This window comes from Peromyscus eremicus, chromosome 22, assembly GCF_949786415.1.
Source record: "Peromyscus eremicus chromosome 22, PerEre_H2_v1, whole genome shotgun sequence".
Classification (NCBI taxonomy): domain Eukaryota; kingdom Metazoa; phylum Chordata; class Mammalia; order Rodentia; family Cricetidae; genus Peromyscus; species Peromyscus eremicus.
Window position 1 is genome coordinate 14,362,646 of NC_081437.1, and position 71,783 is coordinate 14,434,428.

Below are 71,783 nucleotides of genomic sequence, written 5' to 3' on the forward strand. Positions count from 1 at the left end.
GTTTTTTTGAGACAGGGTTTCTCTGCGTAGTTTTGGTGCCTGTCCTGGATCTTGCTCTGTAGACCAGGCTGGCCTCGAACTCACAGAGGTCTGCCTGCATCTGCCTCCCGAGTGCTGGGATTAAAGGCGTGTGCCGCCGCCGCCGCCGCCGCCGCCGCCGCCGCCGCCGCCGCCACCACCACCACCACCACCACCACCACCACCACCACCACCACCACCGCCAGGCCTAGTTTAACTTTTATAGGTAACTTGTATTTAGTGTGAGAACTGCATTTTAATTCGGTCTATAATCCATAGTTTGAAATTTTGGGCTTCGAAAATTGAAAATGTTTTAATAAGTATTTGGATAGTTGTAGAAGTTCCAATAAGCCTGTAGTTGAACACGAATATAATTTTTAAAATTCACCTTTTATGTGAAAATATAGATACAACAGCCAGGCATGATACTACAGGCAAAATAAGAAAAACAAGAGTTTGACGTCAGCATGGTGTATTTAAGTAGCCAGGCTCTCTCTGAAACAAAGGAAATACTATCTTGTTTTGTTTGTTTGTTTATTTGAGACAGAGTTTCTCTACGTAGCTCTGGCTGTCCTGGTTTTATGTAGACCATCTTTAATTTAAATAAAAAATTATTTTGGTGCTGGGCATTCAACCCAAGGACTCGACACACTTGCAATGAGCTATAGTTCCTGTTCTCTGTTGTTTTGAGAAAAATAAAAATATGTTGGCAACTGTCACTTCACTGAAGAAATTTTCTCTGGCAAGCAAGCTATAATTAATTCATCCTTCTTTCTCAGTCTTTGATGCTAAAACTACTATAAAAAAGAACAAAGAGCCAGGGGTAGTGAAGATTGCTTTTAACCCCATGATTAGGGAGGCAAGGACAGTCAGAGCTCTGTGAGTTTGAGGCTGGCCTACATAGGAAGTTCCAGGCCACCTAGGGCTCCATAGTGAGAGCTAGTGTCTTAGTCAATGTTCTACTGCTGTGAAGAGACACTATGATCATGGCAACTCTTATAAAGGAAACCATTTAGTTGGGGTTGGCTTACAGGTGTTCAGAGGTTTAGTCCAGTATCAGCATGGCAGGAAGCATGGCGGCATGCAGGCAGACATGGTGCTGGAGAAGGAGCTTCCAGTCTTACATCTGGATCTGCAGGCAGCAGGAAGAGAGAGTGAGCCACTGGGCCTGGCTTGAGCTCCTGAAACTTCAAAGTCCTCCCCCTCCCACTTCTTCCAGCAGGGCCACATGTCCTAATCTTTCAAAGAACCCTACTCCCTCGATGCCTATGGGGGCCATTTTCATTCAAACCAGCACATCCATTCTCCAAAATACATTAATAAATATTTACATGTTTATATATGCATACTTAAATAGGGAGAGAGAATGCTAAAAGTAACTCAGGCTTTTAAACTTACATATATTTTAGATTTAGTCATTTTATTTTATGTGTGTTTTGCCTGAATGCTGGATCCTCTGTAAGAGCAGCCCGTGCTCTTAACTGCCGAGCCATCTCTCCAGTCTCAAATCTAGGCTTTTTAGACTTCAGATTTTTAACCCCTGTACCTGAACTTTCCAACAGGACAACTTTTTGCATCTTTAATTTTGGGGGTAGGGGTATCTGAATCAAACGTAAAAGGTTTTAAGCAGAACAGGCGGACAGTTTCTCTTACTGCTATTTATTTTCTCAATGCACTAGTTTTCACCTGCGACATTTCCTTATCTGTCCCCCGGCTCTGCAACTCCTTCGACACATTTTAAATTTAAAAACAGATTTCTGGCGGGTGTCAGGGGCGCACGCTTTTAATCCCAGCACTTGGGAGGCAGAGACAGGCAGATCTCTGTGAGTTCGAGGCCAGCCTGGTCTACAGAGCAAGATCCAGGACAAGCACCAAAACTATACAGAGAAACCCTGTCTCGGAAAAACAAACAAATTTAAAAACACATCTCTAACTTTCACTTTTGTATGCCAGTGGCCTCACACACGGCTGGCTGTACGGTGTGCAGAAACACTTGGAATTGGGATTCTAAAATGCTAAGCGATGCAAAGTATAAAGGAGAAAATAGCATCTGTTAAAAGCACGATCAGTGGAAAGTACACGTATCTTTCTTGGGGAAGAAATGACTGGGGGAAAAAAAAAACCAGACTAGAGCAGGAAATAACCCACAGCTGGGAAATGAAGAGGCAGGCGCATTTAGGACTGCAGGGCACAGACAACTGATCTTAGGCAAGTCCCCAAGGTTTAAAGTAATGGGGCACTTAGGGGATGAATGATAGGCTTCTCTCTGGAAAGAAATGCCGTATCTTTATTTACCAAGGGCCAGTCATTCAATTAGTCATTGAAATCGTGCGGGGTGGTGGGGTGGGGTGGGGTGTACTGTAGTGGAACTAGATTACAAAGATAAAAAGAACAAGCACACCTAGTTTCTAAAGACACCTTGAGATAGGTGTTAAAAAGACCTTTTGCAAAAAGATGCAACTGAGCCCTTAACAGCAGTCCTTGGGTTTCACAGAGGAAGTGAGTTGTGGGTTGGGAACCAACAGAGCTGCGATACCGTTTCCTATTTTGGAAAATGACTGATAGTGAAATGGATCATCCAGAACAGGAAGAATGAGGCTAAGGAAGGGGTTTTTAGAAGAAGGCTGAGAAGAACATGTTAACTGTAGCCGGGACTTGGACGTTGTCTGCCCGCAGAGGGTCGGGTTTGCAAAGAACCCATGCAACCCACGCGGGGCCCGTGGGGATCGTCCCGTTGACTCTCCACATTCCGTCATTGCCAACAGCTGCCCTCGAACATTTCGTCCACTACTGGATGAAATTCTTGCACACGCACTTTTTAGGGCCGGGGGGTGGTGAGCCTCGAGGGTTTCCCCTCATCTTTTTTAAAAAGGAGAAGAAAAGCATTCAAATGAGCGGGAAGGCGGTTAACACCCGCAGCGCCCGCTCTACCGAACGTCGTCGCGCCGCTGGCCCAGATTCCCCGGGCACGGGCACGTCGCCTGGGGCTCGGGCCTAACAGCGCCAACCGCCGCGGCGGGGCGGGGGTGGCGGGGCGGGGGTGGGGGGAGCGGAGAGCCGCAACCGCTGCAGAGCCGCGCGCAGCGGGCGTTGCGCGGTCGGGACTCGAAGCCCCGCCAAGGGGCGCGGGGGGGGGGGGGAGAGCCAGGCGGAGGATGTGGACGGACGGCTCCCCCAGCCAATGGGAAGCCAGATCGCCTTTTCCCTGGCCAATGGGAAGCGGAGCCTCGGCGAGGGGCGGGTCGGGGGCGGGAGCTCTGGGCTTCGGGATTCGATCCCGCCCGGCGGCAGTCGAGGCGGGGAAGCGGATTAGGGAGGAGGGAAGACCGGAAGCCACGGCCCGGGGCCCCCCATCCTGACTTTCGCGTTTCCCTCCTCCCCCTACGGCCCGGGGCTGGGAGAGCTTGCGAAGCTGGCGGAGGGAGGAGAAGCTGGAGGCCGGCTGGGAGAGAAAGGGAAGCGTCCCCTCAGCCCGCGCTCCCTCCTCAGCCACGGGCTCCTGGAGCGCGCGGCGGCGGCGGCGGCGGCGGCGGCGGGGACGGGGGCGGCGGAGGAGGCGGGCGACGACGCCGGGGCCGCTCCGAGGCGCGCTGAGGCGGCGGGGACGGATCGGCGACATCTGAGGCCCGGCTCCCACGCCGCCGCCGCCATGTCCTCCTCCACCTCCTCCTCCTCCCCCAAGGAGGAGACGTACGAGGAGGACCGGGAGTTCGAGAGCCAGGCCAAGCGCCTCAAGACCGAGGAAGGGGAGATCGTCTACTCGGCGGAGGAGAGCGAGACTCGCCAGGAAGCGACGCCTCATCGGGCCGGGAGCGACAGCGACAGCGGCGGCGGAGGTGGTGGAGGCGGCGGCGGCGACGGCGACGGCGGCGAAGGAGGCAGCGGCGGCGGCGGCGGCGGCGACGACGAAGACGAAGAGGGCGACGGCGGGGAAGGCGACGGCGGAGAAGAAGAAGAAGAAGAAGGTGACGGCGACGAAGGCGACGACGGCGATGAAGGCGGCAGCGGCGGCGACGAAGGCGGCAGCGGCGGCGGCGGCCCCCGGAGCATGCCCCAGTCCATGGTAACAAAGCGCGGCGCCGCGTCCGCTTCTCGCAGGGCCCCGGGGGGGGGGGGCGGCGGGGTTCGGCCTGGTTTCCGCGGCGTGGATGCCCGGAGCGTGTCGGGGGGCGCACGGGGGGGGGGCACGGGACTCGGGTTTCGTAGGTCTCGATGGCTTTCCTAGGTCTCGATGGCTTTCCTAGGTCTCGATGGCACGTTGCCCGAACCGTGACGGCGGCGGCCGTGCGGCCTCACCGAGCCGACCGAGCCGGGCCCCGAACTTGGGGAGGGTCGCTCGCGCGGGTTGGGGGGGGGTCGGTGGGGGTCGCTTCCGCCCCGGGAGCCCGTGCCGCGCGCCCTCGGCGGGATTCGGCTCTTTGTTAGTTGAGCAACTCCGGCTCGGAGGCTGGGCCGGGACCCCGCTGGGATGCAGCCCCCCCCCCCCCCCCCCCCCCGGCCCGCAGCATCCTCGCCCCGGGCGGGGCTCCAGCACAGCCAGGCTTTCCTGGGCCTCATCACCGAGAGAGCCGCGACTAAGTGATCGAGGACGCCCCGGTACCCCAAACTCTAGTTCCCGTGCTAGTGGTTTTTTTTTTTTTTTTTCCCTTTTTCTTTTCCTTCTTGGCTTGCTTTTGAGACGTGTTTGCGGTCCTGGAGTCCATGTTGGGCTACCCACTTTTTGGGCGGTGGCTCAAGACAGTTTTCCCTTACAAAAATGTTACCAAAAAAAAAAAAAAATGTGCAGGCAGTAGTGTGCCCCTGCTTTCAAGTAAAACGTTCGCAAATGACGTGTGTTCATCATTGGGGGTGTACTTACTCGGAGTTTGTCCCCACGGGAGAAGGAAATGAATTCAGAGCTGTGTTTAAACGCATTCCTCGAATCCTCCTTATCAGAAATGTTGTTGGCTGGAGACGGAAGGAATGTGAACAGCGTAACCCACAGCTTCAGTTCCCTGGAGAGTTTAGGGAAACAAAGCCATCCAAACGGTTTTTGTCCGGTGTTGGAGCACTTCAACTGCCCTGATGACATTCTTTCAATATTTAATACATTCGAGAGCAAATCTTAGCGCCATTGTAGGAAGGTAGACACGTCTTCCACCGTTAAGGTGTTCCAACCCTTTTAATCAGTGGCTATTTGTCTTTCAAAAGTTTTTGAATTTTTATTTGTCTAGCTTAAATTTTTTAAAAAAAGTTACATATGTGGGTAAACAAGCACCCGTGGCAGCTTCATAAGTTGGATGCCTTGGGGATAGAGTTACAAGTAGTTAAGTTGTGAGTCGCCTGACCTGGGTGCTGGGAATCAAACTGTGGTCCGCTGTGCAAGAGCACTGTGTGCTTTTCGGATGGGCCCTTTCTTCAGCCCATTTGAGTTTTTAAAGTTACATTCGTGTGTGTGTGTGTGTGTGTGTGTGTGTGTGAAGCGTGCGTGTGTGGCGGTCAGGGGATAGCCGCTTACATCATGTGAGTCCTGAGGATTGAACTTCGGTCACTGGCAGCACCTTCACCACCTGAGCCGTGTCACTGACCCAGTTTGAATTTTTATGTAAAAATTCTGATATGAGTGTTTTTAGATACAAGAAATGTGATGGGTAAATTTGACCACTTTTTTTAAAGGAATTTTATCTTTCTTGCTATAACTTTACTCACAGCTGATTCTTGAAGGTATTTTGGCCAAGATCAGGCATAGTTTCCTTGCAGTTTGTTGTTATTTTTGGATTTTTCTGTCAAGCTTTTTGAAATACTCAAAATGTACGTTGGGAATGTGAATAAGTAGATGATGGTTTTCTTAGAGACTCAACTATTGTAAGAGTTGAAAATAGGGTTATTATAAGTGATGTTTTGGTTCTTTTGCCAAAAGCCTTGGTTGGTTGTGAAGTACTTTTAGCTGTCTTGGAAAGCTACTTAAAACAGTTGGCAGAAGAGATGGATGACTCAGTGGTAAGAGTGCTTGCTAATGCTGAAAACTGGGTTCAGTTGCCAGAGCCCACATGGCGGATGGTGTCCTCTGACTTGGGTATGCATGCCTTGGTGTGCACACTTGTACATGTGCATACACACACATACACGATGCAATTTTTTGTTTCAAAAATAGGTTATTTTTGAATGCTAGGGAGAAATAGGTAATTAACATAAGTCAAAACAGTGGAGATGGCGTTGGGCAAAGGCTTGAGGTAGATCAGGAGTCTAGTTTTACTTAGCATACAATTTTTGTGACCTTGAGAAAGTCAGTTAACTGCTAGTTTTCTTAGTCTATAAAATACGAAAGTTGAATTGTACATGCTTTCCGTACTTGAAGCTGTAGTTAACTAGTTAATACAGCTCTTAAATGATCAAAGCAGGAACTAATGTATGTAGTTATAAATTCAGGTTGCTGGTCATCTGTTAGTGCTTAGGGCAAGGTGCTTTCATTTAACTTAACTGGAGCTAGGGCAGTAACTTGCTGGCTTGGTGGTGCACTTCACTAGCATGTGTAACTGTTTTTCACTCTAACAACACTCCTCTCCAATAAATTAATTTGTAAATTTAACACTAGAATTGATGGGCCAATGTGAAGTTTAATGAAGACTCATTTTTCCCTTTTCAGTTTTTTTTCCTTGTAATTTTCAGTACTATTTTGAAGTCTCTGTAGTTATGAAACATGTACATAATAAAATTACTATTACCAAGGTGGAGTCTAGTGCTCTACCATGTTGAAATACGTTTAGCCCAACTTCAGTGGTCCTTAGCCTATAGAAGAAATACATCTGTGGTCAGCCTGTTCCGAGTAAATGCAGATTAGGTACAGTGATAACTGTTTTTTTCAACTCTAGTTGGAAATTGGTGAAGTGAAAAGTAAGATTTAAAGGATTCCTACTGTTTGACTTTTCATGATTTAATAACTAAGTTTGAAGAAGAAGGTGAATAAGAATAGTTAAAATGGGACTGGATCCTTAGCAATGGTCTCAATGTTTGAAGGTAGAGAAATATGAAGGCTGGGTGTGGTGCATGCCTGTAATTCCAGTACCAAAGAGGTGGAGATGGGGAGGGAGCATTGCTATGCCACTTAAACTATCTAGTGCATTCCATAGCAGCACTATGGAAAGGAGAAAGAGGAGAATGAGAGGGGGTGGCATTGAGATTGATTGATTTGAATGGTTTGGATTGGACAAATAAGATACCTCTCAGTGTCTACTGGTACTTTTCATAGAGCAAAAATTCCCCGGGTTTTTGATTCACTGGGTTATACTCTTGAACAAAGCTTAGTTATAGGGGTTCATGCTATGTATTATAGTTAACTTATTCTTTTGGAATAAATAGCTGGTGATTTGGGGGGGGTTCGAGATAGAGTTTCTCGATATAGTTTTGGTGCCTGTCCGATCTCGCTCTGTAGACCAGGCTGGCTTCGAACTCACAGAGATCCCGCCTGGCTCTGCCTCCGGAGTGCTGAGATAAAGGCATGAGCCACCACTGCCCAGCCAGCTGGTGATTTTTAAAATTTATTTTTCAGACGGGGTCTCGCTGTATACCCTTAACTAGCCTGGAACTCAATAGAGATCTGCTTTCCTTCTGCCTCCTGTGTGCTGAGATTAAAGATGTGTGTCTATGCCTGACCAACTTATTTTTTTATTGTATGTTTGTGTGTATACCACTGTGTGCATGCCTACTGCCCATGGAGGTCAAAAGAGGTCTCAGATCCCCTGGAACTGGTGTTAAAGATGGTTGTGAGCCACTGTGTGGTACTGGAAACTGAGCCTGGGTCCTCTTCAAAAGCAGCAAGTGCTAAGTCATTTCTCCAGCCCCCATAAGTAGCATTCTTAAATTTAGCAGGCATAATCTTCAGGCTCTTTAGTTTCTAATCTTTTTAATTTAAAGAAAGAAAGTAGACCTTCAAATATTAGGGCTTCACTTACCAAAACGAATTTATTTACCCAAAATAAATTGCAATGGAGTTCTAATTTATTTTAAAGATCAAGTTTTTCAAATGTGTTCCATTAATGAGTAAATGGGCAGATCAAGGATTGAGTGATAGCCAGGAGTTGTAGTCCCAGCTACTCAGGAGGTTAAAAGTCTGGAGGATTACTGGAGCCTACCAGATCAATACCAGGCTGGGCAGTATGGTGAAACTGTATCTTAAAAACAAAGTCAGGGAGGCTGGAGAGATGGCTCAGCGGTTAAGAGCATTGGCTACTCCTCTAGAGGTCCTGAGTTCAATTCCCAGCAACCACATGGTGGCTCACAACCATACAACCATATAGAGTGGGATCTGATGCCTTCTGGCATAAAGTCATATGTGCAGATAGAGCACTCATATTCATGAAATAAATAAATAAATCTTAAAAAAACAAATCCAGGTATAGTGGCACATGTCTATACCAGCAATTCTAATACTCCTAAGTGTAGAGAGACAGGAAGATGATGAGTTGGAGGTTAGCCTAGGCAACAGACTGTCTCAGAAAGCCAAGAAAAGTCAGGGATGGGGTAGCAGTTGGAAGAGGTAAGATAATCAGTAGTTAAAGGGCTAGCCTTAGCTGCGCAGTGAGTTTGAGGTTAGCTTGGGCTCTGAGATACTGTCTGAAGAGCAGTAACAACAAAATTGCCCAAACAGAAAGCTCTAAAAGGAAAGAAAAATGCCCAAATGGCCAAAAATCATAGGTAATTCCTTTGCTAGTGAGGTAACTATTTAGGGTTTTCAAATTTTAATAAAGTAGACTGGTAAGATAGTAAGACAGTTAGATGAAATGGTTGCCCCTAAGATTCCCAAATGAAAGATTATAGCAATGTAGAAAAAAGCAATTTGGTTGGCTTGTGAGAATTTGTCCTTGAGACTGCCCTTGAATGGCTGTTTAGCATGGTTATGACTAGACAAACCTCGAGCCTGTTAGTGGGGACCCATTGAGCCTTCATTATAGTTTGACCCAATTTATTTACAGAAGGGATCGACAAATTGTAAAAGAGCACATGTATATTGAAAGGGTGGTTGCATTTGCCTGGTATATACACCTGGAATATTACTTCCAGGCTGGGAAATGATGGATAGAATAGAACAGGAGAGAGCCTTGCTGTCAAAGAATTTGAAATGAAAAGACTTCTATAGGAGAAAAGAATTAAAAATGCTTCCTTAAGCCTGAGAAGACATACTGAAAGTATTAGTAGGTGTGTAGTCTGGCCTTGAACCATGAATGATGGTGATGTGAGTGATGGAATTGTGGGTCTTTAGTTGGTATATATATAGGTAGGATTAGCAATACTGATTTACCCACTAGTTTAGAAATACAGGATAATGCTGTAAGACTCAGTGGTAGAATGCTTGCCTAGCATGAGAGAAGTGTATTCCTTGATGCCACAACTACATGTATAATACATACATGATCTTAAAGTAGGTAAAAGGTTCTGTGCTGCAGAAAATTTCAGATTTCTTGTCACAGATATATATCAAATTGAAAAAAAAAATAGTGATTTAAGAAGAGTGTTGCCAGGCGGTGGTGGCGCACGCCTTTAATCCCAGCACTCAGGAGGCAGAGCCAGGCGGATCTCTGTGAGTTCGAGGCCAGCCTGGACTACCAAGTGAGTCCCAGGAAAGGCGCAAAGCTACACAGAGAAACCCTGTCTCGAAAAACCAAAAAAAAAAAGAGTGTTAATGGTTGGGATATGGCTAAATTTGTGCTTGTCTTGTGTGCATGAAACTGGGGGTTTGATTTCCTGTGACACATGAACAGGGTATTCTAGTGCATATCTATAATCTTAGGAAGATCAGAAGTTCAAGGTTGTTTTCTGCTACATAGCAAGTTTGAAGCTGGCCTTGGATATATGAGAGCTTGTCTTTAAAGAAAAAGTTAATATTTTTGGGTAGAAGGGAAGACAGAAAACTAAGCCTTGGAGGGAGTGGCAGAAATATAGTTTTGAAAAGATTGTCACCTTTTCAGTTGGGAATAACTGGAATTTTAAGTTTTTAAAATGAATGATAGAAAAGTTTTTGTACTGGGAGATGGTGGCACACGCCTTTAATTCCAGCACTCAGGAGGCAGAGGCAGGCAGATCTCTGTGAGTTCAAGGCCAGCCTGGTCTGGGACAGGCACCAGAACAACACAGAGAAACCCTGTCTTGAAAAAAACAAAACAAAACAAAAAACCAAAAGAACAAAAAAAAAAAAAAGAAAGAAAAGTTTTTGTATTATAGAGATGGGAATCAGATATGGCAGGGCAGCATACTCCCTTAGCAATAAGGAGGTTAGTGAGTTCTGGGCTAGCCAGGGCTGCATCGTGAGGTCCTATCTCAAACAGAAGTATGTATGGGAAATACATTAAAGTTAGAGAAATACCAAGATAATTTAAGAATGGTAGATTGATTGGGAATAAGGAGGGTACAAGGAGTATGAGGTGCTTTTTTTGCCTTGAGATTGAGACAAATTACCTTTCCCCCAATACTGTATTATAGTTAGCATCTTCTAGCTTTTATTTTATAAGTTCTTTTTAACAGTTTCGCTAGGCCTTAGTGGTTGGTGTACTCTTTTAACCCCAGCACTCGGGAGGCAGAGATAGGCGGAGCTCTGTGAGTTCAAGGTCAGCCTGATCTACAGAGTAAGTTCTAGGACAGACAGGGCTACCCAGAGAAACCCTGTCTTGAAAAAAAAATTTTTTTTCCTTGACACAGTATTACATATTTATGGGATACAGTTATAATTTGTATGTAATACATTGACCAAAGCAGAGCAGTAACATTTTCGTGTCCCTCAGCTTTTGGGAATGACTTTAGTATAGATAGTGAATTCTTTTGAGGGATTTTAAAAAATTGGTCTGTAATCCATTTTTGTGAGAAAGACCAATTTGAAAACTAGCCATTTTTTGCACTGTAGTCATCATAGTCATTATTCATGATGGGCAATTCTTAGAGAAAAACTGGCAAAGGTAAAGGCCTATTCAAAAGTTACTGCCAAGATATAGTAAGAGGGAGACTCTAGAGACACAAAGCTGAATTCAGAAGGCAAATTTTTTTATATCCAAGATTTTTTAATTGGATTAGCATTGATGTATCTTGAGTATAGAAGGTAGATTTTATAATAGACTAAAAAATGAAGTTAGAAGCCAGATGATGGACAGTTGCAGAAATATGAAAACAGACAGATTTGTCTAATCGAATTATTTTTTTAATGAAAATGGTAAAGGTTAAGTAAAAGAACATCATTATTGTTAGAATGTTGAGCTATTTAGTGATGAAATGTCATGATGCCCACAACCCTGTTTCTTGTAGTTTAAGGAGAAAAGTGTCTATCCAGATATAAAATGCAGGGCTAAACCCCCCCAAGGGGGGGATGACATAAACAATATTGAGTATTTATGAAATAAAAAGCTGTAAAATTATTACTTTATTTAATATGTAAGACAAACAAAAAGGTACACAAGAAAAAAAGCACTCATGAGCCCACCACCTACATACTTTAGTAAATCAAACATTGCCTATCACGACATCTCCCTTACTGGCTTGAATACATTGTAAAGAAATTTATTTTGTGCGTGTAAACAATTCCCTATGTCCACTGTGTGTTGACATCTCCCTTACTGGCTTGAATACTTTTTAAAGAAATTTATTTTGTGCATATAAACAATTCCCTATGTCCACTGTGTGTGGGTTCTGGGGATTGGACTTGGTGTCAGGTGTGGTGGCAGAGTGCTTGTGCCTTTTATTTACTGAGTTGATGTGCTGTTCTCGATCACTCTTTTTTAGAAATAAAAATTTCAGAGACAGGTGAACCTCTGAATTTGTGGCCAGTCTGGTCTACACAAAGAAACCCTGTCTTGAAAAAACCAAAGCTGGGGAAAGGGGGTTGGAAACTTACTAGAAATAAAATTTTCAAACCAAACATTCAATCTATCTTATTTTTCAGGTCCTTTGCTGACTTGTGAATTGTAATTTGGTTAGTCATTTTGTGTGTGTGTGTGTGTGTGTGTGCGCGCGTGTGCACGTGCGCTTGCTTTATAATGCAGAGTTGAATTTACTGAAAGATGAAGTTTAGCCTGTTGGAGTTGACTGAACGTTGTTTCTCTTCTCTAGGAAGGAGGTGGAAGTCATCATAAAGTTTCTGTCTCCCCTGTTGTGCATGTCCGAGGGCTCTGTGAGTCAGTGGTGGAAGCCGACCTTGTGGAGGCGCTGGAGAAATTTGGGACAATATGGTAAGGACAGCAGGGACTCATTGACATCGAAAAGAGTGTGGGAGAACAAGCCTTGCTGGATTCCTTCCAGTCAGTATTCATCATTGTATAGATTGTTTGCCTGTGTGTGCTTGTCTATGGAAAAAACTACCCCCCCCCCCCCCCCCATGCACGGCAGGCTGGCCTGGAACTTGTATTCATCCTTTCTCAGCCTGTTGAGTGCTAGGATTGTAGGTGTCTGCCATCTTTGGAACCTTCTTTTGTTTTCTAACTTTTTGGGGGGTTGGTTCGAGACAGGGTTTTTCTGTGTAGTCCTAGCTGTCTTGGAACTCGATTACATAGTCCAGGCTGGCCTCGAACTCAAGGAATTCTGCTTCAGCCTCCTGAGTGTTGGGATCAAAGGTGTGCACCACCACCACCTGGTGGTTTTAACTTTTACAGTTTACTTACTTATGGTTCGTGGAGGTCACAGGACAACTTGAGGAGTCGAGTCTCTCCACCATGTGTGTCCAGGGATTAAATAAAGTTAGTTCCTCAGATTGTCCCCTTTAGTGAGCCCCCGTGCCAGACCCACCTTTGGAACTTGTAAGCTTGTTATTATTGTGTTTTGTGTTCTGCTGCTAGGGATTGAACTCAGGGCTTCGTACCCACTACACATGCCAGGCAGACACACTGCCACTGAGCCTTAATTACGCTTAATTAAGTTTTAACCTTCCTGGGGTGATTAGTAGGTGCTTATGTTGACATATTACCTGCCATCCAACAGGTTTGTAGGTAAAAATTTCATTTCTCTTGTTGCTGTTGGGCCTTTCTCTATTCTTTTTAAAGAATTTGTTCACCGGGCTGGTTAAGCACATGCTGAAATGTCTGTGACATTTGAATTCTCCCTTTCTTTGTCTTCATACAAAGTCACTGTCCTGGGAACTTTTGAGTTTGCTTCTAATTTTAATGTCTTATTTTGGGTGTAGGGTTTTGTTTTGTTTTTTTCAAGAGACAGTCTCAGTAATGGCACACGCCTTTAATCCCAGCACTCTGGGAGGCAGAAGCAGGCAGATCTCTGTGAGTTCGAGGCCAGCCTGGTCTACAGAGCAAGTTCTAGGACAGCTAGGGCTACACAGAGAAACTTTTTCGAACAAACAAGAAGAGAGAAAGAGAGAGGGCTGTCCTGGAACTCACTGTAGACCAGGCTGGCCTTGAACGCACAGAGATCCACCTGCCTCTGCCTCCTGAGTGCTGGGATCAAAGGTGTGTTCTTTGATCATTTGCCCAGCTAGAAAGCAATTTTATTATGACCAGATCTCTAACAGGCCAGTTACCTTTGTTTTTAATTGCTCTGTTTCCAGGGGCCATTTTTGACTTGGTGACAAAATTTATGTATTGTATGAGAGACATTTATTCTTAAATTACTTATTTTTTTTTTAGATTTGTTTACATGTATTTTGTCTTCATGTATGTATGGTTCTCAGAGAGGTCTTAAAAGAGGGTGTTGCATCCTGAGGAACTGGAGTTAGAGTTGTGAATTACCATATAGGTGATGGGAATTGAACTCTGGTCCTCTGTAAGAGTAGCAAGTGCTCTTAATTGTTGAGCCATCTTGCCCTCCACCTTATTTATTTTTTAAATAACAGACCTGATTCCAGGGTTTACTATTTTACATATAAAAGATTTCAGAACCTTATTGAAGAATTTATTTCTAGAGGAAATGTGTTCTTTCCTGGAATTTAATTTATATTTTGTACTTACAGTTGCTGTAGCTTTAAATCCAGGACCTTACTGTTTCACTGTTTACTTTTTAGTGATGTGGGTGGGGATAGCTAACCAGCCTCCAAGGTCAACATATACTTATTACGTGCTGTGTACCAGCCTCTGTTTCTATCTTCGGAGGATATAAAGTTATAGAATAGTTACCTGTGGAGATCCTGTAGTATGCCAGGCTGTTTGCTAGGCAGTTTGTATGCAGTAACTAATCTTGACTATAGAACTTTCCAGTTTTATAAATGAGCAAAGTGATAAATTATTGAACTATAAAATGATGTGGGTTTTTGTTTCATTTGTTTTTATTAATACTGCCCTTTTGTCAGTTTCTATTATGAAGCTGTGGGCCCTGGATGCCTGTTATACAGAGTGGTTTGAATACCTGATTTGATATGATTTTTTTGTTTGTTTTGTTTGTTTTTTAAGACAGGGTTTCTCTATAACAGCCCTGGCTGTCCTGGAACTCATTCTGTAGACCAGGCTGGCTTTGAACTTGAGAGCCACAGGCTTAGTTTAATCTCCGAGTGCTGGGATTAAAGTTGAGCGCCATCATACCGGTGTTTTTTGTTTTTTGTTTTTTTGACATGATTAAACCATATTGGTTATCTATCAAGACAGTTGAAAGTTCTTATTCCTGTCCATTAGGAATATGCTGTTTCTCCTGTTGTAAAACATGCACAGTGATCTCTGTCTCTCTCTGTCTCTCTGTCTGCCTCCCTCCCTCCCTCTCTCTCTCTCTTTCTCTCTCTCTCTCTCTGTCTCTCTCTCTGTCTCTCTCTCTCTGTCTCTGTCTCTCTCTGTCTCTCTCTCTCCTCTCACACTGTAGCAGTCCTGGTTGGCCAGGAACTCAACTATGTAGGCCAGGCTGGCCTCAAATCCACAGAGATCTTCCTAGCTCCTGGCTCCATCTTTTGAATGCTGGGATTGCTCCATGTATCATTCATTTTGTGTATTAGAATATAGAACCTTCAAAAGAATGTATTTTCAAAAGTGAATACTTCATCCTCCTGCTCATAGTTTTCATGATTGTTTTCCTAGTGGTTGTCTTTTCACAGACTTAAAATACTTTGGAGTAAATTAATCAGATGAACTTGGGTCAATTTATGGTTGCTTCTATTTGGTTATAATAAGATAAAAAATAGAAACAGTTAATTCTTAGTTACTGTTGTGTGGGTATTTCTGCTATTTCTTTTCCTTTTGGGACGGGCTGGCTTTGAACTTGCAGTCCCCTTCTGCCTTCACTTCCCAAGTGCTGAGATTACAGCTTTCCCACCATGGTCAGATAGTTTCTGCTGTTTAACTACGGTTTTGCTTGGTGATCTTGTGTGGAATTTTAATTTCTGTGTCTTGATGTTTTCTAATACTGCATGGGATGGGGGTATAAGTGACTGGTAATTGGGCTTGAGTAGGGCATGAGATGAATACGCTTTCCACCATGGGATGATTGTAGTCTGCTTTTACTTGACAGACTAAGTGATGTTGCATTGGAATTTCTTCCTTTCAGCTACGTGATGATGATGCCGTTTAAACGACAGGCTCTAGTGGAGTTTGAAAATGTCGATAGTGCCAAAGAGTGCGTGACATTTGCTGCAGATGAGCCTGTGTACATTGCCGGCCAACAGGCTTTCTTCAACTATTCTACAAGTAAAAGAATCACTCGGCCAGGAAACACTGATGATCCCTCAGGGGGCAACAAAGTTCTCCTGCTCTCCATTCAGAATCCTCTCTATCCAATCACAGTGGTATGTATTGGAGTAGAACAACTAACCTGGGTGTAGTTTTCTTACCTGTCAACTAGTTTTGTTTGTTTTGAAACAGGGTCTCATTATGTAGCCCTGGCTAACCTGGAAGTTGCTGTACCAGGCCTAGACCTTCTTGGCCTGAAACTTAAGAGAGCCTACCTCTGCCTCTCAAGTACTTGGGTTTAAGATGTGCAACAACATGTTTAGCTGTTTGTTTGTTTTTAAAGATTTATTTTTATTGTATGTTTGTATGTGTATGGGTGTTTTGCCTGTGTGTCTGTTCAACACATGTGTGCTGTGCCCTTGGAGGCCAGAAGAGAGCATCATCTGGAACTGGAGTTGTAGATGGTTGTTACCTAGCTGCTCTGTTGCTGCAAACCTAACCTAGGGTCTGAGCCGTCTCTAGCCCAGTGGTTCTTAACTGGTAGGTCACGATCCCTTTCACAGGGCTCACGTAGCAGATGTTCACATTATGATTCATAATAGTAACAATTACAGTTATGAAGTAGCAACAAAAGTAATGTTATGGTTAGGGATTCACCACAACGTGAGGAACTGTATTGAAGGATTGTGGCATTAGAAAGGTTGAGAAACACTGGGCTAGCCCACTTTACCCTTTTAAACAGTGTGGTTATTAGCTGAGTATGGTGGAACATGCCTATGATTCTGGCACTCGGGAGGCAAAAGTGAGTAGATCTTATTTTGAGGCTCTCCTGGTCTGTGTGGCCAGTTAGGACTACACAGTTAGATCCTCTAAAAAATGTTTAGTAATTAAGAGGAATGATACCTGTAAATTTTACTTTTTAGATAAAACAAAATAGAATATAGTTTTAATGTCTTTCTAAATATAAAAAGTGAAGAAATATTTTTTTTCTCTTCATAGGATGTTCTATATACAGTATGCAACCCTGTTGGAAAAGTACAACGTATTGTTATATTCAAGAGAAATGGAATACAAGCAATGGTTGAATATCCTTTATTTGTAAATGTGTTACTGATATATAGAAGTGTTTGTAATTCATATTTTCTGCTTGAGTATTTCTAGGCAAGTGGCATTTTTCCTGCTAGAGCAATCTTCTTGACTTAAATTTACTTCGTTTTCCTTTATGTTGGGATAGTAATCAACTCAGAGATCTACTTTCTGAGTGCTGAGATTAAAGGTGTGCACCACCATACCTTGCTTACTTATATTTAAAAAATGAAACTGCAGTACTCTAGGGAATTTTACTATTTTCGTACCTTAGAGTAGTCCATTAAGGTACTGGAGATTGAACCCAGGGACTCTGTACATGTGGGACCAAGTACTCTAACACTTGGCCTTATTCTTACTTTGATAACAAAATAATTTTGTTTGCAGGTTGTAGATTGATTGCCCTTCACTCAGAGGATAGAACCTGCTCCATGCTCTACTTTATAGTACTTATAATGATTTGGAAGGATTAATGTAGATAATGTTGATGGTGTTCTATTTTCTGTCTTTAAAATAAATCTTTATGAGTAAAGGTTTATTTAGACTTTTATTTGGGAAAATGTTTCCAGAAACACTGTTAGTTTTGGTTATCTTTTTAGTTCCTTGGGAATGAAGAACTAAATTGAGGAAGCCTTCAGCCATGTTTCCTTAATAGAGCTTTATGTTTGAGTCGGTCCTTTGTGCCCAAAAAGCTAAAGCAGCACTCAATGGAGCTGATATATATGCCGGATGTTGCACACTAAAAATCGAATATGCCAGGGTAAGCATTCCTTTTCAACACTCTACCGAAGAAATACTGATGCTTTGGGTATTCAGTTTAGACTCACTCATCTTCTTCACTCTCAACAGCCAACTCGTCTCAATGTGATTAGGAATGACAATGACAGTTGGGACTACACTAAGCCTTATTTGGGAAGACGAGGTAGGTATCTCATGAAGTTTAGAATGTACTTGGATCTGCTGAGAAATTTTTACAAGCAGTTACATTCTTTTTTTCTGAGATGAGCTAGTTAATTAAAATGAAAATCTTGTTGCTGAATGCTTTTGTTGCAAAAGTCCGTGTAATGCTGGAAATTCACCTTGGACGTTAGTGCCCCCTACTGGTGTGTGCTGAGCTTATTTATATTTAGTTCAACAAGGAGCCCTCACATACAGGCACGCCCGCAGTTCAAGGACTTGCATTTCTCCAAGCAGCTCTCTCTCTTTGGAGGAGAGGAAACTGATTCAGAGTATTCCTTACAAACTGCAAACTTGCACACTGCTTCTCTATGGAAAGGACTTTTCCCCCAAGCTGGACGAGGCATTAAGAAGGATAGAGGACTCCGGCAGGCTGACTCTACACCTCATCATGCACAACATCGGCATCAGCAAAAAGCCCTCTGAAAAACTCAGACTCGCAACTCACCTTGACTGCATACTACATGCACCATCACCCCAAGTTTTTAAAGGACGACATTTAACAGTACTTCAGACTTGCATGGAATGAACACCATGATAGACTGTGCCCATTTATTCAAGTTGTATGTATACTGATTTGCTTTCCCTTAAGGTTTCAGTTGTAGAATTTAAGATTTTTCATTTATGAAAACTAGACATTTTGCAATGTTGTAAAGTTCACTGACCGTTGATGTAACTGTTTTCAGCTCAGACTTAGATTGTTAATATGCTTTTAACAAGGGATCAGTTTATCTACAGGTCTTGGGAATTGATATGCTCAACCAATTCACACAAGCATTAAGCATTTAATGTGGATTTAGAAAGGTGTAAATTTGGCTGGGGATAAACAGGTCAGTGGTAGAGCATGTACTTAGCATGCGTAAGCCCCTGTCTTTGATCCTCAGCACAAAAAAGTGCACATTTGCTGCATTTAAGTTCACTTTGGGTTTTTGTTTTTTCCTAATTCTGAACACTGAACAGAGATTCTAACAAATGAAAAGGTGCATTATATGTAAAAGATGTTTTTCTGTGTGGTTTGATTTTTGTAAAGTGGCTGTTTATAAGTTGTCATATTTTGTAACAATTTAAGGTTTTTCACTTATGTTAATTTGTGTAACCAGAAAATTGAACATTTCAAATACAGTTGAAAGTAACATGTCATTTTCAAGGTAGAATATATTTAAACTTGATAAATCTGAAAATCAGGAGCATTTCACTTGAAATGCCTTTTCACCAATAGCCTATAAATGCTAAATTTTATCAGCATAGATTTCACTGATAAATTGTTCAACTAACTGTGGTAATTCTGGAATATACAAATTAAAATGTCAATCTTGTAAAAACAAGGGGGCTTCAGTATTGGCTACATCTCAACTACAATATTAATGTTTGAACTACGTGTTAGAAAAACTCAAGATGAATGTGTCTGTACAAGTCAGCTTGAAAAACTTTTTATAACATCCAAAATATCTTGAGCAATGAATACTCTAGTGCATGTACTTCAGCCAAGGGAAAGAAAGAATAAAACAATGTGATACTTTGCATGTTCAAATCCTTCGAAGTTTTTGGGTGATTGGCTTCTTTAGCTCTCAATTTCCAGGGAATCATTTCATCCTGTGCATGGAATTGTAAATAGGTTTGTTTTGTAAAATGTGGCTTTGTTAGAGCCCCAGTTTTGATACTTAGGGAAATTTGCTTGATCTCTGTTTGGTGCAGTTGAATCCAGTACTGGAAAACAAATCCTTAGGAACTCAAATAACAAGACAAATGGTTGATGAGAAATCTGTTGTTTCTGCGCACTGACAGTATTGAAACCTTGAGTTTGGCTTTTACTCATTTGAAACAGCTTGGGCTGCATTTATGTTACTATATATTGAAACATTTATAGATTTTTGTTTTTTGTTTTCAAGACAGGGTTTTTCAGTGTAGCCCTGACTATCTTGGAACTTGCACTGTAGACCAGGTTAGCCTTGAGCTTTAGAGATCTGCAGGCCTCTGCCTTTCTAGTGCTGGCATTAAAGGTGTGTGCCATCATGCCCAGTGAAGCATTTATACATTTTAACATTGTTTATTTGTATAATTTTTAAATTACTTATCTAATGTGCATTGATGTTTTGCCCACATGTATGTCTGTGTGAGGCTTTCTGATCCCTTGGAACTGGAGTTACAGACAGTTGTGAACTGCCATGTGGGTGCTGGAATTGAACCCTGGTCCTCTGGAAGAGTAGCCAGTGCTCTTAACCACTGAGCCATCTCTACAGCGCCTATATGTATTCTTTTAAAAGGCCTGAACTTTACACAAAGCTAGCTTAGTTTTTTTCATGCAATTCTAATTAGATAATGAAATATGTACAGTAGATATTTAATAGATATAATTAAAGGAAGTAAAATTTATATTTATACTTTTAAGGAAAAAATACTCTTGTTTTCCAAATTTTTATTGACAGAGCTTTCTGGCTAGACTTGCAGTTTATAAACATAGTTTCTGTAGTGATTTAAGCTTGAGTTGAATTGACAGATCATTAAAATTATTTACCTGCTTTTCCCAAAGACCTTCATGGAGAGCCAGGTATGGTGTGTGTGTGCTTATAATCCTAACACTTGGGAAGTAGAGGCAAAGAACCAGGAGTTTAAAGTCAACCTGAGCTATATGAGACCCTGCCTCAAAATAAATAAATAAATTACTTAATTAATTAATTAATTAAAAAAGACAAAAGAATCTTTATATATCTTTACTGAAGAAATTTTACTAAAGAAATCCTCATTAAAATACAATTTTCTAAAAAAAATTTCATTTAAAAATACCTGATTACAAGCTGGGCTGTGGTGGTACACGCCTTTATTCTCAGCACTTGGTAGGCAGAGGCAGGTGGATCTCTGTGATTTGGAGGCCAGCCTGGTCTACAGAGAGAGTTCTAGATTTGCCAAGGCTACATAGAGAGACTCTGTCTCAGAAAAACAAAACAAAAAAACCCTGATAACATTTTATTACAAAAAATCCTTAGCCTGAACTGCAGGGAACCCTTCCATAAATGTTACACGAAATTTGTACTGTATATATGTGTACCTTTCTGAGAAGAAAGTGCATAGCATTTATCAGATTTTACTTGAATACAGAGTTTAAGAAAACACTATAGACTGATAGGCTTAATGTTTGACTTTTCTGTTCCTTTTGTTTTATGTGATTTTATCTTTGATAGTTTTAAATAAAAATATATGGCTGAAAGATATCTTGGAAATACTTTCTTTTTGAGATGAGGTTTCACTATCTGCCTCTGTATCCTGAGTGCTGAGAGTAAAGGCATGTGCTACCTACCACACACACACACCCATCTTCTACTCTTTATTTTATGTATGAAGATTGTGGGTTTCTATAACTATACAACAAATTAGTGGTTAATTGGACTCTTTCTTTGTAACATTTTTAACTGTCAGTAAAACTTAAGCCATGAAAACATGGCTCTAAGAAGAGATAAGGAATTGAATTTAGTTTTTGGTATCTACTTGAGCACACAATACCTGAGGGATCAGCAGACTGGATTAATTTAAGAGAATAGACACAATACTGGGAAACGCTAGAAACCATGTAAGAAAAAAGAAATTCTTCTAGCCAGGAGAAGCAATGGTTAAGGTGAGGTCAGGGTTTTAAGTACTAAGTGTAAGGTTTTAAATACATTAGACTGGATGGAAGGTCAGTTTCTATTCTGTATAGAAAGTAATTTTCTTGGAATTTAGGTTTTCTATAAATGTAAAGAGAGATAGTGAATACCTTATTACTGGTATTGTTTAAGCAGTGGCCAAAAGGGATTATTAAGAGTGTTTTTGTTGTTTGGTTTGTTTGTTTGTTTGTTTGTTTTTTTGGTTTTTCGAGACAGGGTTTCTCTGTGTAGCTTTGCGCCTTTCCTGGAACTCACTTGGTAGCCCAAGCTGGCCTCGAACTCACAGAGATCCGCCTGGCTCTGCCTCCCGAGTGCTGGGATTAAAGGCGTGCGCCACCACCGCCCGGCTTGGTTGTTTTTTAATATGGAATAAAAGTTTAACTAGATGACCCTCTTCAATCCCTTCCAGTGATATGATAGTGTGGTTAGAAGAGGTAATTAAATATAAACTCTAGACTGAAATGGAAGTTAGTATTTCTCATCTTCCACAAACCTTGTTTGTTCAGGTGACTAAGGATATTTTGAGCACTGTAATTGGATCAGCAAATTTCTGAAAGTATTACATGAATTTGAAACTGTGAACTGGCAGAAGTCCTGTTTTGGAAACGTGGAAGTAATTCATAAAAAAAAAAAATACTTTCAACTAAGATTTGAGGAAATTGGCATACCTTTTTTGAAAATATAGCTAAAATAAAAATTTCAGAGTATTGTAGTCTCATCCAATAATGTAGCCCCCTTGGTTAGGTTTATCTTGGCATATTTAAACTCTGAAGGGTTGCTCATACTTCTGCTTGATGTTATGGTCGATAGAAAAATGACCTATCTATGATACAACATAAAGCCAGTGATGTGCAGATTTTCAGCTCTCAAGTCAGTAGGTGTTTGTAAATATGTGTATGTACATATAAAATACTCTGTGTTTACTGATTGTGAAACCATGTAATACAGGTTGTTGTTGGCTTATGCTGAAACTTCTTGAAAGAAGCCCACTTTGAAAATGTGTTGCTGTTGAAGCTAATAGTATGATTCAGGTACTGTCTTTCAAAAGTACTGCACTTACAAGCTTGTTTTAAAGACATGTATTGGTAAAAACTTGTGTACAGTGTCGAACTCTAGCATTGTGTACATTCACTTCCTGCAAAGCATCTAATCTTTTAAATTTGAAAGTGTGATTGTATTTGGCATTTATCAAAAACATAATTTCCAGTGGAATTTGTTAGATAGAATTACTTTCTTAAACTTTTGGTGTTTGTATTTACATTGGATATGAATGGATGTTTAAAATTAACCAGGAGTAATATTTCTTTTATGAAATATATGGATGTTTTGAATGGGTGTTTCCCATGTGAAAAGTCTGTTAAGTACTTGGATCAAAATTGTTAAAACCATGTTTCTACTTTTGTGTCAGATAGAGGAAAGGGTCGCCAGAGACAAGCCATTTTGGGAGATCATCCTTCTTCGTTTAGACATGATGGCTATGGTAAGTTGTCAAGGCAGAAGGAAGGTAGTGTAGATCAAGTGCTAGACTATTTGCCTTTCTGATGACAAATGCTCTATTTCTTGTCTGTGTATTTTCCTGAGCTCCTTCCTAATCACCTGATGTAGTTTATATGAGATCAGCCCATTACAATGTATTTTCAAGAAGTTGTCCAAAACTTCTTTTCTTAGGATATTGATACATTAAATAGTCCTTGAAATAAATTGGTTGGGGAATTGAACACACTTTTTTTTTTTCTGTTCCTGTGGTTTGGTTTTTACTTTATTTATTTTTATGTGTTATGGATGTTTAGCCTGCATTGTATGTGCCTGGTGACTGAGGAGGCCAGAAGAATGCATTGGATCCTCTGGAACTGGAGTTAGACAGTTGTGAGCCTCCATGTGGTTGCTAGGAATTGAGCCCAGGTCCACCGGAACAGCAGCCGATGCTCTTAAACACTGAACCATCTTTCCATCTTTTTTAAACTTGAAAAATTTATTTTTTTTGTCTGTGATAAAATTTGTTCAAGATTTTCTAATAGTTGATATGACAGAGGAAGGTGAAACATTTTCTTGTTAAAACAGTAAGTGTTGTACAGCTTTTTGGGATTTTGTTTGTTCTCCCCCCCCCCCCCCCCACACACACACACACAATGTCTCACTATGTAGCTGTCCTGGATCTCTCTCACAGAGATCTGCCTGCCTCTGCCTCCCGAGTGCTGGGATTAAAGGCCTGTGCCACCCCTACTCAGCTGTGTTTTTTGTTCATTTTTATTACATTTTAATTTTGTGTGTGCATGCCAGTGGAGGTCAGAGGACTTAGTTCTCCTCTTCCACCACGTGGTCCCAGGAATTGAATTCAGGTCATAGGAGGAAAGTTGGTTATTTTTGGAGTTCAGTATCTCAGTGACAATCACTCAAAGGCTAAAACCTGGTTAACTATTTGCCACACGAACTAGAAACTATGAAAGAATAAATGAGAAACAAGGAGCTCTTCTGTTTCCTTTGCACAGGTTTTGAGGAATAGTGTTCTGTTGTCAGATGTATTTTACTGAAAGAACTGGGTGGACAGATAATGTAGCTTATGTAAAGAGAAATGCACCATTTGGAGTGGTCGGGGGTAAACAGGGACCACTGAGATGATAGAGTGTCGCTTTCAGGGGATAGTTGTCTCAGGGTTGAGTGGGAACATCTATTCTCAGTTACGTCAAAGAGAAGTAAAAGAAGATGGAGCGGGAAGAAGCTAGGAGTGTTTCCTGGGGGTGGGGAAATAGTTTACAAACATGCAGGTCACAACTGTTGACCTTCAGAGCAGCAGTTAAGCAGACCAGCTTTAGTGCATTTTGTGTCACATCATGGATGTTCCTAGGTAATGATCTAAAATAAAGAGAAAATAGAAGAAAATATTATGAGTCAGGTGTGTAGTCTCATTTAGATTAAATTTGTTGCTTTATTTTTGTTTAAAAGACGTGGTCTCACTATGTATTCCCTGCTGGCCCGGAACTCAAGGTGTAAACCAGGATGCTTTTGAAATCACTATCCTTAAACAGTGAGCTTTAAGCAGTCATAAGTTGATCCCTAGCATTTTTGGATATAGTTTCTGAATCAAAGATTTTCTATTTTGAAAGATAGGGCATGACTTCAAAATGTTAATGATGTCATTTATATAAAATTTTCCCATTATAAATGGATTTTTTAAAAAAATATGTGAAAATTAGTTTTCTTTTTTAAAGCATCAAGATTTGCATCTGCTCTTTAGGACTGGCTATACAGAACAGTCTAAATAATGTAGATAATTTAATTCTCTTGACTCATGGTCGTAGTTAAAAATTCACAGCATTTTTATTCTCTCGTACTGGTTTTGGCTGTTGCTTAACCTGTATCTCATTAACATGAATTTTATCCAACTCGAGCTAAGTAGAAGTTCGTACTGCTTATCTGCTGCAGGTCTTTTTACTTCCCATGGGGAAAGGAATAGTGACTTTAGGGAACTGTTGTGGCTTAAGCAAATGGTAGTGGCGAGGAGGCAGTATAATGAATAACGACTTTGCAATATGATGATCAAAGTCCTTGAGTCCTACAAAAAACAAACAAAAACTACAGTTTCTTTTTACAATGAGGAACCCAGCTCGAGATTTGGTATTTATTGTATACAAGGAGTACATTATATACGTTCTAGATTATGCTTCTGTAACCACTAACTCAGGAGCACCCTAAATGTTTAAGGCTTATGTTTTTATTTATTTATTCATCTATTACACTGGAGGAATTTTTATTGGTGGTTTTTGTTTTTTAACGTGTATGTGTGTGTGCTTCATGTACATCACGTGCTAATTCCCAAAGGAGACTGAAAGGTATCAGATCCATTGGAATGGAAGTTGTAGGCAGTTGTGCAATGCCTTACATGAGTACAGGGAACCGAACCCAGGTCTCCTGGAAGAGCAGTAAGCTCTCTTGACTGCTGACGTCTCTCTTTAGCCCCCTGGGTTTATGTTTTTTAATTACAGATCTCCATCTCAGTTGTTGTTTCTGGGTTCTTCTTAATTGCTGTTCATTTACTCTCTGTCTACTTGGTTTTTGAGGTAGGGGTTCTCTGTGTGGTCCTGGCTGTCCTGGAACTCCTAGACCAGGCTGGCCTTGAACTCAGAGGTCAGCCTACTTTTGCCTCCTGAGTACTGGGAATAAAGGCGTACGCCACCACTGCCAAGCTCTCTCTGCCTGCTTTTAGTACCTCGGTTTCTTCACAGTTGTTCCATTCTGTTACACACTCAAAAAGCTTGAGAGTAAAGTAGATGCAAAAAAAACTTATGGTTTACAACTCTTAAATTTAGCAAGTTGATTCTGAAATAAAGATTTTTGGTTTAAGAGATGTAGTGAGTAAAGAGATTTTCTGTTAGAATTTTAGATACTTTCTGGTGGGTCTTGTGTTTTTTTGGGGGGGTTGTTTTTGTTTTTGTTTTTTAGTTTTTCTTTTTTTTTCTTTTTTTTTTTTCTTTTTTTTTGGTTTTTCGAGACAGGGTTTCTCTGTGTAGCTTTGCGCCTTTCCTGGAACTTACTTGGTAGCCCAGGCTGGCCTTGAACTCACAGAGATCCGCCTGGCTCTGCCTCCCGAGTGCTGGGATTAAAGGCGTGCGCCACCACCGCCCGGCTGTTTTTGTTTTTGTTTTAAAGAAAGTGGGGAAAAAAGGAGATTTCAAGCCTGAGAGATGGCTTGGTGGGTAAAGGCACTTGCTGCCAAGCCTGACTACCTGAGTTTGATTCTTGGAACCCACAATGGTAGAAGGAGAGAATAGACACCTACAAGCTGTCCTTTTACCATGGCACACAATATCCATATCTCTCTCTCTCTCTCTCTCTCTCTCTCTCTCTCTCTCTCTCACACACACACACACACACACACACACACACACACACACACACACGAATTCTTAATGGAGGATGATAGAGGACCTGTATACAGATGAGGTACTAACTAATGAATCCTAGTATTTATTTTCTAAAAGTACATTATAGTCCAGTATATTTCAGGAGACAACGTTTTGTAGAACTGAAAAATGGTTTCCCTTTTGTGGAAGAGTTGTTTGAAGCAGGGTCTCACTTTGTAACTTTGGCTGGCCTCAAACTTACAGAGATCCATTTGGCTCTACCTCCATAGTACTGGGATTAAAAGCGTGCACCATCACACTGGCTTGAAAATATTTTTTCTTATATTAATTTTAAAGGTTTCTTTTTATTATATCTTACTTCTCTAAAAGACATTGGCAGTTTTTTTTTAAAACAGGTATAATTTATATACAGTAGAATAAATGGTGCCTGTATGGTGGGTTTTCTGTTGTTCTGTTCCTTTTTTGTCTTCTTAAGGATCTCATAACCTAGGCTGTCCTCTATAGAACTGAGGATGACCTTCAGTTCTGGATCCTCTTCTTGCCTTATCTAACAAGTACTGGATTGTAGGTGTGTGTCACCATGCCTAGCTGAATTACAGCATCATGCATACGTACATATATACATACATATCCCAGCGTTTACACTGGCTCCCGCAATTCTAGTCTAGCCTAGTCTCAAACCTTTTGAAAATAATAAATTTTGTATATGTAAATATAGCTGTCTGTTGGGTATGGTACATATAAATGCTGATTTGATTTTGTTTCCTGTGTTTATATTTAAATATTCATATACTTGAGGTTTTCTTGATGTACATGAAGCAAATTTTGAGAGTTTAATTTGGGGGAATGAGGTTTTAGTTTAGTGGCAGAGTGCTTGCTTAGAATATACAAGGTCCTGGTTATATATGAAGTGCATCTACTAATTTTTGTAAATGGAAATGTGTGTGTGTGTTACTTATTTATTATTTTGGTCATTTTTACAGGATCGCATGGTCCATTGTTGCCTTTACCAAGTCGTTATAGAATGGGCTCTAGAGATACACCTGAACTTGTTGCTTATCCATTACCACAAGCTTCTTCCTCTTACATGCATGGAGGAAGTCCCTCTGGCTCCGTTGTAATGGTTAGTGGATTACACCAGCTCAAAATGAATTGTTCAAGAGTCTTCAACCTGTTCTGCTTGTATGGAAATATCGAAAAGGTGAATTTCTTTTTGTTAGTGTATTTGGTGGAGAATCTAGTAGTAATTCAGAAAATGCTACACACTTCTGTCAGGAACATCTAAGTTCTTTCAGTCATGATCTCACATAAGCTTAAAACCCATTATGTATGAACGTACAGAAATGATTTTTTTTTTTTTTTTTTTTTGCTGACAAGTGATCAGTATAGATTGATAGTAATAAAAATATGTTTTAAGCCAGGCGGTGGTAGCGCACGCCTTTAATCCTAGCACTGGGAGGCAGAGGCAGGTGGATCTCTGTGAGTTCGAGGCCAGCCTGGGCTACAGAGTGAGTTCCAGGAAAGGCACAAAGCTACACAGAGAAACCGTGTCTCACCCCCCCCCCCCCCCCAAAAAAAAAAAGTTTTAAAGGACCAGTATAATGAGCAGGGTCCAAAGCACCAGCAGTTCAGTCACTTACTAGTATACCAGAGGCAGGAAGGCTGTGTAGATAAATGCTATGTTAGCAGTTGTTTGACGCCTGATTTTTCTACTTTGTGATGTTGTAAACATGATACATTTCATAAAAGTCATACTCTGAATTTAAAGTTTGCCATACTAGCAATATGTGTGACATTTGTTCTGTAGTCCTAAGAAGCAGCAACAGGCCAGACTTTCTTTCTAGTTATCATCACATGAGTAAGAAACTGATACAGATATTCTACAGTATACTGTCAGCCAAGCTATGATGTTGGGTAGGCCAGATACATTTAAGTGCATTTTCAATTTATAATGTTTTTACTTTAGTGGTGGAAGAAAACCTATATTTGGTTTTAGCATTTAACATGTTAAACTATAGAATTTCCAAGAGCAGTTATACTCATGGAGCTAGATATTTGTGAGTCTCAGAGCTTGACTTGCTTTGGGGGTGGGGGTGGGGCTTGTTATATACTTGTTTTTTTATTTTTTTATTTTATGTGTGTGAGTGTTTTGCCTGCATGTATGTCTGTGCACCACATGTTTACCTGGGCCCATGAAAGTCAGAAGAGGGTTTTGGATCCCCTGGAAGTAGAGTTAGGAATGGTGTGAGCCACCATGTGGGTTCTAGAACTAAATTCAGGTCTTCTGCAAGAGCACAAGTGCTTTTAATGGCTGAGCCAGCCTCAATCATCTTATGAGGAACAGTGTGTTTTTACTTGAGCTCAGTTAATGCTTGGAACTACCCACTTTGACAGAATGTTCCAATAGTGTAATAATGTTATTTTCATACTCTTTCCATAGTGATAAGAAAGTATAAACATGTGAGTCCATGGTCTGGGAGTGGGAGAATGGCCTAAAAACTTGATACTCCTAGTTCTTAGTTCATTAATTCTAAAACCCTGATAAGCAGCTCTTGAGAGTCCCGAGTTATCGCCATTATTTCATTATATTAAGAAGAGGGGAAAAAAGAAAATACTTTGTATCTTGTCTGAGGGTAGGTAGACAACTAAATTCAAGAAGTTTAATCCATATCCTTTGTGTTAAGAATTGTCTCATGACTTAGTTTTTGGTATGTTTGACTAATTCTTCTGTTTCATTTCATGTTACCTCAAACTTTTAATACTTTTTAAACTTTTGTCTGTTGTATTTTATGTGTGTGGGTGTTTCGCCTCTGTATGTTTATGCACCACTTGCATGTCTGGTCCCGAAGGGCCAGAAGAGGGCTTTAGATCTTCTGGAGCTGGAGTTACAGAAAGTTGTGTGCTACCGTGTGGGTGCTGGGAATTAAACCTGGATCCTCTGGAAGAGCAGCCAGTGAGTGAGTGCTCTTAACTGCTGAGCCATCTCTTCAGCCCTAAGTTTTTAGTAATGTTAAATGATGGATTGCGGTACATAAAACTTAAACCGTTCTAATCCTTTAAGTTTAAAGATAGTTATTTAAACTTTTCTAGTGGTTTAATTTTTTTAAGGATTTATAAATGTGTGTGAATGTTTTGTCTGCATGTATGTATGTATGACATGTGTGTGCCTGTGGCGGTCAGAAGAGGCATTGGATCCTCAGAATTGTAGTTATGGATGGTTGTGAGCCACTGCATAGGTGCTAGGAATCAAACCCAGGTCTTTTTCAAGAGCGACAAATGCTCTTAACCACTGAGCTTTCTCTGGTACTTTTCTAATTGATTTAATTATTTGGGGAGGGGAGGAGGCTTAGAACCACATTTATACTTATATAAATATGCATACTATATAATAATTACTAGATAATTTTTAGGATATTACTGAATTAAATCAAAGGATAAAGTATTGCCTACAGCAAAACAACTGATTTCAAGTAAAGCTGAAAATTTCTGGTATTACCAGTTTGTACAGGTATGGTATATAGTGCTTAGATATCCTTTTAAAACTGAAAGTGCTAGAGATAATAAATGGTGAACTTATGATTTACACATATTCTCTCTGTTCCCTTGGTGTTAACATAAGAAGGGAAGTGTATTCAAGTTGTTGTGCTTACTGTGTGGTTTAGTAGTTCTAAGTGACCAACACTGCACTTCCTGCTATCATGCTGTCTTTAGGCTGTCTTATTTTTTTGGTTTTTCAAGACAGAGTTTTTCTGTGTAGCTTTGGAGCCTGTTCTGGAACTCACTCTGTAGACCAGGCTGGTCTCGAACTCACAGAGATCCTCTCCTGCCTCTGCCTCCCGAGTGTTGGGATTAAAGGCAAGTGCCACCACCGCCTGGCATGTCTTGTATTATTTATTGCCTTAACATTTCTGAATTGTTTATGGCCATATAAAGATGAAGACGGTTATGTTTACCATTTAGTCTGTAGCACCTAGCACAATGCTTATCAAAACATACTAGATACTCAGATATTTGTTTAATATTGATTAGGCTGAGTACCTAGGGATGCAATCATTATTATCTTCATTTTATAGGGACAGTCTGGTATAGAGGAATTAAGTAGCTTACATCTAGATCACAGCCTTGGGACAGACCTGTGCTACATGGGCTGTAGAGTACAATTACAGTCTTCCCTTTTAACTTCACTCAATTTTGGTAAGAGTTAAGGCTATCCTGTAAAAATGACAGAATAAGGTTAAGATTCTAAGAAATGAGCCGGGTGGTGGTGGCACACACCTTTAATCCCAACACTCGAGCGGCAGAGGCAGGAGGATCTCTGTGAGTTTGAGGCCAGCCTGGGCTACAGAGTGAGTTCCAGGAAAGGTGCAAAGCTACACAGAGAAACCCTGTCTCGAAAAAAACCAAAAAAAAAAAAAAAAAAAAAAAGGATTCTAAGAAATGATCTTGGGGGGATTTTTGTGTTTGCAGGTAAAATTTATGAAGACCATTCCTGGTACAGCACTTGTAGAAATGGGTGACGAGTATGCTGTAGAAAGAGCTGTCACACACCTTAATAATGTCAAACTCTTTGGGAAAAGACTTAATGTTTGGTAATTACTTGTCATAATTATTAACAATGTTTTGAAATGCTTGTTAACTTAGAGTATTTTGTAGTAACTGAGCATACATCTGAAGGTAGCAAGGTTAGTATTAATGTTGACAAGTTGTAATAGTTATACTATTATTCTTTCTAAAGTTCTGTTTGTATGTGTACATGAATGTAAGTGCCCAAAGAGTCCAGAAGAGGGCAACATATCCCCTGGAGCTGGAAATAGGTGGTGTGAGCCACCCAGCCTTGGTGCTGAGAAAGGGGTCATCTGCAATAGCAATAAGAACTCTATGAGCCATCTCTTAATCCAGATCTCTCCTAGTTTTTAGTGTTAGTACCATAAAATGTTAAAACAGATAAGTTCTTAAATATTCTAACCAGTAATAATGATTGATTATAACCCAAAGTGAATACAAGTTGGTGTATTCTGTACTTATTTTTTTCAACCAACTGTGTTTTAAGAAAATATTTGAGAAAAAATGGTATCTGTGCAGAACATAAATATACTATTCTGTAATGTAACTATGTATTTAGCATTTATACTGTGTTAGATATTAGAACTATTCTAGAGGTGATTTACATTATACAGAAGGCAATAAAGTCAAGCATAGTGGCATAGACCTGTAATTCCTTCACTTGGGAGGTGGAGGCAGGAGGCCAGCCTGGAGTTTTTGAGACCCTGTCTCAAAAAAATACAAAAGGGTAAATAATACAGAAGGTTCTGCATGGGTTATATGTAAATACTATAGTATTTGATTGAATTAAGCATCTTTTTTGTTTTTTCTCTTGGGGGGTGAGGGAGTAGGGGTTGGGATTCCTGGACCAATCATTTAGATACCAATGGATACTTTTGTACTGTACTTAAATAACTGTGTACACCTTTTTATTCATAAAAGTATTTTGTGACTACCTGCTGCTACTTATCTAACAAGATATATTATGTTTTTCTTTTCTAATCTTCAGTGTATCTAAACAACATTCAGTTGTTCCAAGTCAAATATTTGAGCTGGAGGATGGTACAAGTAGCTACAAAGATTTTGCAATGAGTAAAAATAATCGCTTTACAAGTGCTGGCCAGGCATCTAAGAATATAATCCAGCCACCCTCTTGTGTGCTGCATTATTATAATGTTCCACTGTGTGTCACAGAAGAGACCTTCACAAAGGTAGGTACTGAAGAAAAGTGTATAGAATGTTGATCTTTGTGTTTTAAGTTTCTGTGATATTTCATAGTTCAATCTCATTTTAAAACTTTTCTAAAATCCTGCTTTTTTTGTTGTCAGGCTAGAGGTCAGTGGTGGTAGGTGTTTTCCTCTGTTGATTTCCGCCTTGTTTATATTAATGAAATTTGCTTTTAAAATTTAATCCCAGCACTCGGGAGGCAGAGCCAGGTGGATCTCTGTGAGTTCGAGAAACCCTGTCTCAAAAAGACCAAAAAAAAAAAAAAAAAAAAAAAAAAAAACCCTTCCCCCCAAAAAAAATTAAACTTGCTTTTAAAATTCATGAACAATTCATAAATTTGTCGTCTTTGGGGAAGGTCCATGTTCATATTCTTTTTATCCAGCTTTGGTATATGCATTTCCAAAGTGAGCATTACATATACTGTGTTTAAAGACAGGGTCTCTTACTGACCCTAGACCCTGCCAGTTGGCTGGACTGGTTAACCGGAAGCTTCCAGGATCTTCTTGTCTGCAGAGCGTGGTGTATAGTCCTAGCACTTGGAAGGCTAAGGCAGGGGGATTGCCATGAGTTCAAGGCTGTCTTGGGTTACATAGTAGGAGTCTAGCTCAAAAACAACAACAACTAAAACAACAAAAAGATAAAAAGCAACAGAAAAGTTACTTTACTGTAAGTCTCACCTATAATAAAATGTTGTATTCCCTTCCCTATAACTTGTTTAACTATAGGAGCATTTCAGACACAATGTGCTTTCTGGAGTGGTACTTCCTTTCTTCAGTATTTGGTTACTCTTCATAAAATCTGAGAAAATGTAACTTTAAAAAACTCAGTTATTATATATGAAATGATTTTCATAGTTTAGAATTTCACTTTTCTCAGTTTTTTCTTTTAGAACTTGATAGTAACCTGAATGTACATTAATTCATACAATAGTAAAGGCTTAACTGCTACTCTACAGCAAGGCTTTCAAAAGAGACTTCTCTGTAGCTCGATTTCTGATGCGGTTTTCCTTTCCCTGGCAGTTGTGTAACGACCACGAAGTCCTTCCATTCATCAAATACAAAGTGTTTGATGCGAAAGGTGAGTGAGCATCTCTGGAAAAGACTCTGAAGGAAGCTTGCTGACAAGAAAGAAGTAATGGCTGGATTTGCATCTGTTTTGTTTCAGCTTCTGCTAAAACCCTGTCTGGGCTGTTGGAGTGGAAATGCAAGACTGACGCCGTGGAAGCTCTCACTGCACTCAACCACTACCAGATCCGAGTCCCAAGTAAGCCGTCAGTGGGCCGTGCCGTCAGACGTTGTCGATTGCAGAGAGTTAGGGAGAGGAGAGAGCTGCAGGGACTTGGGGGGGTCTGAGGCAGTTTATCTCCAAAGGGTTGTTCAGAACCTAAATAAAGCCACAAGGTGGCAGGTTCTGAAATTCTCCCAACTACCTTAAAGAAAATAAACCTTTAAAAAAAATTCAGAACTCATGGAGTTGTGTTGGGGCTTTAATAAAGACATTTTAATGTAGACTGGGCATGGGTGAAAGGAAGGAAGAGAAATGCTGAGGGAAAGTAAGATAACAAAAGCTAAGGATAGAGACCTCTCTAGAGGGAGTATTCCAGTAGTCTGTATCATCGCACTGACAGTGATTTTGATCTTAGTAGGGGTCTTTGTGGGTTTGGATGCCGGGAATTGACAGAAGCTTTATCTCTTATGTCAAGTTGTGTGTTTTTAAATTTTTATTTATAACACAGAAAAATGGGCATAGGGCTGGAGAGATGGCTCAGAGGTTAAGAGCACTGGCTGCTCTTCCAGAGGTCCTGAGTTCAATTCCCAGCAACCACATGATGGCTCACAACCATCTGTAATGAGATCTGGTACCCTCTTCTGACCTGTGAGCATGCATACACTGTATACATAATAAATAAACTTTACAAAAAAAAAAAGAAAGAAAAAAAAGAAAAATGGGCATAGAATCCCACAATACAATCCCTGTATGTCTGCTGCTGTATGCAAATTACCATAAGATGAAGCAGATTAAAATAGTAAACATTTGCTGGACTGTAATGGCACATGCCTTTAACCCCAGTTTGAGGTCAGCCCAGTCTACAGAGTACCAGATCAGCCAGGGCTATACAGAGAAAACTCGTCTCAAACAAAAAAATTTGTTAACTTTCTCAAGGTCAGCAATTTGAGTGCAGTTCAGCTGAATCATTGTCTCATAAAGTTGTAATCAAAATGTGTGGTTTTACTATCATCTCAAAGTTTGATTGCCTGAAAAACTCACTTCTAAGCTTACTCATTAATTACAAGCCCGTTGAAGCCATGTGGGTCTTTATACGGTAGCTGGCCTCCCTTCAGAATGAGTGATTCAAGATTGATTAAGAACGTCATTGTTTTTCATAATTTAATATTGGGAGTGGTCTAATTGCTTATTAATTCTGTCTTGTCATATACATACCATGGTGCAGTTTAGTCATCTTCCTTTGTGTCTGGAATGCTGGAATTAAAAGTATCTGCCATATGTGGTACTAAAAAAAATTTATTTTAGCAGATTTGGAGTTGCACACCTTAATCCCAGCACTGAGGCGTTTGAGGCCAATCTTTTCCCTAATGAGCCCTCTGATTATTTCTGTTTATCTTAACTGCAATAAACATGTTAACAACTGGCTTTTTTGTTTTGATTTTTGTTTTTTTGAGATGGGGTTTCTCTGTGAAACTGTCCTAGAACTCACTCTGTAGACCAAGCTGACCTTGAACTCAGAGAGATCCACCTGCCTCTGCCTCCCAAGTGCTGGGATTAAAGGCTCGTGCCACTACCACCTGGCTAATAGCTGGCATTTTTTAATTTTTCAGCATATTTTTATTATTTGGGAATTTCATGTCATGCACCCAGATAACACTCATTCCCTGCCCTCCCAGGTCCACCCCCTCAGCCTTGTGATCCCTCCATTACCCCCAGTCCTCCCCCCCCCCCCAAAAAAAAGAAACAAAACAAAAATAAAGAAATCCAATTTGTGTTGCACATATACTCACTAGAGCACAGTCAAACTCTCAGGAACCAGCCCCTTAAAAAAACAAAAACAAACAAAAAAAAGAGTCCTTTCCCACCTGTACTCCTGCCAGAAGCCCATAATTATGGAGAGCTGTGCATTTTTACTGTGTATTTATAGGTCAGTTCCCTTACTACAAAACATTGAGGTGTATATTTTGGCAAAATGATTGTCCTTTAGGAAGGTTGTTGTGGTTATATAACCACCTGCGATACATTGAAATGCCCGTTGCCCCAGCATTAGAATATTGAGTCACACCTTGAGGTTTTACCAGTATGATAGCTGACAAATGATACTCCATTGTTTTAATTTGTTTCCAGAAAGGTAAATTGCTTTGTTTCTGTGTTTTGGTTTTCTTCATATGTTATGAAGAACTAAGTTTTGAAGTTTTATGTTGTGTAATTTAAATTTACTTTGATCCTGTACCTCAAGGGTATACAATTTCATCTTTGAAAAGCACTAGCTAGGTGTAGTACATTTGTAATTTTAGCATTCAGGAGGATCAAGAATGTGAGGCCAGGCTAGGCTATATATAAGACCCTATTTCAAAAGTTAAATAATAAAGAAATGTATGGCAAAAATGAATATTATTTAGTATGGTTATAGGGGAAAAAAGGAAACAAGACAACACCCTGCAGTTCCAGGGACAGCCTGGGCACCAAATTGCATGACCTCATTCCAGTTAAAAAGAAGGGTAAAATTTTAAAAATCATTTGAAGGTTTTATGTGTAGAAACATACTTTAAATATTTTAACACCCAAGTTTTTGTGAAGGGACAGGCAGAAAATAATACTTCCAGCTCTCGGGAGGTAGAGGCAGGTGGATCTCTGTGAGTTTGAGGCCAGCCTGGTCTACAGAGCAAGTCCCAGAATAGCCAGGACTGTTATACAGAAACCCTGTCTCAAAAAGCAAAAACAAACAAATTAAGATACTGTACTGTTGGCAATATGCTCTATGTAGGTGCACTCTGCTGTGACAACTGTTTAACCCTGATATTATTAATCTTTAGTGATGAATTAATTCACTTGAGAAATGAGTATGTTCTTAAGCTTAGAACAGTAGGAATGTAGTAAGAGACTGTTTCTGGAGCTTACTGTCTATTAGGTCAGGTGGTTAATCTTTACCTTCTTGGAACTGGAGAGATGGCACCCACATTAGCTCACTGGAACTCCAGTGCCAGGAGTCGGGCACCAGAGATGCGCATGGTATATTTATGATGAAACACTCATACACAGAAACAAAGTTTTATATATTGCCTTCTTTGTATTCCTGTTTCCAGTACTATACCTGTAAAATAATTTACTAATTCAATCTGACCTCAACATTTTGATGGAATATTAACTTCCCTTTTTTCAATTTTACAGATGGTTCCAATCCCTATACATTGAAGCTTTGCTTTTCTACATCATCCCATTTATAAGAAGAGAAGAGCATGTTAGATTTACGTTCATCTTTATTACAGTTTTAAAGCTATACTTCATTAAAAATATTCTAAAATGGTTGATCTAATGTTGCCTTGCTTACTATAAGATCCTGTTCTGTAATAAACATATTTTGCCTCAAGTAAATTTGTTGTTAACTTAAATATTGTTTTCACCTTAAGATAGAATACCATAACGTAGACTGTCTACAGCTTCGTTGTAGATTTTTACAAACGTATGATTTCTAACATTATTACAAATTTTGTTCCATGGTAAAATATATTTGCATTCTTAGTGCTAATTTGTTGCAAATGTTTTCCCATTGTGTTTGAGATTAATGCAGGTGAAAAGTATTGCATTTTAATACAGAATTCCTACAATAGAAGATTGAATGTTATAGTTACTCATTAAACATAATTTGTATTTATTATTTTAAACAAATTTGAGAATGATATTGCATTTGTTGACTTTCCAGAAGTACAGATTTAGCTGATTTCAATTTCTAAAAGGCTTCATAGACATGAACACACTTGTACGGTATGCATTCAAACTCAAATTGGTGTGTTTCTTTTCAAAAGTCATCATCCATTTGTATTGACATGTTTCTGTTCTAGTTCCATTTTGGAGGTTTTATAAAGTTATAATAATAAGTTAATGTGTTCATCTTCATTATTTTGCATGTGACCCAATCTTAAAAGTACATGTAGTATTTGACATTGATATTTTAATACTATAGAGGTTAAAATTAATAATAATTCCTCTTCTATATAATAATTTGGGTTCCATAGATGGGTTTCAGAGAACTTGTTAGCCCTCCCAAAATTGTGTGTAGAATTTGGGATATTTGCATTTTTATTTCTTAATCTTTGATCCATCATAATATATGTATTTTTCTATATGGTGTAAGATTTAAGAATTTTATTTTTGATCAAACAGCTATTTGTCTCAACACCATTTATTAAACATTCTCCCTCTGGATTGGTTTCTTTCTCTTTTAAAGTAATCTTATACTAAGGCTGTTATGAAGTTTATACCTTTTTTTTTTTTTTTTTTTTTTTTTTTTTTTGGTTTTTCGAGACAGGGTTTCTCTGTGTAGCTTTGTGCCTTTCCTGGAACTCACTTGGTAGCCCAGGCTGGCCTCGAACTCACAGAGATCCGCCTGGCTCTGCCTCCCAAGTGCTGGGATTAAAGGCATGCGCCACCACCGCCCGGCGAAGTTTATACCTTTTTAATAATTAGAAAATGGATATAGCCTTTTTGTTTTCATCTTAAAGTTTTCATCTGAGTAGTCCATAGTTAGCAGAAGCAGTTTTGTAACCTTTAGATTATTAAATAAAAATTTCAAGTTCCATTTAAGTCTTAAAAAAGACATTCTTTTGAGACAGGGTCTCCTCTACATATCTCTGACTATTCTGAAACTTAGAGCTTGATGTGTAGACCAGGCTGGCATTGAACTCACAGAGATCTGGCTGCCTCTGCCTCCTGGGTGCTGGGATTAATGGTGTGTGCCACCACACCTGGCTCTTTATTTCTAATTTTAACAACAAAAATTCTGAGTTCTTTTAGAATTGAGTCAAAGGCTTAAAGTTGAAAATCTGTTTTGTTTGTTTGTTTAAGGGGTGTTAGTATGTGTGTGTAGCAAGAGTGTATAATGTGCACAGTAGTACCAACAAGCCAGATGAAGGCATTGGATCTCCTGAAACTGGAGTTAATAGGCAGCCGTGGACCATCCAGTGTGGGAGCTAGAAAGTGTGGGATACTAGGTTATATATTTTCTTCATTTATTGTCACTTTAATACCTAATTATACCCAATGGCACCATAAATAAATTTATTTAGTTTGAGTTTTTGAGACAGGTTTTCTCTGTGTAACAGCACTGGCTGTCCTGGAACTCTAATTCTGGCCTCAGTTCACAGAGATCCACCTGCCTCTGGCTCCCAAGTGCTGGGATTAAAGGCATGCACCACTATAGCCCGACCATAAGCAGAAAATTTTAACTTGCTATCAGCCTCAATTTAAGAGGTAAATTGTAGATGTATGTAATGACCTTTTTTTTTTCCTGCCGTTGAAAACTTAGTGTGTGTTTTCAGTGTTAGAGATTTTTTGTGTGTGTGCTAAGATTTCAGGAAATAAACATATGGCTAAAGGCAGAGTTTAATTTAGAGTTTCATGAGGTGGAATTGACTGATCTCTTGTCGTTAATGATTTCTTCCCACAAAATGACAAGTGGATTCTTCCTGGATGAGCTAGTATCTGACAGATGCTTGGCTGTGTAACGCCATGTACTGCTCCTGTCACTGACGCGCTTGAGCATCCTTGCCCTGCTGTCTGAACGGAGTTCTGTGAATGCTGCCTTTCCTAGCCTTGAAGCCGTTCTTTCCCATCTCAGCCTCCTCATAGAGGACGTAAAAGAGAGCACTTTAGATTTGCTAAAATATAAGGTAGGCAGAAGGGTGGGTGGGTGGGTGGACAGGTAGATACTGACTTGACATCTATTTTTCAGTGATTTTAAATACTGAATTTACATCTCTTCAAATCGCATTACATATTTATAATCTGCCAAATAGGGGTACAGCTGCCTTTTAAAACTCTCCAGCTCGTACTGTGTAATAACCCTGTCTCCATACAGATCTGCTCCAAATAATAGTCTCAGGATGAATAGAACCCGTTATTTTTATTTTTGTGTTCAAGGAAAGCAGAGCTGGCTTGGGAATGTTTTGCCTTTGTGTGTGAATGGTACATAGATTGTAAAGCCAGACAGTAAGATCATCCGGAAAACATCCTGGAATGTTCTCTTCCTCCTCCTCTCTACCAGCTGTGACACATTGAAGGGAGCAGTAGTCCAGATGTGTGTGATAGCCCACATTGCTTCCCCAGTGAAGAACCTTGACTGTAGGGGAGTGAGCAAGAAGCCATGTGGAGGAAAACATGACTTGTGTTAAAACCGGTCATTAACTCCATTGGATTAATTATGGCCAGCTCATTCCTAGGTCTAATTTCCTGTTGATATATAGTTTAGTTTGATTGGTTCAAGAATTCAGTGCTGTTTTTTGTTTTTCTTTATTGGTTTTTTAGACAGGGTCTCACTATGTAGTTCTGGCTGTCCTCTAACTTACTGTGTAGACCAGGCTGGCCTCAAACTCAGATCTGCCTGCCTTCCAAGTGCTGGGATTAAAGGCGTGTGCTACCACCGCTCAGCTCTGTTTTGTTTTTGTGAGCAATCAATTCTTACTACTTTTGACTTGTGTGCCATGGTGTGCATGTGTGTGTATCAGAGAACTACTTACTTGTGAGAGTCCATCTTCTCTTTCCCAAGGATTAGATGCATATTGTCAGGCTTGGCAGCGGGGGTACCTGCATCTTGTCCGCTCTTAAAGTGAACCCAGGGCCTCATGCATACTTGGCATTTCCACTACTGCCCAGGTACACTCAACTATTACTTTGTGGCTCTGCAATTACACATACGGAAAGGTCTTGGAATGACATGGATAAAATAGGTAAGGTTCTCATGTGTTTTGTTTTCTGAGTTAGTTAGATTGGGTTTTTAAATGGATCAATGTATTGTTTAATGCGTGAGTTTTACTTTTGTAAAGCCATTTTAGTGAGTAACAGGATCAGACTGCTTCCTGGTACCCCATAGCATGAGAAATGCTTCAGAAGATCCTTAAAGCTAGTGTGATTCAGAGGAGCAGCTTGGACTGGGAAAGTTCTATCCCAGTGTATGGGGAGCTAGCTGAGGAGATGGCTGAGCAGTGAGTGATTCTGTCCTGGCTGATAGCAGTGGCTGCCTTTTATTCGGGTTATGGATATGGTAGATGGGGACAGGACATGAAGGGAGAGGGGAATGGTAGTGGTGGGGCACATAGGCATTGCATTTGCTTGTCTGGAAGCTGAGTTCATTGAGGACTAGCCTTTCTGAGCATGAAGAAAAGTCTGCATTAGCCACACCTGGCAGCACAGGCCTGTATTGTAGATGTATTTCTAAACGGTCTTGTTAATAGAAAACATGGAGCCGGATATAGGGATGAAAACCTGAGATCAGAGGAATAGAAGAGCCACATGCTAACCTCACCTCACCAACTCCGCAGCTTCCAAAAGACAAGATACTTCTGTCTATTCACGCCTATATGCCTTGCTGTGCTGCCATCTGATTTGCTCTCTTTTGTCCAGCTACATCACTTCCTCTTCCTGCCCAGCTCTGTCACTTTCTGTCTGTCTGTACAGTGTTGGCTGTTAGCCGTGTTACCAGCCTTGAACTCACATAGATCTACACACATCCCTGCCTCCTAAGTGACAGGATTAAAGGCGTGTGCTACTATTGTCTGACTTCTATATAGTGGCTGGCTTTTTCCTCTGATCTCCAGGCAAATTTTATTGGGAGGCACAGTATGGTGGGGTATACAATGCATCACCACAGTGTATTCCAGCTATTTAGGAGGCTGAACAAGACAAGTGAGTTCAAGGCCAGCCTGGTCAACTTAGTGACACCATGTCTCAGAATTTAAAAACATGGAAGGGTACCTGGAGCAGGGCTGGGGACAGAACACATGCCCAATGTAGATGGGAGACTAGATTCAATCCCTAGCACCCCCACTTAGAAGCTAGAGGTCTACCAGGGTCTAACTTGGGCTGGTGGTGGGAATCACAGGAATGTGTTGGGAAGTACTTGATCCCCAAGTCATGTGCTTTGAGAAAAATCTAAGCTGAAGATTGGTGGCCCCAATGAAATCTCACAGCCATTGGCCATAAGTGGTAAGTGGGTTGGTCCAGAGCAAGAGGGAGCATTGAAACATCAAACTCAATATAAAAAACGAGAACATTCGCTCTGTTACATAAGAGAGATGATACTGAAGTGTTGAAGTAATCTGGAATAGAATAACACAGCAATCTAAACCAAAAATTCGACTGTACATGTGTATGTTTTGCCAACCTCCAAAGTTTCTTGGAAGATCGAACATTCCTGTTGTGTTAGCAGACAGGTGACGGGACGTATTATAGGAGAGTGCATTTTTCCTTTTATAGGAGGTGGTGGTGGTTTGAGATGAGGTTTCTCTGTGTAACAGCCTTGGCTGTCCTGGAACTTGATTTTGTAGACCAGGCTGGCCTCAAACTCACAGAGATCTGCCTGCCTCTGCCTCTGGAGTGCTGGGATTAAGGTGTGTGCCACCACATCTGCTACATACTTTCAATGAATAGAAACCTCAAGCAAGTAGCTGAAGGTAGGACAAATGGATGGTATTGAGACTTGAACCTGGCAGTTTGGTTTCTAAAGTTATGCTCTCAATTACCTCTCTAAATGCTTTTAAATGAATAATGTGAAAATGGTTTATTGGATTTTCCCCATTATAAAAGTAAGACATGTTTACTCCAAATGGTGAAGTTGGCAAGTGGGTTTGGCTCAGGTAGAACACTGGCCTAGCGCACATATGAGGCCCTCCCAATAAATGAAGATGAACATAAAGCAGAAACAGGAGGCCAGACAGGGTGCAGTCAAAACAAAAAGCTATAAACAAGCTGGCTTCTTACTCCCAGCTGTTTGGAAGGCTGAGGCAGGAGACTGGGGAATCAGTGTAAATTCAGAGTAATCCTGAGAAATGTAGCAAACTGTCTTCAGGCAGGAGACAGGGAATCCAAGCAGTTAGGGATTGGCCCCAGCAAGGCCCGTGTCTAGTGAGTGACCTGGTTGTCTGGATTGCCGATGCTTCACAGACAAAGCCGGTCTGCTTGATGACTTTTAGATACTATATCGGTTGATGGCAGAGGTCTGGTCCCAGGGGAAAAGGTCATCCATCCGTGTACCTGAAGAACTACTGTTTTCCTTGTTCTTTAGCCATATAAAAGCATACAGCCCTTGCTGCTGGGATGATACCCTTTATTGGAACCTTCTCCCTTTGAGTTTATTTATTTATTTTTTTTTTGTAAAAATATGCTGGTCAAACCCTGTGCCTCTAGAGTCTGAGGGCTTCATTCCTTGTCATCGGTGGGACAAAATCCTGGGGTCACACAATTATTACAATTATTAAGGTTGAAAAAGAACTGAGGCGGGGGTGGGGTGGGGGGGCAGGTGTCCCAGTGGTAGAGCACTTAGCATGTGCAGGGTCCTGGGTTCAATCCCTAGCATGGCAGAAAGCACAAACACAAGGAAAGTTACCATTTCTGTAGAGCATCCCATTGCCAGATGGGCCAGTGACTGATTCAGTCAGCCTCATGCTGATGGGTTTTTGCATATGGCATTTCAAACATCCGTTACAGGCTCCTGCTAGTCCTTGAACTGAAGTTTCTGTCAAAATACCACATTTCAAAATCTGAAGAATTGTCAGATGTTCTTTCCTGTCCCATGTTAAGCCTTAGACGGTGAGAATTGCTTGGCAGCATAATTATTGCTACCCAGTAAGGGAAAATATTTTCCTTCTCAAGATCCCTTCAGCTTCCCTCAGTGCTTTGACTGTTGGATGCTGTTACTCTTATTCTGAGAGAGCAAAACAACTGGTAGTTCCATCCCTAGTTTCAGATTTGTCTTTTAAAGTGCGTGTGCATGTGTGCACGTGTTTGCAGAGGCTAGAAGAGGGTTTTGGATGCCCTGGAGCTGGAGATATAGGCAGTCATGATCTGCTTGATGTGGGTACTGAGAATTGAATTTGGGTCCTTTGTAAGAACAGCAAGTGCTATCTCTCTAGCCCAGGTTGGTTTAATTCCCCCCTCTCCCTCCCTCCCTCCCTCCCTCCCTCTCTCCCTCCCTCCCTCCCTCCCTCCCTTTTTTTCTTCCCTTTTACTTTCAGTCTTTTGACTTGTTTCAAGTGTCAAGATGTATCATTTCATACATGATCCAAAGAAAGACTGTCCTGAAAACTCGGAGACTTCACTGACACACGGGGGCTCAAGCAGCTCTGTTGAGCAAGCTCGACTTCTTGCAATTTATCTTAGAAGTGGGAGGAAATTAGACTTCGGGGCCCCTCGCTTGTCAGAGCTAAGCTCTTCTTAAGACCTAGCAAGGGCAATGCATTTAGACAATTTCACATAAATGGCAAAAGCAGGCTATTCTGTTACGTATCTCCAGGTTTTTATGGCCTTTAGGTCCTGCATACCTGTGGCGAGGCCATGCCTGATAGATTTCTTCACCTTATATAACTGTTAGTCAGCAGCCTGGATTCCATGCCAAGGCAAACACCAGTGCCAAGAACTGTAGGAACACAAGGAAAGAGGAGCTCTGCACAGCAGCTGGAGAGAAAACTGCAAGCTGGGACAAGAGCAGAGCTTGGAGGAAAACGAGCCATAACCCGGCCCAACCGAAAGTTCTCCCAGGGAGCTGAGCAGCAAGTAGCAACAACCCGTTACTCAGTTCAGTGTCTTGGAGAAGACTTGATCCTCCTCAAAGAAAAATGCTGTGGCTTTCATGCTGTGCCCCTAACCTCTTCCAATGCCCCAAGAGCTGTGTCCTGCAGAGGAGCACTCCCTGGCCTGGCCCCAGCTCCAGCTACTCTGCCCCATAGCCATGTACTTTGGCCACATTATTGACTTCCAAACCTCGCTCGAGTCATCTTTAAAATGAAATGGTTGGAGGTGGTGAGATGACTCAGCAGTTTAAAGTGATGTTGCCACGCCTGCTAACCTGAGTTTGGTCCCCAGGATGCAGGGTCCCCATGGTGAAAGAGTATCAACTCCCATGTGTCATCTTCTCACTTCCACAAGCACTCTGCATGTGCTCCTGCCCCAGACAAAATGAATAAACGTAATTAAATTTTTAAGCAAGAATATTGGGTTAGTCAGCCTTGCTTTGAAACTGAAATAATTAAATGCACAGAGGTAGAATTTAAATGACTTTGGTAGTGATACAAGGATATTCATGGGGGAAGAAGATCCATTGTTGGGAGGAAGATCGACATATGACAAAGAACTGGGCCATATGGGATTAAGGAAATTTAAGAAATTATCTCCTGCTCAGTGAATGTGTCAAATACGAGCCTCTCATCTCAAGAACTATCTTCCTTTTAGCAAATGAGAAAGCAGTATAAACACTCCCAAAGTTAAAAGAATATTCATGTGTCAAATATGTGGTATGAGTAGGCAGTAAAGTGCTGGGCTCTAGGAAGGAGATTTGTATTAAAGATAAATTCTGGTTGGGTGGTGGTGGCTTATGCCTTTTAATCCCAGCACTCAGGAAGCAGAGACAGGCAGATCTCTGTGAGTTCGAGGCCAGCCTGGTCTACAGAGTGAGTTCCAGGACAGCCAGGGCTACACAGAGAAATCCTGCCTCAAAAAAATTAAAAAAAAAGACATTATGGTTTGGAATGGGGGCCCTGGGCTGGAGATCTCCAACACTGATCCTCCTGCCTCTACCTACTGAGCACTGGCATTATAGGTGTATGCCACTGCACTAGCTTTGAATTAATTTATAGGGGGACCTACCCTTTCTGAGGCTGAGCACTGAGGGACTTGAAGATCAGCAGACCGACCCCTGTCTTCAACAAGTAGGAGGCTGTTGGGAGCATCAGCCGTTCCTTTGCAAGGACACTTGAAATGTGCCCAAATCCTCTTGGCAACGTGAACAAGGGACACTTACACCTTCCTGGAAGGACCAAGGTTTCCAAAGAAAAAACGGATTTTGAGGAGTCCTTGATCTGAATCTCAGCTCACTGGCTGGTGACCACAGACATAATGGTCACATCCTTGGTCCTCTCCTGGAAGTGTTTGAGGGTCCTGGACTTTCATGTCTTGGTCTGTTGGCTCATGGCTCAGTAGAAGCAGGCACCCGACCCTGGAGCTCTCATTGGCAAGGTGCTGAGACCGTAGGGATTGGAGGCTTGTCATTGGAATCCTCACTCATGCCCTGGGAAGAATGATCAGAAAACAGGACCACTAGAGAGGACACCTGAGCAAGAGAACTCATGTTGCTGAAAGGGAATGGAGGAAACAGGGATTCACATGGTAGGCCCAGATTCTCTGAGGTCACATGATTACACTGTTTCCTGTTTGGAGAGGAAGTGGAAGACAAGTGTCTATATAATAATAAAACGACACCTAGATTTCTATACGAGAGAGAGAATCCACCTTCTAGTAACCTAAAAGTTAGAGTGAAATGTGGTTGGGTGTATTTCTGGATCCCCTGCATTTTTGTTTTTTTGATCTCTTTTGTAAACTGGGTAAAATGTAAATTTCTAGAGTTAGGAGGATTAAGCATAGAACGTCATTTTTGTGAACATGTACTACGCACAGAAATATAAGTATTTGATGCTATTATTATACTAGAAAAGAGGCACCTTGCCAATATCAGGACTCTGGTCCCCCTCCCATCCCATTGGCACTGTCCATCCATCGGGAAGCAAGTCACGAATGGCAGGTGTGCCGATTTTAAAAACAGGGTTGAATGGAGAATAAACCTTATTTGTCTATTGTCCATTTTTCTCTTTTTCAAAGGGCTCTTACTATTAGGCAGGTGTGTGTGTTCCAGAATTTCCTTGAAGAAAAATAATTCCATGTGAAAATAACATTGCACCTGAGTACGAACACTTTAGGCAGACAATGGGTTATCCCTGCAATACTTAATATGCGTATCCTAAAACCTTCCTGTGTCTAGATGAATGGATCACATCCTGCCCTGAGCAAAGGAATTTAACTAATAGACATTCCTTCCCCTGCATTCGGTAATTCAGCCCAGGCTGTCACTATGGATAAAAGAATGTCCCTTGATTCTCACTGGGAGGAAGCCAGCCACTGAACATCACATCACATCACACTTTCCTTAGAACACAGCCCTCAAGATGAGGAAATACTTTTCTAGCTACAGAAATTGTTGCTCCAAGTTCCCATAATTGGTTCGGTGTTCAGGTACAATCTGGGGAGTCAAATGCCGCTGTGGGGAGGATCTTCAATGTCATGGGAAACCTCCAGAATGGACAGACTGTGCACACAGGCCATATGAAATACACACCGAGCTTAAAAATATCGTAAATTAAAGTATTCATGAGTGTAACTCTGCAAGCTCAGGGATTTGCTCTAAAGTAATCCAGCTGATGGGTGGAGGGGACCCTGGGGTATAGCTGGGATGGAGTTGGCCAGGTGTTGATATTTAGTAACTCCGAGTGAAGGAGTAGGGGGACTCACTATATAATTTCCTCAACTTTTGTAAATGTCTAAAATTTCCAAATTAACTCTCCAAATCCCAAAAGACTGACTTTCTTGTGTAGGAGTGAAATATGTTCCTTCCTTCCTTCCTTCCTTCCTTCCTTCCTTTCTTCCTTTCTTTCTTTCTCTCTCTCTTTCTTTCTCTTTCTTTCTTTCTTTCTTTCTTTCTTTCTTTCTTTCTTTCTTTCTTTCTTTCTTTCTTTCTTTCTTTTCTTTTCTTTTCTTTTCTTTTCTTTTCTTTTTTTTGACACAGTGTTTCTCTATGTATCCCTGGCTGTCCTGAAACTCGCTCTGTAGACCAGGCTGGCCTTAACTCAGAGATCCACCTGCCTCTGCCTCCCAAGTGCTGGGATTAAAGGTGTGCTCCACCATGCCTGGCTATAATATAGTCTTTCTAAGTGATCCCCTTTCACCCCTGGCCCCACCTATGCCCCTTGTTTACTCAGGGAGGCCAGAAGAGGGTATAACATTCTCTGGAGCTGGAGGTACCTGGTGAGGGGCTGAGATCCCAGCTCAGGTCCCCTGGAATAGATTGCTCTTGACCACTGAGCAATCTCCCCAGTCCCTTCCCATATGTTCTTAAAATTTGTTAATTCATGGTTGGAACTGGAGAAATGGCTCAGCAGCCAAGAGCACTTATTGCTCTTGTAGAGGACCTGAGTTCGGTTCCCAGGGCCCACATGATGGCGCAACCATCAGTTGGAACTCCAGTTCCAGGGGATCTGACACCCTCTTCTGATTTCTCAGGGTACTTAGCACACCTGTGGTGGTACACATACGTACATGCAGGCAAAATACTCATACACATTAAATAAAATATGTAAATCTAAAAAATAATTTAAAATGTAAAACTTCATAGAAATTGCATATAAATTAAATATAAAATACATGCCAGACATGGTGCCCATGTAATCCCTCAGCACTGGGAGGTGGAGGCAGGAGCAGATACAAAGGCCATGGAGGAGGGCTGCTACTGGCTTACTGGCCTCCAGGTTCCTGCCCTGTTTGAGTTCCTGCCCTGACTTCCTTCATTGACAGACTATGATGTGGAAGTGTAAGCCAAATAAACCCTTTTGTCCCCAACTTGCTTGTGGTCATGGTGTTTCATCATAGCAATAATAACCCCAACATAGTGATTTTGGGTCAGCCTGGGCTACATGAGATCCTGCTTCAAAAAAAACCATCCATCTTTCCATCCTTCCAGCTATCCATTCATCCATCTTCTACCATCTAATTGCTACTTACTATGCACTAGGCCATTTATTTTCGTTATATACTTAAATTTAGTATAATTTAGTATAATATAACACATGCATAACATATATACACGTAAGATATACATATATTAAATGTGTGTTTAAAACACACACACACACACACACACACACACACACACACACACACACACACACTTCCTTCTCCCTTCCCTGTTGTGAAGCAGAGAAGATTGCTCGGATATGGGTTTAAGCCAATAGAAAGTCTTTATTAGCTGGCCATCAACTACACGGGGTGTCCAGGATCCCAGCATAGCACCAAGCCTTCCTCAGGGTGAGCTTTGAAGCACAAAAACCATGTCCTCGGTTGACAGACTTCAGTTAAAAAGAACAGTTAGCCAGAAGCGGAACTACAGAAGCCAAAAAGCAAAGTTAGTACATTTAGAGACTTTCCCAGAAACTATGGACTTTATTTTTTTATTTTTATTATTATTATTATTATTATTATTATTATTATTATTATTATTTTGGTTTTTCGAGGACAGGGTTTCTCTATGTAGAGATTGTTCTGGAACTCACTCTGTAGACCAGGCTGGCCTCAAACTCATAGATCTGCCTGCCTCTGCCTCCTGCCACCACCACGTGAACTTTGATGGACTAGGCGTTTGTTTTACTTTTGGCAGATGGTGCTGTCGTGTGCCGAGTTTTACAGCCTGAATGGTACTTCCATGAGGGAGTCAGCTGTGCTAAGGTCATACTAAGGTCTAGGGCCCTGTTGCATCCTCGCACTGAGACAGGGTCTCCTTATGTATCCCAGACTGCCGCTGGTCTGGAATTTGGAGCATAGGTGTTCTGCCTAAACCTCAGCCTGGGATCACAGGATACAGCCGCGTGTCAGGACTTCCATTCCATCTTCTTAAACAGCAATCTCTGTTGCTACCTGTATGTTCAGTGCCATCGATGCCAACAACTTCCCCTGTCAGTTTCTTTTAAATTTTTATTAAAAAAAAAAAAAAAAGAGGATAAGAAAATACGTCATTTTCGGTGTCTGAATGTTTTGCCTGCATGTGAGTCTGAGCACATGGTGTGTGCCTGGTGCCCGCGGACGTCAGAAAGTGGCATCCTCGGGGACAGGAATTACAGACGGTTGTGAGCCACCATGTATGTGTGCTGGGAATCGAACCTGAGCTCTCTGCAAGAGCAGCATGCGCTCTTAGTCTCTGAGCCATCTCTCCAGCTCCCTCATTTTAATTTTTTAATTGATCTGGGAGTGTCGAGTGGGAAGGGAGGGTGGAGGATGGACTCAGGAGACCGTGTCTTGGTGCTCTGCTGGTGGCCGTGTGGCGCCACCTGGTGGCAGCAAGCACGGAATTAGAGTGTGCGCTGTCGTCTATGGTTGTTTAGGACGGTGACAGGTCCGTGCCTTTGGCAGGATCCCGGGCGCTGCTGCTGGCCCCTGCGACGACACTCAGGTCTTCTGTCTGAAGTCCTTTGAGGATGAAGCTGTCAGTTACAAGCCCAAGTTCAGGTTCTGGGGAAGGGATTTCCGGAGCTGGCCTCAGGGCGCCGGGCAGGGCTGCAGGGCACAGTGGTGTGCAGGGCGCAGTGGGGTGCAGGGTGCTGTGGGGTGCAGGGCGCAGTGGGGTGCAGGGCGCAGTGGGGTGCAGGGTGCTGTTGGATGCAGGGCGCTGTGGAGTGCAGGGCGCAGTGGAATGCAGGGCGCTGTGGTGTGCAGGGCGCAGTGGGGTGCAGGGCGCAGTGGGGTGCAGGGTGCTGTTGGATGCAGGGCGCTGTGGAGTGCAGGGTGCAGTGGGGTGCAGGGCGCAGTGGGGTGCAGGGCGCAGATGGAGGCATCCCCTGAGCCAAGCCGTCTAGCTCACCAGGGCAAACTCAGTTGAGAAGGGCATGCTTGCCTTTTGCCTTCCCGGAGCTCCTTAACATCTCCAAGTACTCCAAGTAACAAATCAATGTGTTAATGCGTGTGGGCCTCTGTGTATTCCTTTGTAACCTCCTTTCTTATCAGAAAGGGTTTTAAAATTGGAATCACTTCATACGCCCCTCCCCTTTTACGTGACAGGTTGATAGCCTCAGATCTTAGTCCGGCCAAGTTAGCAGATCAGAATTCTGTGAGAAGGCGTTTTTTAAATCAGGGTCTTTCGCACCTTGTCACTAGCCTGAGACACCCTGAAGCTGGCAGATAAATCCTGCTCCCTGGCCCAAATGTAGAGACAGAGACTATCTGGGGCGGCGGCAGGGGTGTTGTGTCCATGGTGCTCTAGGAGAGGCAGCCCCACCCGAGGCTAGTTATTCACTCCCTTTCCTACAACATGCCAAGGAGATTGGCAAGGTCGGGAGACATTTCTGCTATGCTGGGGTGAGCCCACAGAACTTCAGTGGCTCCCTGAAGTGAAGGCCGCTCTGTGCGGGATATATTTCGCGCCTATGTTCTGTCTTGCTTTAGGGCTAAGCAGATTCAAAAGGAAGCGCTTTGCTGGGAACTCTTCAGCACACAGGCCAGAGGTCACCTCCTGGCAGGTATGGACGCCCTAGAGGAAGGGCAGCCCCATCAAGGGCAAGACAAGATCCTTCACTGAGATCTGTCTGGAGAAAATCACATAAAGACCGAGTCCCTGGAGGCTTTTCTGACCAAGGGCTAGATGGGCTTACTTTGTGAATAAACCCCGGGTCACTGTGCAAACGGACACACCTCACTATGAAGAATCCAGGTTCTGTCTGAGGGGTAAAATCCTGGTGTCAGTCTATTAAGGAAAAACTGTTGGCACTTTTGCGTCTGAGCAGGAATATTTGTGCAGCCATAGAGTGAGTGGTGAGCTGCTCAGTGTAAGGTATCTTTGTCATCTAAGCATGAACAGGTTAAGGGTTTTTTGTTGTTGTTGTTGTTGTTGTTGTTGTTGTTGTTGTGGGTTGTTTGGTTTTTTTTTTTGTTGTTGTCTTTTGTTTTGTTTTTTTGAGACAGGGTTTCTCTCTGTGTAGTTTTGGTGCCTGTCTGTCCTGGATCTCGATCTGTACCAGGCTGGCCTCGAATTCACAGAGATCTACCTGTCTCTGCCTCCCGAGTGCTGGGATTAACGCTGTTATAGGGCTACAGCAGTATAATGGCTCTAGCCTCTGGGGTCTGGTGAAGTAACTGCATTGGCAGGACCCAAAGTCTAGGTAGGGATCACACTGAGGGGTCCAATAAATCCCATCCCTTCTGACCTCTCCTTCTGATATGTATTAGTTACTTCCCTCATTGCTGTGAGAAACTACCCAAGAGCAACTTCCAGGAAGGAAAGGTTTATTTGGATCTGGGGTAGGTGCAGCGTGAGGTGGCTGGTTACTTTGCACTCAGAGTCAGGAAGTAGAGAGCCGTGAATGCGGATGCTCCGCTCCGGCTCCCCCCACCCCAGTCAAACCTCTGTGGAAACACCCTCCCAGAAAGGCCCAGAGGTTTGTCTAAATCCCAGCCGTTCAAGATGACCACGGTAAGCCACGCAGGATCTAGATTTAGGTTTTTTTTTTTTTTTTTTTGTAGGGAGTAGCTTTTCATTGTAACCCATAGTATCAATGTGAACCAAAAGAAAAAAAAAAAAGAATCCCGATCAAGAAGATAATGCAGCTGGGTGTGGTAGTCCATGCTTTTTTTCTTTTTTCTTTTTTTTTTTTTTTGGTTTTTCGAGACAGGGTTTCTCTGTGTAGCTTTGCGCCTTTCCTGGGACTCACTTGGTAGCCCAGGCTGGCCTCGAACTCACAGAGATCCGCCTGGCTCTGCCTCCCGAGTGCTGGGATTAAAGGCGTGCGCCACCACCGCCCGGCCGATAGTCCATGCTTTTAATGTGACCAGGCTGGCCTCCATCTCAGAGGTCCACCTGCCTCTGCCTCCTGAGTGCTGGGATTAGAGGCGTGCCCATCACTGCTGCCCGATTCCCATTCCATCTTTCTGACAAGACCAGAGGCAGGGACTTCCAGTAGAGAGACTAGGAGAGTGGAAACACATTGTTTCAGAATATTTGTGTACACTGTAAAGATGTGTCTCTGCCTAAGGAGCCTTCTGATTGGTTTAATAAAGAGCTGAATGGCCAATAGCTAGGCGGGGAGAGAATAGTCAGGATGTCCGGGGAAAGAGAGGATTCTGGGAAGAAGAGAGGCAGAGACTCCAACGAGACACTAAAGAAGTCAGATAGATATACGGTGTGGAGGAGAGGTAACCAAGCCACGAGGCAGAATGTAGATGAATAGAAACAGTTATAAGAGCTTAGTTGGGGGAAAAGCCTATGCTAAGGCCAAACTTCCCTAATTAATAATAAGTCTCCGTGTCATTGTTTGGTGACTGGGGATCCAAAGATAATCCGATAAGAAAAGTTTCTACACCACATTGGCTCAACTCTTGCGTCCTAGACTGTGCCAGCTGCTTATCTAGAGCGATTAAGGGGACCTCGAGCGTCCCCTAGTGGCCAGAGTATGCCATGACTCTGATCAAGTCCTCTCTAGAAAGAAGGGCAGATGGGAAAAGGGCATCCTGAATCACAGGGCCAGAAACCCAGGACAGCAGAGGGAAATGGGGTGTTTTCTTTAGAGGAAATAAAATGTTCAAGGACAACTTCCTTTTTAAAAACACTGGATTTTTGTGGAAGGGATGATAGTCTGTGTGAGATTTAGAACCAGAACTGAGATGAGGGAATGAAAGCATTTGGAGATTAAAACTGGATCCCTGGAGTTGGTGATCATGTGGGAATGTCATGGAGGGAGAATTCTGGGTAGAAGGCTTCTGGGTTCTGCAATCTCTTCACCAAGGCCTTCTGGGAGAGTCCCATGTTCAGTACTCCATCAGTGATGGGGTCTCTAAAGAGTTACAACCTGCATAGACTCCAATGTGCTCACAATTGCCGAACACCCCATTAAAGGTCTGTTGCTTCTAGAAATAGCAGTAGAATAGTTTGTCAAACCATATTCTCATTTGTGACTTATGTAGAGAACTTTAGATCCACATTTTTCAGATGAAAAAAAAGATTAATGATTTATTTTTTAAAAAAGACTTATAAGTGGGCATTGTGGTACACACCTTTAATCCCAGCACTCAGAAGGCAGAGGCAGGCAGATCTCTCTGAGTTCAAGACCAGTCTGGTCTACACAGTGAGTTCCACGACAGTCAGAGCTAAGTAGTGAAACCCTGTCTCAAAAAAAAAAAAAAAAAAAAAAAAGACACCCCCCCACGTGTGTGTGTGTGTGTGTGTGTGTGTGTGTGTGTGTGTGTGTGTGTGTGTGTTCGTGCTCACCCTTGAAGGCCAGAAGAAGGTGTTGATTCTCCTTGATCCACTCAATGTAGGTGCTGGGATCTAAATTCTGGTCCTTTGTAAGAGCAGCTCTCGACTGCTGAACCATCTCTCCAAGCGCCAAGATTAAGTTGTCTTTTTAGAGTATTTGTGGAGGTGGTGGGAAAACGGGCGCTAGAACCAAGGATCTGACCTCTCTGGATATCATTTGAATAAGAGTTTGTGAATCTTCAAAGATACATGTTCAACTATGTTCATAGCAGCATTATTTGAAATATCCAGAACCTGGAAACAACCTAGATGCCCGTCAACTGAAGAATGGATTAAGAAAATGTGGTGTGTATATATATAATATATATATATTATATATATATACATATATTATATATATATATATATATATATATATATATATATATATATATATACAATGGAGTACTACTCAGCAGAGAAAAACAATGACAGCATGAAATTTGCAGGCAAATGGATGGAACTAGAAAATATCATCCTGAATGAGGTAACCCAAACCCAGAAGGACAAACATGGTATGTACTCACTCATAAGTGGATGCTAGATATAAAGTAAAGAACAATCAGACTGCAACCCACAGAACCAGGGAGGCTACATAGCAAGGGGGACCCTAGGATGACTGTGGCTTATAATAAGTTTTGGTTTTACTCAAACACTGGGCAAGCCTCAGTGAAACATTTCACTATTAGGATAAGAATTTGTACTGTATCAAGCTGATAATAGAAAAAAAAGATTCTTTGCGAAGGTTCCTCTTTTTGTTTAGAGTTCGTTCTATTACTTAAAGCCAATAAAGAGGTCATGCAGTGTGACACACACACACACACACACACACACACACACACAGTTTGTGAATCTTGCCTTTCGTGGAGTCAGCTTTTCACTATGAGACCCTAACCACCTCTTGGTTTAGTTCTGCCTGTCCCATGAATCCTTCCCCTCAACCTGTCTCTGTAGCACTGACTTAACCTAAGTGGTTTGCCCTGAGGACAGCGAGAGGAGAGTCCTGGGCTGAGCTGGTGTTTTTGAGATGAGTAATCCCTTTGGCAAGGACTAGCCCTGGAATAATGGTCTGTCCAAACATTACTGATACAGTGGAGAGCCTTTGGTTGCCTTAGGGGCTCTAAGTCCTTGAGGGCGAGTCTACTCTAAAATTCCAGGCAGCTAATAAGATTTTTCACCCTGTGGGCATTTGATAGATAATCAGTGCTGGCTCCTCTTCTGGAGTGTTTCCTTTTGTGGCTCCTCCTCCAAGCTCAGCTCCGGGGATCCCAGATCTGGCTTCAGGGGAGGAAGGAGTCTTCCCACTGACGGTTTGCTTTTGAACTTAATGAGCTGATCTGAATCCTTAGGTACCATGGTGATAAGTGCCATAGAAATAAAGAGCCAGCCGGGCGGTGGTGGCGCACGCCTTTAATACCAGCACTCGGGAGGCAGAGCCAGGCGGATCTCTGTGAGTTCGAGGCCAGCCTGGGCTACCAAGTGAGTTCCAGGAAAGGCGCAAAGCTACAGAGAAACCCTGTCTCGAAAAACCAAAAAAAAAAAAAAAAAAAAAAAAAAAAAAAGAGAAATAAAGAGCCGAAGGTAGGACAGAGAAGAGGCAGGTCCAAAATGTCTGCAGGCTGGGAACAAGGTTTTGGCGACGCTGATGTTTACTTGAAGCCGACAGGACTGTTTATCCCACCCTCCCCGCTCAGTCGCCTTCCTTGGACTATCTAAATGCTTTCGACTTCCTTGTACACACATGCTCTTTGGGTGTGGAGAGGAACACAGGTGTTGCCTACAGACCTACAGTTTGCACGAGTGTTCTGGGATACACATCCTCTCCCTGTAATTATCTATCTGAGGACAGAAAGTATTCACCCCGGCTTTTCTGATAGACTTCCTCTTGTCCTAAGTCACACTGCAACCGGACGGGCAGAGATGAGCTGCTGATTCCTGGTTCTTCCCCGAGCCGCGACTAGGCTGTGGGATCAAGAGAATTCCAGGGCAGATGGCTCCAGAGATACCCAGTGCATCTGAGGCATTGTGCCTCAGACAGGAAGGAGCTTTGTAGAGTGATCCGCGTGCTCGGACAAACAGCTGGCACATCTGCATGCAGCCCATGGGAAACACAGGGTCTGATTTTTCGCTAATTTGGTAACACAGGTCACAGAGGAACGCCTCTTTCTGGATTGAGGGCTCTCCTAAACAGCTCCTCACTGGCGCCAGTGAACTGCAGAGCTCAAGCCCAGCCTGCCCGTGCCAACCCCAAACACCAACCCTGTGAACGGCTGTTCTGCTGCTAGCTGTCTTCATCCTACTCAAAGTAGCTGGAGCGGACTGAGGGCAGATTGAGCCAGATGCTACGCGAAGCAGACCCCTGGGGGTTTATGGGCGTGTTCCGATCTGGTTCACGCGGTGCTCCTTCCTGCGTGTCTGATGTGGCTAAAGGGCACCCCTACAGCTTCGGCAACTTCCCATCTGACCTGTACGTCCCTGTCCCTCTCACCTGAGCACTAATCTCTATTTTACCAAAGCTGACCTATCCTTGGAGGATCAGATCAAACGTTGCTCGCTCCTCCAAGATCCAGAAACCCCAGAAGCTGGAGTCAGTCAAGCCTACTTTTCCTGATGAAAGGAACCAGAATTGGACCGCCAGTCCAAAAATCTCCCACTCCATCAGCCAGTATACCGAAGATTGACAAATGACCGGTTTTCAGGAGAAAAAAGTCAAGGTGTTTGCAAGAAGGGGCACCACGCTCCTTGTTTGCTTGGTCCCTGAGCTTGTTGACCTGCCCAGGGACACTGAGCGGGGTGAAGAGGGTAGGAAGAGGGGGCTGGAGAGATGGTTTAGTGGTTAAGAGCACTAGTTGCGACAGGTGGTGGTGGCGCACGCCTTTAATCCCAGCACTCGGAAGGCAGAGCCAGGCGGATCTCTGTGAGTTCGAGGCCAGCCTGGGCTTCAGAGCGAGTTCCAGGACAGCCAGGACTATACAGAGAAACCCTGTCTCAAAAAACAAAAACAAAAACAAACAAACAAACAAAAGCACTAACTTCTCTTCCAGATAACTGGAGTTCCACGGGATCCAATGCCCCTTATTTGTGTGCAGACATGCATGTAATCAAAGCACCCATATAGATGTACATACATATACATAAAAAAAATCCTTTTTTTTTTTTTTCTGTCCCCAAGACAGGGTTTCTCTGTGTAGCTTTGCTTTGGTGCCTGTCCTGGATCTCGCTTGTTGTGCATGCAGATGCAAGATAAACCAGTTGTGGTAGCTCCTGCCTTTAATACCAGCCCTTGGGAGGAAGAGGTAGGCAGATCTCTACAATAATGAGTTCCAGGACAGCCAGAGCTACATAGTGAGACCCTGTCTCAAAAGACCCAAACAAACAAACAAACAAACAAAAACACCCCAGCAAGATAAAACATAAAATCAGTCAATAAAAGTACAATAGCCCTAGTGGGAGAAGCCCGCCTCTAAGTGAGAAAATATGCAAACAAATAAACACTGTAACACTCAATAGAATATACTGTAATAGCGGAACATAGCTACAGTATAAGATGAACTGCAGCAAACCGTATGATTCAATAAAATTGTACTGAAAAACACTAGCGCTCAGGGTTCTCTGATATCTGCAAAGGTCTTTTTCTCACAGTGTGTCAATCATAGCCCCTGTCTTTTTTTTTTTTTTTCTTCTTTTTCTTTAAGAGCAGTCTCCTCCCCAGCCTCAGCTCTAGAGTTATTAAACGTTTGGATTTCTGCCTTTCAGAAACGTAGATGGTTTTTCAGCAGACTTTAAATGTGCAATTCTCTTATGAGCAATGGTGAGTGTATTTTCATTTGCTTTTCTTTTTACATGAATTGCTTTTTTTCCCCCTTCTGAGATCACTGGGATTTTTTTTTCCCCCTAGAAATTCTTTTAGCATAGCTTCTTTGGATTTGATGCAGTTTGAGATGACTTCACCCTGCTTTTATCTGACATTTCTTTCACTTAGGAGGTTTTTATATTGCTAAGGAGGTATGTTTGCTAATATTTTATTACTTTTATTAGTTATGAGTTTTATGAGGTGTAATTAAGAGTGAGTTGGCTTCCCTTACATTATGAAGCATTTTATGAATATTTTCTTCTCTCTTTCTCTCTCTTTTTTTTTTTTTTTTTTTGGTTTTTCGAGACAGGGTTTCTCTGTGTAGCTTTGTAGCCTTTCCTGGATCTCACTCTGTAGCCCAAGCTGGCCTCGAACTCACAGAGATCCGCCTGCCTCTGCTTCCCGAGTGCTGGGACTAAAGGCGTGCGCCACCACCGCCCGGCTATTTTCTTCATTTTCAAAAAATAATTCTGAAAGAATTATTTTTATTTTATTTCACTTTATGTGGATGGATGTTTTGCCTGCATGTATGTCTGTGCACCATGTACATGCCTGGTGCCCAAGGACTCAGAAGAGGGCACTGGATCCCTGGGTCTGGAGTTACAGGTAGTTGTGAGCTGCCATGTGGGTGCTGGGAATCAAACCTTGTTCTTCTGGAAGAACACCCAGGGCTCTTAGCCACTGAACCAAGTCTCCCTCTGCCCCGCCAGCAGGGTGTCAACGGGGGCGACCCACCTGCGGGAGAGAATGAGAGGGATGGGGGAGACACAAGAGAAGACAGCAAGACTGTGTGTTCTGATCAAGCTGCAAATTTTATTCTCCTCAGCAAGGCTTATATAGCATGGGAGGGGGAGGGAAGGAGGGAAGGGGTGCACGACGTGCCGTACGTGCAGGTGAAGGGGGACGTGCAGGTGAAGGGCTACGTGCAAGTCGTGCAAGTCGTGAGGCTGCTAGGTGGTAAGGTCACTGGTCAAGGCCCATTGTTCTGTTGCTATGCTACCTGACCTGCCTGACCTGTTCCTTATCTTTGGTTTAGGGTAGGGGCTTGTTCTCTGGCTTAGCTAGTACTTTTCCATGGTCCATGTTTGGTCTCTGACATCCCTCTCCTGCCTGCTTTGGTTTTTATGTTTTAATTTATTTTTGTTTTATTTTATGTGCAGTGATATTTTGCCTTCACGTATGTCTATGTGAGGGTGCCAGGTCCCCTGGAACTGGATTTATAGACAGTTGTGAGCTGCCGTGTGGGTGCTGGGAATTGAACCCACATCCTCTGGAAAAACAGCTAGTGCTCTTAACTGCTGAGCCATCTCTCCAGCCCCTTATGTTTTAATTTTTACATGAAGATCTTGATTCATCTGTATTTATCCTAGTAGTTAGTGTGAAGGATAGACCTAATTTTATTTTTCCATATGGCTATCCAATGGCTCAATGAATCACTTACAAAAATTTATCTACTATCTTCTACCTACCTATCATTTGTCTATATTTAGCTAGAGTTCGGAAGGATATAGCTTGAATCTTTTTATTTTATTTGGCTATCCTGGAACTCACTCTGTAGACCAGACTGGCCTTAAACTCACAGAGATCCGCCTGCCTCTGCCTCCTGAGTGCTGGGATTAAAGACGCGTGCCGTCACTGCCTGGCCCATTGCTTAAATCTTAAACATCCTAAATCTGGATGAGGGTGAATTATGAATTCTTTTCTTCTTCTGTTATTATTCTTGGTCCCTAGTATGAGAAGATATCTGCTATGAAGCCTGGGACATTTGTTTCTGAGACTTATGGAAGTGTGGATACAATGTGTCAGGGAAAGCATGCTTGGGCAGAAAGAAGAAAAAGGGAAAGTTATTCCTTTTGAGTCAGAAGTCAGAAAAATAGGCAAGCTTACCAGCACCCCATGGTACGAGCTCTCTAAGCAGTTGCTTCAGAGGAACAGAGCTGAAGACTTCTGGGAGAGTTAAGTACACTATATCATGGAGGGGGTCATTAATTCTCCCATCTCCTCAGCTGGACTTCATGTTAATCAGCTTTCTTTCTCTCTTTCTCTTTTTTTTTTTTTTTTGTTTTTGTTTTTTTGGAGAAAGGGTTTCTCTGTGTAGTTTTTGGTGCCTGTCCTGGAACTCACTCTGTAGACCAGGCTGGCCTCGAACTTACAGAGATCCACCTGCCTCTGCCTCCTGAGTGCTGGGATTAAAGGTGTGCGCCATGCTGTCATGCTGCCTGGCTGTCAATCAGCTTTCTTGTGGGCCGATCTCTTGGCCAGGTGATTGACAGGCCGAGCTTCATTAACTAGGGAAGGGAACAACAGTATACAATGCTCTAATCTTTGGAGAAGATTAGAATGCAGTGTCTGTACTCAAATTCCACTCTTTTTTCTTTCTTTCTTTTTTTCTTTTCTTTTCTTTTTTTTTTTTTTTAAGATTTATTTATTATCTATACATGCCTGCATGGATGCCTGCACACCAGAAGAGGGCACCAGATCTCACTATAGCTGCTTGTGAGCCACCATGTGGTTGTTGGGAATTGAACTCAGGATCTCTGGAAGAGCAGCCAGTGTTCTTAACCTCTGAGCTATCTCTCCAGCCGCAAATTCCATTCCTTTGACCAGGAAGAAGCAGCTTTCCCATCATGTGATGTTTTAAACCCTGAGGAAGGGCAGCTGTCATAGTCCCCAGGGTTACCAGGGGAATAGGAGGTGGAGTCCAAAGCCGACCATGGAGTAGAGGTCTAGTCACAATGGCCTCTAAGACTATTATTTTTTTTTTTATTTTTTTTATTTTTTTTATTTTTTGGTTTTTCGAGACAAGGTTTCTCTGTGTAGCTTTGCACCTTTCCTGGAACTCACTTGGTAGCCCAGGCTGGCCTCGAACTCACAGAGATCTTCCTGGCTCTGCCTCCCGAGTGCTGGGATTAAAGGCGTGCGCCACCACCGCCCGGCTTTTTTTTTTTTTTTTAAAGATTTATTTATTTATTATGTATACAACATGTATGACTGCAGGCAGGAAGAGGGCGCCAGATCTCATTACAGATGGTTGTGAGCCACCATGTGGTTGCTGGGAATTGAACTCGGGACCTCTGGAAGAGCAGTCAGTGCTCTTAACCCCTGAGCCATCTCTCCAGCCCCTAAGACTATTATTAATCCCAACGTGGAAACCTAAAACTCACCACCCCTACCAAGAGCTGAGATCCTAAAACCATTTAGGGTGTGGGCTGAAATTTGGGGTTTAGGGTATCCATTCTTTTTGACTTTCAGGCCTTGGAGGCGTTAGACTATAGGCGGCCACCTGAGTACAGATCAGCTGTAAACGAGAGGAGACAAAATTAAGACAGCCGTTGACTGCACAGGCCAGAGATTGTCTTCCTACTAAGATTATAATAGATATAACCCATTTGCACCATGAAAGCCCCAAGATCCACCCCAAAGCTGTTGATTAAAGGGATGGTGCCTGGGCTGGAGTTTTGGTCACATCTTTATGAACAGCGTCCGGGTAGCTGTGTAAAAGAAGAAAGGGAACAAGAAACCAGACCAGAAAACTAGAGCCCCCACCTCTCACCAATTCTTCTGACATTTAAGGCAGAAACCAGAGTCCTTTGGCATTCCTCTGGCCAAGGACACGAAGTCCCACTGCTACTGTGGAGGCGCTTGCCATAAGCTCCCTGACAACTTCCGTCTCCTGTTCTCAATCTCCGAGCTCCCGGATGGAAGAAGTCATGGCGTTGATATCGGCTATGAAGGCGTGTCCTAGGGAAGGGATGGGCAACTATAGGGATAGCCGTCCCAAACAGCTACTGGATCCTGCTGCACACCGGAGCCTGGCACACCTGTTGTACACCCGCGTGGAGAGTGAAAAAGCAGATGAAAACAAAAAAGCCTTCAGCTTACGGTTATTTTTAAATTTTTATTTTGTGTGGTATTGGGGGTTGGGGATGTAGCTTGGTGGCAGAATGCCTGGGGTACACAAAGCTTGGGGTTCAAGCTCTGGTACCATACACACACACACACACACACACACACACACACACACGCTTGGTAACCACTTTACCCCTACACCCCCAGCCCTCAGTTAATTGTGCGTGCGTGCGTGTGTGTGTGTGTGTGTGTGTGTGTGTGTGTGTGTGTGTGTTTTGCGGGGATTGGAAGCCTGGTAAGTCTCCCTCATCTGGGACTGTCTAGAGCCACTGTGGACCTTATGTCCATGTCTGTCCTTTTTGACTGCCCTTGGATTATAAGGAATCCCTTTCCTTTCTAGGTCCTCCCACCTCAGGACTGGGGGATTCTGTGGATTGTCCCCGCAAAGGGATTTCTTCAACTTTTTTTTTACACAATCATTTGCATTTTTAACAATGCCTGTGGGCATCTGATTTAAGGCTTCTGTGCTGCAGGAATGGAGAACACCTTTCTGTGGGAACAATTCCCACAGAGCTACACCCAGCCTGGCTCCAGAGTGCTAGCATCTAGCCTTAATTCACCCTTTGTTCCTCCATGTGAATCTTGTCTGAGAGTTTCTAAGAGTGCAAAGCCTACGCAGACTTGGTTGAGGAATAACCCGGAAAACTGTGATATTCCATAACTTGGAATTTGCATTGTCCCTTTGGGAAGCTTAGATGAGAGATGTTGGGGACAAAGATTAACTTGCTAAAAGGTGTAAAGTGGAGAGCAATAAACGGACCTTTATTAAGCTACAACGGAACCAGTCGCAGGGAAGAATCCCCCTGCAGCAGCTGGGAAAGGCTAAGGATTCATCCTCCAGGTGCCTCTGTCTGTTGATTCCACGGACCCGTGAGAACCTACACCCACACCCGGTATCTGACCCCTTTCTGCCTGTCTTACAGACCTTCCTGCCGTCCTTAGTGCACTACACGTGTGTGTGTGTGTGTGTGTGTGTGTGTGTGTGTGTGTGTCGGGGGATGGACAGAGAGAACGTGAGCTCCTGATTCAGCTGGATCTGCTACCACAGTCATGTTACCGGAGTATTTGGTTTAGTTCTGAACCTGTTTCCAGATCTTCACCTAGCTGTGGGGTGAGGATGAGTCAACACAGGCCAAGGGCTGGCCTTGTGGGCAGAACTCCCGGATCGGTAAGGGCCTCTGTGGGTGCTGGCTTCCTCCTCCTGTGGTCTGAGCCCCCCTCTCCGTACCCATTCTGTTGATTGGTCCCCTCTGTGAATGTGTCCTTGTCCACTGAAGCACTAAGCTCACCTGAGGTGCAGGGGCCGCTTTGGGGACTGCACAATGGAAATACTCCTTTCCATCAAGGGCTCCCATAGAAAGGTTTAACATCGAGGCCCCAGGAGAGAGATCTCTTAGTCACTGCCGCGCACGGTGGATGGGACGGAAAGGGACCGTGTTTATGATCTTGTCCTCGGTTACCCGACACCCGTCTCCAGGGGAATTAGCAGAAGGCCACTCAAATTTCAGAGGACATATTTCTGTCTGAGGTCGAGCTGTTTTCTCTCTCCAAGGACCTGTACCACATCCTCCCACAAATAAGTGACTCAGCCTTGTGATGGAATGACCTACATGGAAAACACGGTTTCCCGGGGACGCACGGGGGAAGGTGAGACTCCTGTGAACTGAACGGGGCGCATGGCTGGTCAGGAGCCAAGTGCCTAGTGTCTCTGCTGAGTTCCCTTTAGAACTCTTTTTTTTTCCCTCACCCCTAGTCTTCCCTGTGCATCTTGCGGTTTCTTTGATAGTCAAGATGGCAGCGCAGGATAACCGGGTACCCTGACATCTCCCATTGTCTTTTTACAGGATCTCTCTCTGCCTCCCTTTGTCCGGGGCAGCCACCCGTAACACCCGTAAACTTGATGCAGCACGGCATGTTCTCTCTCTCTCTCTCTCTCTCTCTCTCTCTCTCTCTCTCTCTCTCTCTCTCTCTCTCTCTCTCTCTCTCATCCTCCTGGAGCTGATTTCAGCTAGGTTTCTACTTCCAGCGCGTCTGTACACCTCCCTACTACCCAATGTGGTAAGTGGACTCATTGGTCATTTCCGAGCTCAAGGAGATACTCCATATTCCTCGTTGAGTTCTCTGGATGTCCACCCTAACGGTGGATTCCTATATTGGAGACTTCTCATAAAAAGGGAGATGGTTGGGGGATAATGAGTCATGAAGTACCTTGTATTACACTGGACCAAAGTTCTCCATAAATTAAAAACAGAATTCGATGCTATCATGCTCACAAGCGTAAGCTTAATACCGTACAACAGTGGCTGGGACCAGGACTGTGATCAAGAATGACGTCAGGGATGCCCAAGGCCTGTTTAGTGATTCTTTCTTTCTTTCTTCTTTTTTTTTTTTTTTTTTTTTTTTTTTTTTTTTTTTTTGGTTTTTCGAGACAAGGTTTCTCCGTTTTTAGCTTTGCGCCTTTCCTGGAACTCACTCTGTAGCCCAGGCTGGCCTCGAACTCACAGAGATCCTCCTGCCTCTGCCTCCTGAGTGCTGGGATTAAAGGCGTGTGCCACCACCGCCCGGCAATTTTTTTCATTTTAGCCCCCATTACATTAGCCATTGAGGGATAACGTTTTGTTTTTAGGATTTTCTTTTGCTTTTAAAGACAGAGGAGTCTCTCTGCAATTCCTTATGGCCCCGAACTTGCTCTGTAGTACAGGCTAGCCTCCAATTTACAATCCTCCTGCCTCAGCTTCAGCTGGGACTACAGGTATGTGACCCCGCCCCTGACCTCAGGTGAGCTGATGCATAGTTTAAGACCTATTATGCCAGATCATTCTGTTGTATTAGAGGCTGGCTCTTAGCCAAGATCAGGAGATCAGGTTGGCTCTTAGCCTTCCTTTCTTCTCTTGAAGCTCCATGGAGCATAACACTAACGCCTGGCCAAGCACCAACTTCCTTAATGACTGCTGGCATTTTGCAAAGTCTAGTAAGTGTTCTGCTTCCTGTTAGAAGGAGGTGCTGGGAAACTTAGGGCCTAGGTTTATGTTTACAGCTCAGACACCAACTGTGTAAACAACCACAGGGAGGTCACTCCCTTTCTCCACTGATCTCATTTGTCTAGTGTGACATCCTGAGAAGAGGACCGAGGAATGAATGGAAACCCGTTCCAAAGAGGTTTCAAATGCCGGCTCTTAACCCAGCCTTTCGGAAGACCAGGGCTGTGGTTAGGGTTGTCACTAAGGTGAGAGGTGACAGGGAGCCTATGATCAGGCCCCCATTTCTTCACCTGTGAAATGCAGAGACTGGCCTGGATGGTCTCAAATGTCACTGGCAACTAGAAGGTCAGGGATTTCAACCCTGACCTCTCCCCCCACCCCGGGGGGCTTGGCTTCCTTCTTAAACTCTACGGAGGTCTGGTTCTGTTCTTTGGATGGTAACCTAGAAGCCTGGAGCAAGTGGGGAGAAAAAGGTGTGAGAGTCACAGAATATCAAATAAAGCCAAATGCAAACAAACAAGCAAGCAAAACCCTAGGCCACCTGCGGAGGAGCCTTCCCCCCTTCCCCCCAGAAGAGGGGAGCCTTTCAAATCTGATACTGGGGAAAAGGTACAACAGCTTCCCAATTAGCCTGCTTGTTGGCTTTTACTTGGGGGAAATCAAAAACAAAAACAAAAACCCCAAGCCTGTGGAGGCCCACAAAGGTTTCCCAGTGAGATCTGAGCTTGCTTTACCCAGCAGGGCTGCATTAGAGGATTGCTTGACCATGTGAATGGTTACTAGGTGATTGGAAGAGTCTACACATGGCTGAGCTAGGGGGAGGTCTTTTGCTCCACCCCTTGGTATTCCTATAAATAGACCTTTAGAAGAGACAGAAGGGGCTGGTGGATATTGATCCAGGCCTTCCTGAGGCTATCCTGTGTTTCTATCTGTTTTTCTCCTCTCTATTCTTCTATCTAAGTATTTCTCACTTCACCCTCCTCAAGAGTATCCTGAGGGGAAAAAGCGGGAGTGGGTCTTCCATACAAGCCACTAATCCCCTTGAAGAAGAGACTAGTAGTCTTCTGTACAGGCTTTCCATTTGGCACAGCAGACCTGTGGACTGTATAAAAGAAAAGACTGCTCCAAGTTCCTACCATTGCTGTTATTATTTTATAAAGATTGATATTTATTATTTTTGAGTTAAAAAAAATAAAATGAGCCAGGCGGTGGTGGCACACGTCTTTAATCCCAGCACTCAGGAGGCAGAGGCAGGCGGATCTCTGTGAGTTCGAGGCCAGTCTGGTCTACAGAGCGAGTTCCAGGACAGGCATCAAAACTACACAGAGAAACCCTGTCTCGAAAAACCAAAATAAATGAATGAATGAATGAATGAATTAATTAATTAAAAAAAAACAGGACATGACTATTCCTAGGTATGATGGGGGAGAAAGTTTATTGTAGATAAAAGGGAATATACAGTCAGAGGCAGAGACAGAGACAGAGACACCTGGGAGAATCTAAAGTGAACACGGCCAGACTGAGCCGGGCCATGAGAGGAGAGAGTGGGAGAAAGCAAGAGAGAGGCATTGACCAAAAGACTGGCCAAGAGACTGGAGTAGCCAAAATGGCTGAGTTACGTAAAGGGGCCAGAGGAGCGTGGGGAAAGAAGCCCAGCCCAATAACTGGACTGGAGTGTTCAGGGGTTGGGGAGGGGATGCCAGGCAGGAGGACCCTGTGACAGGTTGGGACTGAGGGATGCTGGAAGAACCTGGTGGCCACTGTTAGCTTTGATACGTTAATAAGCACCTAAGCCACTTGTCCCTGGTTTGAGACCTAACGGTTTTTGCTTATGGGTGTGTGTGCCTGTGTGAGTGAATGCCATGTGTGTGTCGCTCTGCTTCTCAGACCAGGCATGAATTAAAGCAGTTTGACAGCCCAGGCGGTGGTGGCACTTGCCTTTCCTCTAATCCCAGCACCCGGGAGGCAGAGGCAGGCAGATTTCTGAGTTTGAGGCCAGCCTGGTCTACAGAGCGGGTTCCAGGATGACCAGGGCTACACAGTGAAACCCTGTCTCAACAAACAACAAACAAAAACAAACAAACAAAAAAGTAGTCAGAACGTTAGTGTACACACTTTACAATCCTAGAGATACTGATTTTTCTTCCTTTGCACAGGAAAGACCGTGTTTCATGTCCCAGGAGTATATTCCCTTTTAGGACCCTCACAGGACTGACCATGTCCCATGCACCAGCTTTATCCTTGATTCTCTTCTTCAAAGGCTCTTCCTGTGGTATACTGTATTTCTCCAGGGACAAGGAGTCGGACTCAGTAAACTTCATTCAAAGTGACAGCTTCCAGGGGTGGAGACTGACATTGCCAAACGTGACTGAAGACGCGTCATGTAGGAGGCGCTTCTGAGAAGATGGGCCAGTTGTTTCTGTGCCAGAGGCCGGGCTAGGTGTGTGGAGGATGAAACAGACCCAGGCTTGGTCACAAAGACCACTAGCGTACAAATGTAAGGTCACTATCGTGACCACGGCAGAGAAGAGCTGGCACTTTACATTTAAATGCCGGTTTGCTGATCCCTCTAAAAACGCTCCTTTCGCCCTCTCTTCTATCTGTTAACCTTTGTTTAGTTTCCTCTCTACCATTATCTGATCGCACGTTCCAGCCCAGGACCATGCACAGAACCGCAGTTCCTGTGAAACACAAGAACAATAAAAAACAAAAGCTCTCCAGTCAATTCTCGTTAGCAGGAAAACCCTGGAGACTGCAAGGGTCACGTGGGTCAGGCAACTGTTGCTGATGGGAATGAAATGATCAATTCATCCTCTTACAAAAAGGGTCCGGTCCGTCTAGGAACCAGGTTGAATGCTGTGCAATGATCGGAGGCCTGAGACTCATCCTCAGGACAGGAGAACGATAATGAGCCAGGACCCCAAGTCACTCAGGATCCTGGGAAGGACACACACAGCTTCCTGCCAATGCTCTTTTGTAGCCAACATGTGACTTTAGGAAGTCAAGGGGCTTCTTGGAACTTCTTTTTCTTCATCTGGAGCACGGCTCTGTACCTGTTTTATCCAGCTCACAGGGCTGTCCTACACATAAAATGAGTTAATGTTTCTAAATAAATTCTGTCCTGAACACATATAGTGCTTAGGGGCTGTTCCTTCTGCCAGGGGAGCTCGTTTCTTGGTTCACTGGGGGAAAAAAAAGCAAGATTGGCAAGTGTCCAACACCCGATTAAACTGGAGAACAGAATCATTGATTTCCTTGTGCAATCTTTCAAGGACTCCAAACACCACACGTCCTCCCAAGGACCCCAAACACGGTTTCAAGCAGCCGCTCTGGTGTGATATCCTTTATTTAAACTTAACCCAATCCTTTCCACAGTCTCACAAGGAAGTTATTTTCTTCTCCTTTAGACAGAGGAAGAAACCAAAAGCTTGGATGAGTTGGCTAAGTCATGCTTGAGTTCGCATGGAGATTTGAACTCAAATCTGTGTGACTTTCACGGTATGGCGTTGTTTAGTTTTGATGGTAGAAATAAAGCCAGGTGTTACACATTGTGCCGTCAGATCCCTATATGCCCTGGAGAAATGGGAGAAGTAATGGAGGTCTCTGGGAAAATTACCTAAGTACCATTCTGTGGAGATGCCTGGGGTCCAAGAGTGGCCAGTGCCCAGTATATGGGCATCATCCTCCAACGTCACTTAGGATGACCCGAGTTCACAGCTCACCGAATACATTTTTGTAGTCTTGCTGCCCAACTTCTTCAAGGCTGTCAGTCCAGGAAGCCACTTCAGATGGAAGTCTAGTTGGGATACAGCTTGAGAGCAGGGAGGGGGCTGTGGTGGGTGAGGGACCAGCTTCAGTTCATCTCTCTCTGTGTAGAGCGTTTTTCCTCCCTGAGGCCTGTTTGTTGATGTTCTCCGGACTTTGGGAGGGGAGGTGTACAGTGGATTTGGCCAGTGGAGGAAGGCCCTTTTCTAATCAGGTCATTTGGTTTAATCCAGGTGGCCGAGTCCTCTGCATGGGTATCATTTTGTTTTGTAGCAGCCAGGCTGACCTCAAGCCGGGCTGGGAAGCTTGGCTCTTTGATCTCCAGGAGAGCTCTGTTCTGCTGGCAGCCCTCCAGAAGGGGGCGTTGCTGACCTATCTGTTTGGATTTGACGGAGGTTTGGATAGTCCCAGGTTTCAAAACAAGCATGCCCCATTACCTAGAAAATGCCATCATCTTATTTAACCATGAATAAGCCTTTGCTGATGGATTTTTTTTGTAAAGAAGTATAAAAAACTTCTAGAGTTGTTGAAAAGAGTTCCATAAAGTGAATGCAGTGAGACTATTAAATTATTATTCAAAAATCATTTGTACTTTTCTTTACTAACCATAGTTAGAAAGCAAAAAAAAAAAAAAAAAAAAAAAAAAAAAGGTTTACAGCTAAAGATTCATAAGGGAAATAAAACCTTTAATGTGCCAAAACCAACCAACAACAAAAACCCAAAACAACAATAACAGCAACAACAAAATGAACGAAACATGTTAAGAGACACTAAGGATTAACAAGAAAAAAGGCAACAAAGAAAATCAGGCAGAAGATGTGGACAATTATAACACCAGTCTAGAAGACTTTTAAGTACACAGATATGTGATCTTACTAGTGACCAGGGAAGTTAAATGAAAGAAAAGTGAGATTCCATTATAAACCCCGAAGATTGGTGAAAACCAAAAGATTTGCCAAAAGAATTGGGGACGATATGGAGGGGTGGAAACATAAGGAGTTTGTGGATAATGAATTGCTTATTAATAATAATGAATAATGCACTTGCTCCCCAAGATGTGAATTCCACTTAAGGGACTCACTTACCCTGGATGTGGTGGTGCACGCCTTTAATACCAGCAGAGGCGGAGGCAGGCTGATCTCTGTGAGTTTGAGGCCAGCCTGGTCTACAAGAGTCTCTCTTAGTTACACACAAGAGAAGACTGTGCTGTAGAGGTGTTTGAACGAAAACAAAAACAAAAATCAAACCCTAAAACAACCTAGATGACTATCAAGAAAAAAAAAATCAACTAAACAGCAGGATATCATTAAGTTGGGGAAAAAAAGTAAACTCTCCCCGCCAAAAACAGCTTGTAAGAGAACCATTAACAGTCACTTAACAAAGATTTATTTTTATTTTATTTTATGTGTATGAGTGTTTTGGCTGCATATATGTATATGTGCACTCAGTGTCCAGGGAGGCAAGAAGAAGGCATCAGATCTTGAAGAAACAGACAGACAGTTGTGAACGTCCATGGAGTGGCTGGGATTGAACCCGGGTCCTCCCGGAAGAGCAGCCAATGCTTTCAACTGCTGAGCCATCTCTCTAGCCTCTCATTCTAAGTTTTAAAGAATAAGAAAGAGAAAGAGGCACTTAACTAGTAGTCTACAGAAATTGAGTTGGTATATTTAATATGACGTGTGTTCCGGTGGAAACTCCATCTCAATCCCCTCCCCCACCTCCTCTCCCCAGACCCTGCCCCAGTCTAGAAAGCCAGCCATCTGCGGCTCCTCCCTGCAGATGCCCAGGACCACGCCTACCGGCTATTAAGACCTGGCCCATAGCTCTGCCGTGTGCCCTCGGGTTCTGTCCCCTGGCTTCCTGAGGGCCACCTGGGACTGCTCTGCTTTGCATTCCCCCTCTTATTAAGTCTGGATTTATTAATTCGGGTTGATTTGGTTTATTGCTTCAGCGGCGGAGGAACCCAGCAACCCGGGATCCCATACTTAACAACTGGTTTTGGTCACGTCAACTCCTGGTGATGGATTAATTATTTTGTAACTTCATCATTAAAAACTTGATGGGAGCATTCCCGCCGAGCTACTACCCTGGTCTGGCTCAGAGTGCGAGCACCCAGCCTAACCCACCTTTCCTTTCTCGGTTACCTTTGTTTCTCTTATGCCCTCTGTGTGAATCTTGCCTGGGACTTTCCCAAGGGTACAAAGGCCTATGCAAAACTTGGTTGGGAAAAATCCGGCACACTGTGATATTCCTTAATAATTTGCATTTGGCATTAGTGCCTTTGGAAGCTTCCTCAGGATGTTTTGGGGATATGGAAATCAACTTGCTAAAAGTGTAAACTGGAGAACAATGAAAATGCCCTTGGCTAAGGGAAGGCGTCTCAGTCCTGTGAGAGGCTGGGTCCCCCTGCAGCTGGAAAGGTTAAGATGTCCTTAAAGTGTGCTGTGTCTTCTTCCCACGGGCCCTTGTGAAACCACACCCACTCAACAACAAAAACTAGATACCTTTACCCCCCCCCCCCCCCCCCCCCCCCCCAGTATCTGTGACTGAACCTAGGACCTCAGACATCTAGGTACTTGCTCTGTTACTGAGTAACATCCTCAGCTCTTTTTCATTCTGAAACAGGATCTCATTAAGTTGCCCAGACTAGCCTTGATCATTGTTTTATATTATTTATTTATACTGTATGTGTGTGTGTGTGTGTGTGTGTGTGTGTGTGTGTGTGTGTGTGTGTAGGCCACAGCTCATACATGAAGGCCAGAGGACAATTTGTAGGAGTTGTTTTTTTTTTCTTCCACCATGTGGGCCTTGGGGATTGAACTCAGATCTTCAGTATTGACAGCAAGTTCATTCACCCCCCGGGGGCATTTGCTGGCCCAACTAGCCTTGAACTTTTGGTCTTCTTCTTCTTCGGGGCTAGATGTTTGGTGGTACTGCCTGCCTTGAGTGGATCTGGCATTTGGAAGCACAAACGGGAGGTAGAGGGAGGGAACAGGAGACTGGGGTGGATGGGAAGGAATGTGGCCCCCAGTTAGGCATGCCTGCTAGAACCGGCACACTGGCCTCGCCTCCTCACACATCAGGGTGACCGACGGCCAGCTGCCACCTCACGTGTCTGTCCTGGAATTCTTAGGACATCTCTGGAGTCTGGCTCTGGCCGGTGAGGACATGGCAGATGGCAGGTGCAGCCTGGCCCATGGGACCCAGGCAGGGAAACCTCTCTCTAGATCTCTACTTTGGACAGCCTCCCAGCTCTTTCTGCCAGGGCCTTGTCCTCAGCTGCCTTCCAGAACTGAGGCCAGGTGACAAGCACTGTGTTTGTCCCCCCCCCTTCCCCAAGAAAAATGGCCACTGACTTGTCACCTCCCTCCAGTCAAGCCAGTCATAAAGTAAGAAGCAAATACAGGAAGGTAGAACCCTGGGCCAAGACTGCAAAAAGCCAGCCCCAGCAGGTTTGATGTTAACGTTTTCAACAAAAACAGGTTCCGTTGTCAGGTGTGGTGGGATTACCCCCGTGAACCCAGCACCAGCTTGATTGAGGCAGGAAGAGAGTGAGTTGAGGAATTACCCTCGGACACTAGATACTTAGAGAACAAGGAAATGACCTGGCTTTGCCCGGGAAGGTCCTTACAGCTCAGAGCAGGAAACAGTGAACAGGCAATTAGACAAACAGGACATAAAGGCTCGGATGAGAGCAGCTCGTGGTGGAAGCCCACTGGGACACTAAGGACCTGAAAAAAAAAAACCCTAACCTGGAAGGCTTCCTGGGGGAGGTGTCGCCTTTACTGAGATGTGAAGTTGAAAGTGCTGGGGGCGGATCATGGAGGAGAGGAGGTAACCGGCTGGGTATGGTGATGTTTACTTATTATCTCAGCACCTGGCAGGCTGAGGCAGGAGGACTACCATAATAAGTTCAAGGCAAGGTTGGACTACATAATGAAACTTCAGGTCATCCTGGAGTTCAAAAAAAAAAAAAAAGTAGATAGTATTTCGGAGGAATCAGCACATAGAAAGGCTAAGAATGCTTTGGAGAGGGGACAAACTGGGTAGGAGACAGAAAGAGTGGCATCCTGTTCCTCAGGAAGCCTACAGGAAGAGCATGTCCTTCTGTCTTTATAACCCCCTCAAATACTTCCTGTGCAATTGGGAATGTTCCCGTGACCTCGGGTGGATATGGGGGGGGGGGGTGGCAATGAGGCTGGAGTGAGGTATTTGGTGGGCAAGACAATGGACCCCTTTAGGGGACCATTTCTAAGCCCTGGAACCCAGGAATCAGTTCCCTAGCCAGGCAGAAGAGACTTGG

The 71,783-nt window shown here is 43.0% G+C and overlaps 1 protein-coding gene across 1 annotated transcript; it reads left to right on the top strand.

Moving 5' to 3' along the window:
- Window positions 1–3,619: 3,619 nt before the first annotated feature.
- Window positions 3,620–36,988, top strand: Hnrnpll (heterogeneous nuclear ribonucleoprotein L like). Its single transcript, XM_059248675.1, has 13 exons — window positions 3,620–4,081; window positions 12,088–12,206; window positions 15,445–15,682; window positions 16,566–16,651; window positions 17,316–17,412; window positions 17,502–17,574; window positions 22,656–22,727; window positions 27,093–27,310; window positions 30,577–30,698; window positions 31,661–31,862; window positions 32,898–32,955; window positions 33,043–33,141; window positions 36,277–36,988. The coding sequence occupies exons 1-13, from the start codon at window positions 3,668–3,670 to the stop codon at window positions 36,330–36,332; spliced, it is 1,854 nt and encodes a 617-aa protein (XP_059104658.1). The 5' UTR covers window positions 3,620–3,667; the 3' UTR covers window positions 36,333–36,988.
- The last annotated feature ends 34,795 nt before the right edge of the window (window positions 36,989–71,783 follow it).

What these genes read in the sequence shown, in the direction of transcription:
- Hnrnpll (XM_059248675.1), top strand. Translation starts at nt 3,668, where the DNA reads ATGTCCTCCTCCACCTCCTCCTCCTCCCCCAAGGAGGAGACGTACGAG. An exon ending in TAAAAATCGAATATGCCAGG is followed by an intron (nt 17,413 to 17,501) that starts GTAAGCATTCCT and finishes CACTCTCAACAG; the next exon opens with CCAACTCGTCTCAATGTGAT. An exon ending in CAAAGTGTTTGATGCGAAAG is followed by an intron (nt 32,956 to 33,042) that starts GTGAGTGAGCAT and finishes GTTTTGTTTCAG; the next exon opens with CTTCTGCTAAAACCCTGTCT.